The sequence below is a fragment of the Pongo pygmaeus genome, chromosome X, assembly GCF_028885625.2.
Source record: "Pongo pygmaeus isolate AG05252 chromosome X, NHGRI_mPonPyg2-v2.0_pri, whole genome shotgun sequence".
Lineage (NCBI taxonomy): Eukaryota > Metazoa > Chordata > Mammalia > Primates > Hominidae > Pongo > Pongo pygmaeus.
In genome coordinates, this window is record NC_072396.2 from 69,653,922 (window position 1) to 69,726,010 (window position 72,089).

The window sequence follows — 72,089 nt, forward strand, 5'->3', positions numbered from 1 at the left end:
CACAAATGCCAATTATTCTTAGATTTAGTCATTTCACATAATCCCAGACTTCTTAGAGGCTTTGTTCATATTTTCTTATATATTTTTTGTCTTTGTTGGATTGGGTTAATTCGAAGACCTTGTCTTGGAGCTCTGAATTTCTTTTTTCTACTTGTTTGATTCTATTGCTGAGACTTTCTTGAGCTTTTTGCATTTTTATAAGTGCAATAACTGATTTTATATAACTGATTTTATAATAATTGATGATATTTTGACACTAGTATGTGATTTTGGAAACCCCTAGGGAGACTGTCTGATGTAGTTTTCCAAGCTGAACACTATAAGGGACTCAATGGGATAAACATCCTCTTTTTTGAGGCCTGTCTTAAGGAGGCATCTGTGGTGTAGTGGACAGTGCTGGGCCTCAGAGTCAGACAGTCTTGGGCTGAAATTCAGCATATCACTTGGTGCTGTATATTCACAGAAAAATTATTAACCTTTGTGAACTTTAGTTTCTTCTTTTGTTAAATAAAGATTGTAAAGGATGCCTACCACCTAGGAATATCATGAGTATTAAGACAAAGTATGGAAGTAAAAAAGCACACAAGCAATAATCACTAAGTATTAGTTTTTCATCCACCTTCTTTTTCACTGCACTACTCCTTAGAAAGGAGGTCTTAAGGAAGGTAATTTGCTCCCACTAGAAACCACAAGGAAGAAGGGCTTTGTAGAAGATAGCCATGTGACTGCACAGTTGCCCTCAGTGGGGATCCATTTTATCCAGACAGGCAGCACGTGAACCCCTAACACTCATGTGTACACAATTTCTGAGGACTTAAAAGCCTAACTGCTGAGTACATAGAAACTTGCCAATCACGCTGTGAGCATAAAATGCAGTAGCATCATACCAGCCCAGAAATATGCAAGTGCTTTTAGTCCCTAATGAAAAGGTTATTAACAAGTCTGACAGTTTGATGACTTGTTTGCTGCTTTGAGCCATCTATTCACAGAGATATGGTTCCCCATGTCCTTCTGGGGTATAGAGTAGGGGCTCACTGCCCTTTGACTGACACAGGCACACACTGAAATCAATTCCAAAACAGACAAGTATTTCCTAAATGCTAACTCTTCCTATGCCTTTATTATCATCCATAAATCAGAGGATTCAGTTTCCCCCACTGTACCACCATTCATAATTTTATCAAACGAGATTGCAAGGCTCAGTTAGGATTTAAAAAATGCCTTTTGTCAAATAGAGGCATGATAAATACACAAGCCCTGGCCTCTTACCTCCTGGTAATTCCAGTCACTTCTCCCCCATTCTGAGGTAGTTCCCTCAATAAACCCTTCTACAGCCTGTTATAGTTATTTCCCAATATATCTTTTCCTATACACACCCCTAAGCCTTAGTGGTTTCCTCCATCCTTTCTCCTTTGGTTTGAGTGATACCTTCTAAGTCGGCCTCCTCTAAGTTCTGCCTAGATGCTTTCTCTCCCTCTTTTCTCTAGGCTACATAGGGTCTAAAGAGACTAAAAAGAAGAGAACTGAAAAGGACTCAAGTTCTGCCTCTTTCTTTTGCTCTGAATTGAGCAATTAAGTTGTGAGTGTATGTGTGTGTGTGTGTGTGTGTGTGTGTGTGTGTGAGAGAGAGAGAGAGAGAGATTGGTTATGGAATCAGCCCTGATAATGAACGTTTTTCAGAAAGTAAATTAGTAAACCAATAGCAGTCTACTCAGAGATCAGAGATCAGTAATCAGAATATTTTTTAAAACAGCTTTATTGAGGAATATTCTACATATTATAAAATTCATTCATAATTTCATGTATACAAGTCAATGATTTTTATTAACTTTATTGAGTGGAGCAGACATCACCATAACTAAATCTTAGAACATCTTTATCCTTTAAATAAGATCCATCATGCCTGTTAACATTTAATTGTTTTTCTCATGCCCATTCCAAGGCAACCATTAATCTACATTCTGTCTTGATTAGCATGCTTTTTATGGACATTTTATATAGATGGAATCATACAATATGTGGTCTCTTGTATCTGGTTTATTTTACTTGACATGATTTAAGGTTCATTTACAATGTATCATGTATCAGAAGTTCAATACTTTTTATTACTGAATAGTATTCTATTATATGTATATACCACAACTTTTTATCTATTCATCAGTTGATGGACATTTGGGTTGTTTCCACTTTTTGGATATTATAAATAATTTTTATATATTTTTATACAAGTATTGTGTGTACATATGTTTTTAATTAATTATATTGAGTATATATCTAGGAGTGATATTACTGGATCATACTCTAGCTTTAGCTTTTAGAGAAACTGCCAGACTGTTTTCAAAAGAGGCTATACCATTTTATAATTCTACCAGCAATATATGAGGCTTCTCATTTCTCCACACCCTTGCCAACATGTATTGTTGTCAAGATTATAGAATGTTAAAGACGGAAGGAAACTTGATTTTCCTATCTCTTAAATTAAATTATAGTCAAGTATAGCATTCAAAATTAAATAGTTTCTCTTTAGGTGGTCTCTTTAACCTGGTAAGATTATCAACACAAATACAGACCCTGAAACAGCAAGGCAGTACTCTTAACAGGTCTAGCTAGAATATGTTTGTATTTTAAGACATTACGATCAAAATGAAAACACACACACACACTCAAATTCCTAAAGATTTTGCAGACCTCAGAAGACGTGCACAGTTCCCTTAGGACCGTGGAACCCTGTTTGATAAGTATTAGTTTAGAACACAACAGTTTCTAGTAGATCCTTATCTCAGAGGAGAATATAAATGGCATAAACAATTTTAGAAAAAGAAAGAGAGCTTGAACTATAACCCAGATCTCCCGTGTGACAAGTCAGTGAATCTCATCACTAGTGATGCCATGTGCAATGATCAGAAACACATTTTTTGCTGTGCTCACTGAGAAAAGACACATGAGCAAAATGATTCACCAGGTTCTCTGAAAGTAGAGGAATAAACAAAGTTTTTGGATATATTTCTGTTTATTGGCCAATATGAAATGTTTGCAGAGCATCATAAACAAACATAGCCCTGCCAGTATCTACACATGCATATGGCTTAAGAGTTAACAAAATCTCTATAAATAACCCATTTATGAGAAAAAAAATAATTAAAATGTACCAATATTCAATGTAAAACACCGAAGACCTAGCTAGTAGGCTGGGGTTGGTAGAGAGGAGTGGGACAGGAGGGATTGTGATCTCAGTGTGACAAGGCTGTATGTTGTACAGGGGTATGTTGTAGTGCCGAATCCTTTCCTAGCCTGGATCTGAGAATCTTGGAGGAAAAAAATTATTTTCCCAGACTCCCTCCTGTCAAAATCCAAGTCAAGGTATATGGAGAGAAAAACAGTAATCCAAAAAAAAAAAAAAAAAAAATTCATTCTCAGGAAATACCTCCCCTTCCTTACAAACAAAAACTACATTTCTTTTTTTTTTTTTTTTTTTGGCTAGTTCATTTAGAGACAACTTAACTACCGTTTAGGCTCAATGTATGTTGAAAATGTTTTTATCAAGTGTACTTTGTTCTTCCACTGACCAATAACCCCTTTGTAGAAAGACACATAAAAGCACAGTGCTCAAAGAAACATGCCTCAGCATTGAAAAGTAAAACCGTAAAAAGAACTCTCCTGAAGCAAATACTCAACTATGATATTTGCCATGGCCAAACAGAAATTATAAAGATGAACATCCTTCACTTCACCTTTGCCCGAGATACCTTAAAATGCAAAGCCAATTGCCACCTCCAATTGCTGAACCTCAAAAAGTTGGAATTAAGGTGATTCTGGGTATGGCTTGGGCTGTCCACATAGCATTCATGCCATGAGCAAGCACACTGAAGAAGCCTTACTCTGTCACTTTATCATATTTTTGTTATTATTATTATTATTACTGTGTTACCATCATTATCTTTCCTCTAGAGCAGCAGTGTTAAATGTGGGCTTGAACCACTGCCAGCCACATGGCAACCTTTGAACACCTGCAGCCTGCTGAAGCCAAATCATCCTCTGTCTGGATATTATTTCTTCTACCAGAAGGTATAAACATGATCAGTGAAAGCCAGTGAGATAAGAATAACCTGTTGCAGAAAAACAAAAACAAAAACAAAAACAAAAAAACAGGAAACCTAAAGGTCAAGGCCTAAAACCTTGGTTACCACATATTTGCTAATACCTTTGTGGGGACAGGCTGCTTGCTTGGTACAGGCTTGTATTTCAATTGCTTCTAATCCTCAGTCTAGTACAATGGGACCTTTTTGCTTTTTCCCAAGTGCTTTTAGTAATCTGATCAATTGGTTGCCCCAGGGGCCCTTAATCAGTGTTTTGTAGATGGACGAACCCAAAAGATGTATTTAATAAAATTCTAAAAGCAAAAATCTTGCTGTAGACAGCACTCCTTTGCCAGAGCTAGAACCTGGTGATGAAGTGCATATTCTGCCTAATGTACTTAATAAACCACTTAATACTTGTGGGACAGGAACTAGCTGTACAAGTTTCAGACAGATTCTCAGATAATAAAGAATACAACCTCCAAGGAACTTGTTTTTCTCTGAGCATGAGATGTATATGTGGGAGCTAAAGGCAAAAAGACAATTGAGAAAGAATCAAAGGGGAACGGTGGTGAGAGAGCTGGGATTGAATTGATATTTCAATAGAAAGAGGCATACTCAGATGTCCCTTAATGGATTGAGGGCTGTCTTTGAGGGACTGCTGGGGGGTAGTCTGGGGATCCCAGGCCCCAAAAGGAAGATTACTTTGGCTCAGAAATGTTCTGTAAGGTTCCAAAATGGCAAACTTCAGCCCTTCTCCCTGCTGAGGGTGGTGAGAACCTCTAATACAGGGTGAGGCCCCTGGGATCTAGAGGGAAAGTGTTTGCCCTGCCTCATGCTGCAACGCAGCAGTCTGAGACATGAACTTGGGAATTATGGCACCAGGCCTCCCCCAAGATAGATATTAATATGTGTGTGTGTGTGTGTGTGTGTTTGTGTGTGTGTGTCTATGTATATGTGTGTGTATGTGTGTGTGTTGAGGAGGGAGGCAGTGTGGAGGAGCTAAAAGGGGAGAAGGGTTTGATTTTGTCCCTAAAGTGCTAGGTAGATGTGCCAACACAATTTTGAGAAGCTTACCTGACCAAAAATGCAGACATGAAAACCCTACCCCATTCACTGTCCTCTCTCCTCTTCTCTATAATCAATTTGAGCTAGGAACATGTCTGGTAGTCCCACGAATGTGGAATCTGGCTTCCCAGACTACAACAGGGAAGCAAGAAATGCTCCAGATCAGTCCTGGTGAAATGGAGAATCAATCCTCTGGTGGGATGGGATAGGATAGCCCCATCTGTAGAGTATTAGCTCTTGTGGACACCACATTTCAGGCCCCTGCTGCTGTTGTGGTATAGGAACAGAGTCCAGAGAGAACAACTGGGCAAGGCTGCCAGGAGCCCAAGAGACCTAGGGAGAGAGCAAACCAAGTTAGAAACACGTGGGGAAATCTCACTAGCACCCTTCTTTCTCTACCCCTCCAAATATCATAGGTTAAGCCAATGGTTGAGAATGTAATAGCAGAAATACATTACCTAGATAGGGATATGATAATTCTACCCTATTCTACATTGGTGAAGACATTTATCCTGAAGATGGGTTTAGTTCTAAGCTCCACATACTTTAGAAGAACCTAAAGTGGTATTCTCCAGAGAGGCGGTGTCATCTTCAAGCCACTGCAGGGCTATCTTAAAGCAGAAGAAACTGATGAAGTCTGTCTGGCACAAGGAACAGAGCCAGGATGGATAGGCGGGTACTATAGGGAAAGCTCTTTCTTACATTGAGCTCAAACCCACCAGTCACAATTGTGTATATTGTAATATACATTGGGAAGTAGTCAGCCCTCTGTCACCTCAAGTATGTGAGCAAGGACTACACAAACCCTTAGTCGGGATATTATAAAATGGACCCAAGCCTTGGAAGAAGAACTGGACTAGATAACCTTGAAGTCACCTAAGTTGATTGATTTGATATCAGTTATAACTTTCAAATTTGATATCAGTTATGACTTTCAAATATACATTTGTTCACGTTTTCTTAGGTTGGATGCAGGGAGCAGGGAAGTCATTGGGAGAACTGAAAATGTATTAACTGAAGAAATACAGAAGTGGGCACTGCAAGATATTTGGTTAGTTGAAAACTGGGAATCTACCTGCTCTCCTACCTCATGCTACATAAGCCTTTGAGAAAGTAACATTGGCTATCAAATGGTTGCAATGGTGGAGTTGGACCAACTCTAAAATGTAGCCCCCAAACCTGGGTTCTTGCCCAGTTCTAGCCCACTAATTTGCCCTGTGACTTTGAGAAACTAACTTTCCCTCTCTGTGTCTCAGTTCCTGCCTCTGTAAAATGTAAAATGAAGGGATATACACACAAGGTTTGTATAGTTATTAGGGAATGGAGGTTGATTTGAAATGTAGGGTTTCCAGATGACAAGGCTTGTATATTTTTTTCTACTGTGCTATGCTGCCTGCACACATAAAGGGGGATACCTGAATATGACCATTAGATAGTGGGGCCCTGAGAGAGCTTACGAAAGACCAGAATGGAGAGACTGGTATCATGACAACCTTGCCAGTTCCCTGACCATTGTAGACCCAGAAGTGTGATATCTGTCTGGCTTAAAAGTTTAGCATCACCACTGTTGCCCCTCCACCCACAAGTGTTCCTAGCTTGCTGCTGTTCCTCCACTCTTAGTGAACAGTAATATTCCAGAAGAGAATTCCTTGAGGCTAGCCCTTAATTTCTGTTTTGCTTTTTTTGTTTTTTTCTTATCCACCTTTCCAGCTCACCTCATTAGAGTTAAGGGCTGGGAACTTCAAAGGGCACATTGAGCTCCAGCCTGTCTCCAGTGCTTTCGACTGTGTTTCCCCCCAAGTTCTCAGCTCCAGTATAGGAGGCAGAGCTGGAAAACTTTTGCAGGTCCAGCTCTGTGCATTCGATGGGGCTGTGGACCCAGTGGGAGTGGCTCTCTGAGGCACAGGAGGCCATGGTAAAGGACTCCTGTGTGGGGAAGCCACTAGTCGAGCTGCAGTCGTCCTCGAGGATAGGGTTAAGTGGCTGGGTCTGAAAGATGCTCTCACTCACTTGGGACTCAGGACTGGTCTCCTTGCTGGGTGGCACGGGGAAGAGAGATTCCTCCTTTGCTGTTTTATCAGCCTCAAACTGCAGCAAACCTCCTGCAACTCGAAGCAGAAAGTCACTGGGTTACCCAAAAGCAGGGGCTCTTCTCAGCTGGGCACTGGGTACTGAGTACAAGATAGGTAAAGGTCCGGGAGCTGATTCTTTCCTTCCTTTCCCTGGGGTCTAGAGCACCTAGCACCAGGCTGAGGTGACACAGTTGAGAAACATACTTACATTCGGGTATCAGATTGAGGCTACCTGGTACTGGATGAGGAAAAATAATCAATTTCTCTAGAGAAAAAGAAACCTTTGTGGGAAACAGGATTTTGACACCATCTCCCTTGCCATAATCTTCATGGCCTGGTCTTATGTCTATGTACATTAAGATACATGGCAAACTAGACTCTGCAGATGGAATTAAGGTTATGGATCTCAAAATAAGGAGAGAATCCTGGATTACTCTATGGGTCCAATGTAATCCTGTGTCCCTAAAAGCAGAAGAGGAAGGCAGAGGAGACAGAGAGTATCAGAGAGATGTGGCATGAGAAGAACTCAACTCACCATTGCTAGTTTTGAAAATAGAAGGGGGCCATGAGCCAAAGAATGTAAGTGGCCCTAGAGGCTAGGAATGGCCTTCAGCTTACAGCCAGCAAAGAAATGGGACCTAAGTCCTTTAACTGCATAGACCTGAATTCTGTCACGTTTGTGCATGATCAAGCAAACAGATTCTCTCTCAGAGACTCCAGAAAGAAACACAGCCCTGTCAATATCTTAATTTTGGCATTGTGAGACTCTAAGCAGAGACCAAATTGAGCCTGCTGAACTTCTGAGCTATGGAAACTGTGCGATAATAAGCTACTAAATGTGTAGCAATTTGTTATGGCCATGATAGAAAAGTAATACCCCCTTTATGCATGGATCCGATTCAACATCAGGTCACAAACTGAGAACCTATGGGACTTGTGTTTGGCCTCTTTGCTTTGGTTGTGATTTTGCTTTTTATTCAAATTCATTGACTATGTTTAACACGATTTCATAAAAAAAAATCCAGATTTCTGAATTCTCTTGAAAATGTAGAAGATCTTGCAACATTAAATATTTCCATATGGTTACAAAGAGCTGGAGCCAAGTAGTGGGATTCCCCTTTAGATAAAGGATGTGCTCTGTAGTTTCCCACAGTTGCACTTTTCTCTCTTGCAATCTTACATTGGATCTAATTCACACATACATCTCACCCCAGTATGTGTGTAAGTCAGTGACTCCTGAAAAACAGTTTTCCAAAGTGAGAAAATGTCTAGCCTTCCTACCCCTTATAAAAACAGTGAGGAAATTGCCTGCCCTCATATTTCAAGCAGGTTACCACATTATTATCTTCAGGATAGAAGGAGAGTAGAAAAGGGTTACCCATCTCTCTTCTTCTGAGGCAGCTCTCGGATATTCTCTCATTTTCATCTTCTGGACCCTGGAGTCCAAATGCTTCATTGCTCATGTTTCATGTCCATGCACCCAGGGCCTAAGCAACAACTCTTATCTGGGACACTGCCCTCCAAAGTCAGAGACAGGAAGGTCTACCTTGAGTCACAGTGTCCCAGGAGCGAGCAAGAAGTAGACTTTGAGAAAAATCATAAAGGAACAACAGTGTTCACCGTGTATCCTGCAGCCCATGAAATGCTATATTCATCTCCAATTAAGCCAGGGCACAACCAAACATACCTCTTGGGCTTTTCAAGATCATCTGCTAGGCCCCAGAGCCAAACTGACCCAAGGTAAATTTACATTAGCAGGATCTTCCCACACAAATACTGCTGCTTTGCACACAGTATCCAGTGGGCTGAAAAGGAGTCCTGAGCACTCTTTTATCTAGTAAACTTTATCTTCCCCCTTATAAATCAACTTCATTCTCTGATCTGAGTTCCTGTTTCAGTGTCCCTGCCTAACTCTCAGTTCCCTTAATGGCAATGAAGCTGCACTGAACCTTCGTACTCTTGGCTGGAGTTCTAACTGTTTGCCTGGTTGTGACCAGCCACATTCCCACCTCCCCCATCTTTGTCCTCAGTGAGCTGGATTTTCTGTCCCACATTCTTGTCTAGTAGCTTAAGTTGTGCTTAGTAGAGATCACAATGTTACTGTGACTTTAAATATGATTTTCCATCTGGAATTTTGCATGGCCGTCTGATATGGACTGGGCTAGACCTCTTGGACATCAGTATTATCTGAGGGAAAAAGTTTAGGTTTGCCAACTACTCTGGACATAGGGCTTTCAGTTATCCCCATTTGTGAAGTTATTATACTGATAGCAGTGGCCTTAGACCTCAACCACTTTTATTACAGTCATATCTCAGATATAGCAGAGCCTCCCTCAATTCATGACATGCTCTAGAATTTATACCTACTAGTATAGATATAAAGAATTGGAAAAGAACCCAGAAATCAATAAATCCAATCCTATCTCTTATCTTAAAGATTAGGAAGAAAGAGGTCTGAAGAGGCTAGATGACTTGTCTAAGGTTACATGGTGATTTAGAGGTAGATGTAGAACCTAGGTCTCCCAATTCCTTTCCTGAGGGGTTTCCCACCATACCACGTTCCTTTTGAAACCCCTGAAACATAATGAACCAGGTCTTCTAAACTCTCAGGGTTGGCTTCAGTAATCTCTTAAGTCCCATGCTTTGTATTGCAGCCCCAGATACTTCCCCAGGCCAACAGAAGACTATTCACAGGTTTTTCAAGCATGGTAGAAAAGGCCCATTGTCTCTCAACCCCAGAACATTCCTCTCTTCTGCCAATAAGAGCCTGTTCCTGATTCATGTGAAACATGAAACAGCCACCCTTACCACGCTGGCAATGTCTGTTGAAGAACTGCTTGCAGTAGAGGAAGAAGAGCCCCAGGAAGGCCAGGGTAAACACCACTAGCAGGCTGCTCACCAGTGCAACAAGTGTGGCCTCCTGAGGGGGCACTGTGGGTGCATCTGCCTCCACTAAGCTCAACTGGAAGGCACCTGTGAGACAAAAAATTGGGGGAGGTCAGTTAGTGTGGGCAGTAAACAGTCACCCTGACCCTGGACCTGGACTTCCTCAGGCTGTCACCCTTCTCCCTAGGGCCTTCCCCAATTAGGGTGGCTATGCTGGTTTTACTTCTTTCTAGAGCAGGCAAATTATAAAGAACAAGGCAAAATAATTTGTATATACTGCTGGTATGTACAAATTAGTACAATTAATCGAAGATGCACATATCCTGTGATCTTTCTATGCCACATCTAATTATATAATCCAGATCAATGGAAACAAGCTAAAACATTCATCAGTAGAGCACAAGATAAACAAATCATGATATAATCCTAAAATCTTACATTATTATATAGCACTTAAAGGCCTTTATGGATCAATATAAATAATCTAGAGGGGAAAAAGAAAGTTGGAGAAACAGAACATATAGCTTGATATCATTTCTATAAAACATTATACAATACACAATAATAGCATATATTGGTTATGAATATGCACATATATCACAAAAGAACCCAAGTATTAAAACATTAGTGGAGAGTATGGCAGAGGCATAGCGCTCACCAATTATCCACATACTCCCATGTATTTCCCTTATACCCTTGCAGTAAGGCCATTAGAGTACTTCTGGCCAATGAACTGTGAGTTGAAATAACATGTGTCACTTCCAGACTGAGGTAGTTAAGAACCTGTATGTCTCCTCCATCTCTTCCCCTGTGTCATTGACCTGGAAGACATATGGTCTAGAATGCACAGTCAAATGATGTAGGAAGGCCTTTGCATAGTAAAAAAAATAAACTTTCATTGTATAAAGTCACTGAGATTTTGCAGTTTGTTTGTTACTGTAGCATAGCCTACCAACAGAATACATACAATTTCAGGATAGTGGTTGTATCTGAGGAGGTGGGGAGGTAATAGGACTCTGAGAGAATCTAGAAGAGAATTCCATTATATCTGTGGAATCTTCATTCTTTTAAAAAATCTGAAGCAAATATGCAAAATGCTATGATTTATTAACTTTGGATAGATGCTGGGTGATTGCATTTTAATTTTATATTTTTCTGCACTTAAAAATATTTCTACATGTTTGAAAACTTTCATGATTTAAAAAAACATGTCAATAATTTTAAAATAGTAAGTAAATAGATGGTAGACAAAAAAGATAGACAATCAGATAAATGGATTGGACCCTAGTTCTTCATTCAGCCTCTTACAAGTCCTCAGCCCTAGGGGCTCCTATATACTTTGTATAATAATAATATCTCATATGTTTACAAATATTATAATTTGTGAAGTGCTTCCTAATATCCATTTTATCATTAGACCTAGACACCCACCACACAAGGTATGAAGAAAAATGATTATCATGACTCACCCTTTTTTCACAAGTGGGAAATGAGGTTCAATGAGATTGAATGATTTGCATAGAGTTGCAAAGATAATATGTTGTAAAACCATAATTCTAATCTGATTCCCTTGCCACTCTACTCTACATTAAAAGGTATGAGGGGATATGGGGAGTCTTATCTTGCTGCCACCCAATGGGATGAGGAGAAAAGGGAAGAAGAGAACTGGGTACACACATTGAACCTCAGAGGTGGGGGTCTGCTTCGTGCACGGGATGCACTCTTGGTCCTGCAGGCCTCCAATGCGTGTCTTTCGGTAGAACCTGTGTTCAGAGCAATTAGGAATGGCAGGGTGATCAAACAAGCAATGCACTTGAACCAGTTCTTCCTGGGAAAGCAGCTCCTAAGAATCTTGCCAACCTGAAAGTAAGTGCCCACCCCTCATTCTGAGTTATCTGCCTCTGTGTCTTTTTCTGACCCAGAGACCCAGACACTCTACTTCTTCCCCCATTCATGACACCAAGTAGCCAAAAGGAGACCTAATTCCACAAGAGAGGGGTGCACGGCTTTGCTACCAAGTACATCGTAACTTCTTTTAAGTCTACAGTGAGATTTACCTTGAACTTTGGTCTTCGGCTGAGAGTGATGATGAAAAAGCTGTCAAGTACTCATCTGTGACTGACAATGTGCTAAGCACTTTATAGAGGTATCTTGGGAAGACACCGCTTCTCTCTTCTGGGAGCTTAAACTGAATATTATGTTTATAAGAAGAATATTTCAACTAAGTTCTGAGAGGTGAGGATGGGAGAAACCTCCAACAGCTAGAAAAGCCCAGACAAGCTTGGTCTCATAAAGCAGGCTCACCTGGGCAAACAGTCCCCACAGACAGCATTAGAGGTAGCTGTGCAGTTGACCTTCTGAACACGATTGATGACAGCACAGGTGATGCAACTCTGACATCTGTGGTGGCCCCAGCTGCTTTTGTACCTGCGAGGAGGGCAGGCTGTGCAGTAGGCATCTCCACCCTCTCCATAACCACAATCCTGTAGACAGATGGGAGTTGTTAATATTGCTTTATAGGAGCTTGGAGATGGGATCACCTGTACATGAGTGGACATGTATAGAGTAGTATTTTGCAACTTGCAACCCCATTACTAAGTCATAAAACCAATTCACTAGCTTCCAGCCAGCATTGAAAGATAAAATAGAATGAAGTAGAATAATAATATCAAATATAAGAGTACATAGAAAGAAGTAAAGCTAAGTATTTGTATCAGTCAGCATAGGCTATGCTGCAGTATGGCAAAAGTCAAACCCTAAATCTCAGTGTCTTAAAAGAATAAAAGTGTATTTCTCAATCATCATATTTGCCTACCAGGGGGTTCCTGAGGACTCTGCTGTACATCATCCTCAATGGGGTACCCGGGGTTACAGAAGCTTTATTTTTCTGCTTTTATGATTGAAACATTGTGAACTGTGTACAAACTCTTAAAGTTTTCCCAAAGAAATGACCCATATTGCTTTACTCACATGTCCTTGGCCATACACATCACATGATCATTAATAACTACAACGGGTACAAGAAAATGCAATTCTACAATGTGACAGAATGTGGGGAGCTGAAATATTTGACAAATAGTCATAAGCACTACCCACATCAGTACTGTTTTATAAAAGTTTTACAGATAAAATGCATGAAAGTATATACTGGGTTGTGATAAAAAGTTATTTCTTACTCTGGGTCATGGTAAAAAATGTTTGAATGCCAATGGTATAGATGAGAGGCAAACACTCTAGCTGGCTCTTGTCTCAGCTCTGGTACTAACTACTTTGGCCGTATTCCTTACCCCCGACCCCCAGTTTCTGGGCATCAGAAGTCCCAACACTGAGGAAATTGGAATAAATGCTCTCTAGAGATTCTTAGAGCTGACAGCCTAACTTCAACAGGAACAAGGCTCCTGCCTGATACCAGTCACAGCTCTTTCTCAAAGAAACAACTCTAGTTGTGAAAGGATATTAATTGTATGCTAGTTGTAGCAGAAGCCGGCTGGTTGTTCACTTAACCTATTCTTTATTTCTCCTGGGAACACCATTAGCCAACATTGCTTAACCCCACTGCAATGAAATGGGGGCATGTGCATCATTTCTAGCGAATGAAATATGGATACTAATATTGTTTGCCATTCCCAGGCCTGACTCAAAAACATGTCCTGTGTGATACTTAAATTTTCTTCATACATTCATTTTCTAGTGCATGCTGACACCCCTGGAAACCTTGGAATAAATATATTAAGAATGATAGTGGAAGCCAGATAAAACGAAGGAGTAGGCAGCTTCAAGCTCTTATGCCCCTACAGAAACATAGAAAAACAAGCAGGAACTGTCATAATCAATGTTGTCAGAACTCTGGAAAACATTCAAAGGCTTACATCAACCATGTAAATGTTAAATCAAGAAAAAGGTCACTTGAAAATAATGGGAAAGTTTTCCGCTATTTTTGCTTGTACTTGTTACATCCCTCACCCCAGAGCAGTGGCAGTCCTAAAGTAGTGGAAGTCTTAAAGTAGCCTCAGCCTGTATTCCTAGTGTGAGACTTCAGTACCTGATTCCAGAGTGAGCTAAGCAAAACTTATTGACAAATTACTGTGTATGTCTGTCCTAACCTCTTTGAGGGCTATTTGAAGGACTGATATAAGGTATTTATGTATGTTCCACTCGATTGAGAATGCGGATTGGAAAAGTGATGGGCACTGTTTCAAAATGCTGCAAGGCAAACTAACAAACCACAATGCCTAGGGCAATGATTATGGATTAAGACATAAAACAGACTGTCTGAATCTGGGAGCAAAAGCTGGGGGAGGTTCCTTTAGAAATAAGGACATTCAAAAGTATCCACATGGAGGAATTTAGAAAGGTGTGTGCATACAAGACACATGCTCAGAAAATACTAGCGGAGACCTAAAGCTTACATGTCAGGCTGATCCCTAAGCTAAATGCACATCTGGCTAACTGTTCAAGTAGTTCCCCAGCACAGAGCCAATCTAAAAATGTGAGAATAGTGTGTGACTATTTTTTCTTTTGGTTGTTGTTGTCATTTTTTAACTTTTAGCATTCAATGAAATTGCTGTCCAAACATTAGCTGAACATGTGCTAAATTAACATAGGTTTCAATGACGATACATGACAAAAAATAGTCTCTACAAAAATAGTTTGGAAAAACACCTAAAAAAATGGAGTGCTAGCCTAGGCAACACGGCAAAGCCCTGTCTCTACCAAAAATACAAAAATTAGTTGGGAATGGTGGCATGCACATGTGGTCCCAGCTACTCAGGTGGCTGAGATGGGATGATCACTAGAGCCCGGGAAGTGGAGGCTGAAGTCAGCAATAACCATGACACTACACTCCAGTCAGGGTGACAGAGCAATACCCAGTCCCAAATAAAGTAATAATAATAACAATAATAATAATAATAACAACAACAGATGGACTACTATAGCCTTCAACAACACAAATCTAGAAAACAAACAAAACCAAAACCAAAAATAAAACAGGAAGAGGGGGAATCTGACTTCCAGAGTTACTTCATTACAATACAAAACTGCCCAGTTTTTAACAACAAAAAAATAAATCACACAGTGTAAAAAGAAACAGGCAAGTGTGGCCCATTCGAAGGAACAAGAAAAAGAAAGAACTGAGACTATTCTTGAGGAAGCCCAGACATTGAACTTAGTAGACAAAGACTAAAAGAATTGTCTTAAATTTGCTCAAAGACAAACATGGGCAAAGAACTAAAACAAATCAGGAAACAAATGTATAAACAAAGTGAGAATATTGGTTAAGAAAAATTGTAAAACAGAACCAAACATGAATACTGGAGCTAAAAAGTAAGATAAATGAAATGAAAACTTCACTAGAGAATTTGAGTAGGTAAAAGAAAGAATGAGCAAACCTGAATGTAGGGCAATTTAAATTATCAAGTCTGAGGAGAAGAAAGTAAACAGAACATAAGGAATTTGTGGAACATCATGCAGGTGACCAATATATGCATTATGGGATTCCCAGAAAAAATAGGCAGATGGGGGACGAGAATGAATATTTGAAGAAATAATGGCTTAAAACTTCTCAAATTTGATGAAAGACATAAATTTACCCATCCAAGATGCTCAAGAAACTCCAAGCAGAGTAAACATAAAGAGACCCATGCTGAGATACACTATCAACAAAATGTTTATAGCTGAAAACAAAGAGAAAATACTGAAAATCAAGAGTGAAATTACTTGTCAAGTAAAGGTATTCTCGATAAGATTCAAAGCATATTTCTCATCACAAAGTGCAGAGACTTAAAGTCAGTGAGATGACATGTATAAGTGCCTAAACAAATAAACTGTCAACCAAGAACTCTATATACAGAAAAAAGTTCTTCAAAAATAAAGGAATAATTAAAACATCCCTAGATAAACAATAGCTGATTGATATCACTAGACCTGACTACAAGAAGAGAGTCCTTCAGGCTGAAATGAACAGACAACGGAGAGTAACCCAAAGCCATGCAAAGAGTAAATATCTCTGGTAAAGGTGATTGCATGAAAAAATATGATTCCACTTATATGAAATATCTAGAATAGGAAAATTTGTAGAGATAGAGAGTAGAGGCTATCAGGCACTTTGGGGAGGGGGAAATTGGGAGTTATTGCTTAATGCCTACAGAGACTGTATTTGGGGTAATAAAAAGTCTTAGAAATAAAGGGGTGATGGTTGCATAACATTGTTAATGTGATTAATGCTGCTGAATTACACACTTACAATGGCTAATACAGCAAATTTGAGATAATATATTTTACCACAATCTTAAAAATCATAATGCAGTCTACCAAAAACCATGAATTGTAAACCTAAATGGGTGAATTGCCTGGTATGTGAACTGTATTTTAATAAGGCTGCTTAAAAAATACAGAGCTCCCATAAGCCTGGCTTCCTGAATGGCTGAGAAGAATCTTCCTACTCCCCAACATGGATTGGAGTCACATTCAGGAATAAACCCTTAACTTGTTATGTCACCAAACTTTAGTATTTGTTACAGCAGTTAGTATTACCTGAACTAACATTTAAGTTATACTTTCCCAGGAGTTGGAAAAAGTGAGCATCAGGCAGGCTCGAAATACTCCTTCCATTCTGCCCCTGTGTTTGCCCACTCAGGCTTTACTCAATGCCTTGCAACCTCACTCACAATGATCCCATCTATGAATAGGATCGGACATGGGCAGTAGTCATTTTACTCATACTCTAAGTTTCTTGAAAAGTTAAAGGGTTTCTTGGAATCTCTGCTACCTTATGTGCACCATTGGAATGGTGATAGCTTCCATATCTGCTTAAAACAGTGAGCCGGGGGGTCAAACTCTTAGGAAATATAATGTAGTGATGAAAATCCCTGATCCAAGGTAATGAAGACCTATCTTTAACTCCCACTTCTACCACTGACCAGCGATGTGACCTTGGGCAAGTCACTGGGCCTGAATTTTCTTGTCAATCCAATTGGAAATAATGCTGCTCAACTTATAGGTTTGTTAAGATTACATGAGCTGACCAAATGAACAAAGGGAATATCTCAAAGCAATGGAGAATAGCTGGCTTTTTAAATAGGTTATGTTGGATAACCGAATGACAATGTGAAAAATGATAAAATTTGATACATTCCTCACACTATACACCAGAATGAATTCAAAATAGATCAGAAATTTATAGATAAAAATTAAAACCAAAAAGTACCAAAACAAAATATAAATAAATTCCTCTTTAATCTGGGAGTGGAGAAATTTTTCTCTAACTGCAACACAAAGTCCAGAAGCAATAAAGGAAAGATAGATCTAATTACATAAAAATTTTAAAAAGTTTCAGGGTAAAAGATTCATAAGCAAAATCAGAAGACAAATAACGAACTATTAAAAAATGTACACCATGTTACAGACTAAAGATTTATATTCCTAAAATACAGAACTAGTATAAATTAACGACAACCACCTTATGAGAAACTAAACGTATATTCACAGAAAAAGAAACACAAACAGCTCTTATTTAGATAAAGGATGTCTCTTAACCAGATACACACACACACACACAGATACGTATATAGCTCTGTGTGTGGGTTGTGTGTAGTGCTTGTCACCATGCCTAGAACATAGTAATCCTTCAATGAACAGATGAACATTAGGTATTGTTCTTCTGGAAAGCAAGTTTTTATTTTATCTATGGCACTGGAATCAGAAGACATGTGCCTGACTCCTCACTTACTCACTTGCTAGAGAAGGGAATGACAAAAGCAAGCTAGCATTTATTGAAAGTTAACCAATAAGTTGAGTGATTGATTGATTAATTGGTTAGCACTCCCTTTTATTTTATTGGTTAACTCAGAAAATATTGTTAAAGCAACTACAATGCATAAGGATACTATTCTGAATATTGTGACTAAATAATTGAATCAATCAGACAAAAATCCACACACTCATGAATTTATATACTTGTTTATTCATCATAAAACCTTATAAGGGTGCATTATAATCCATGTTTCACAAATAAGCAAAATTGAGGCACAAATTGTTGGCCTGAGAAGCCTCTTCCCCATGGGCCTGAGATTCCCTATACACAACTAGAGACAATAGGCTGCAGGGGGCACCTGAGATTCCACCATAAGTACCCAGCTCAAATGCTTCTTTGTCCTGTTAGTCTGAGATTATTTTCCCCCACATAGGAACAGGTGGCTGGGGTGTACTGGCAAGTGGTATCCTACCAATAATAAGTGGTCAAGTATGGCAAATGTTCTTTGACTCTACAACTCAGACACTTCTTTATGCCGACCTAAATGGACCAAGTGACCTGGCCCAGGAAATCGTCTATACCTGAGGCAGCACAAGATAAACCCCACAGACCAAAAATCACACTACAAAGGTCTTGGAAATTAAATAGTCTTTAGAACTGCAGCTCACAAACGTAGGCCAAAACCTGTATGCTAAACATAAACAGATGACTGCCTGCTAAAGTAAAAGTTTAAATAGGACTCTGAGTCTCCTGACATAATTGACAAAATGTCCAGAACACAACGAAAAACCACCCATGATAATAAGAATAAGGAAAATCACAACATGAATGAGAAAAGTCAATTAACTGACAGCAACTCTTAGATAAAGGAGATGTTGGAATGATTGAACAAGGATTCTAAAGCACCCGTAATAAAAATGTTTTAAAAACCTCAAAGAAACAGAGGTTTTTTTTAAATAAACAGATGGTAATTATTAAAAATAAAATGACAGAAATTTTAAAAATTCACTGGATGGGCTTAGTAGTAGAGAAGAGACAGATGATAGAATCAGTGAACTTGAGGATAGAACAATAGAATTTATGCAGTATGAACAGGGAGAAAACGACAAAATAAAATAAAATGAACAAAGCCTCAAGAACCTATGAGACTATAACAAAATATAGAAAAATGATATGGTCAGAATCTTATGAAAATAAAATTTTTGTTTTCTCTTTTTTTATTTTATTATTATTATACTTTAAGTTTTAGGGTACATGTGCACAACGTGCAGGTTAGTTACATATGTATACATGTGCCATGCTGGTGTGCTGCACCCATTAACTCGTCATTTAGCATTAGGTATATCTCCTAATGCTATCCCTCCCCCCTTCCCCCACCCCACAACAGTCCCCAGAGTGTGATGTTCCCCTTCCTGTGTCCATGTGTTCTCATTGTTCAATTCCCACCTATGAGTGAGAACATGCAGTGTTTGGTTTTTTGTCCTTGCGATAGTTTACTAAGAATGATGATTTCCAATTTCATCCATGTCCCTACAAAGGACATGAGCTCATCATTTTTTATGGCTGCATAGTATTCCATGGTGTATATCTGAAAACATTTTCAAACAAATTGGGAGAAAACTTCACAAATTTGGTAAAAGACCTATAAGTTAAAGAGGATGAACAGACCCCAAACAGAAAAAATCCAAAGAAATGCACACCAATACACATCATAATAAAACTTCTGAAAACTAAAAAAAATATATTGAAAATAGCCAAGAATAAATGGCATTACCTATAGAAAAACACCCATTCAAATGATATGACAGTGGGTTTCTGTCAGAAGCCATGGAGGCCAAGAAGGAAGTATTACATTTTTCAAGTACTGAAATAAAAAAACTGTCAACTGCAAATTTATATCCAGTGAAAGTATCCCCAGAAATGAAGGGACATAAAAACATTCTCAGGCAAAGGAAAACTAACAGAATGAGTTGCTAGTAGGCCTACCCTTAAATAATGCTAAAGGGAGTTCATAAAACAGAAATGGAATGATTTAAGAAAGAGTGGAAGTGATAAAAGAAGAAATCTTGGAGCATCAGGAAGGAAGGAACACTGGGAGAGAAAAATATATGGTTGTATAGAAGGTACTGTCCTTCTCTTCATACATTTTATAAATCATAGTTGATGACTAAAACAAATTTAACAAAAATTATATCTGATATTCGTGACAATGATATTTAAAAGTGGGGAAAGTAAAGGAATCTAAATGGAACAGATATTTCAATACTTCACTTGAAATGGCAAAATGTTGATACCAGCTGACACTGAAAAAGTAACATGTGTTAGTTTTTCATGTAATACTCAGAGCCACCTCTGAAAAAATGACACAAAGAGATACACTCAAAAACACTACAAATAAATCATGATGGAATCCTAAATAAAATGTTCATGGAACCCACAGGAAGGCAAGAAAAGACAAACAGAAGGACAAAAAAACAGAGAAAACAAACACAAAAAGAATAAAATGTTAGGCTTAAATCCTAAAATATCAATGATTATTTAAACATAAGTGTTCTAAGTAAGCCAATTAAACCAACTGGCATAGTGAAATAAAACCAAAGACTATCAAATTGTATGCAATAAAAATTAAATAAATGAATCATTTTTTAATAAATTAAGGAGAAAATTATCATTAAAAATTTATTGAGAATTCTCCTTCATAATTAGGAGGCAAAGGAAGTTCTTTCAAATGACTATGGTGCAAAAATTATTTTGCTATTAACCACTTTTATAGCCAGAAAACATTGATATTCTTGATTTTGCCATGGTAGCACAATGCTAATCCAAAATTTTGATGCTGATAGTGTTACAATAATAATTATTTGTTTTAGTTGAATTACTAACTTATACAACTTAAAAGGGTATTTACCTTAAAAGTATAATCAAGAATGGTTTATTCTGGGAATGCAAGATATTTAAGTTTTAGGAATTTATTAACATATGTCATCAAATTAATACATCAAAGGGAAAATATATATACAAATCAATAGATGATACTAAAATGAAACAAAATTTAAAAGCATTTCAGGTTTTTAAATACAAATATACTTACATTTTAATATATTTTATACAAATGATTTTTAAAATACTCTGTTATCTACTATATGTCTGTCTACTTAGGTTCCTTAGGTGAGTAGACAAAGAACAATAAATAATGAATAGAAAGAATAGAAAGAGAAACAATCAGAAACAGATCACAAAATTGGAAAGGCAAATGGGCAAATAAACACAGTAAAGTTGGTACATTTCCCCTGTCAAATAGAAAAAATGTAAAACCAAAATTCTCATAAAGTCCTCATAAATTAGTAATTAATATTAAAAGGAAGGCATAAAATTAATAGATCATGAAAATGTCTATTATTCATTAGCGTTTAGGCTTCTGGGACATGGGAATTTGTTGTGGGAAGTCAGGGACCCTGAACGGAGGGCCACAACAGGAATTCTATGCACTGTTGAAAATAAATATAATGGTAATGGAAATTAGTATAAACAAAACTCAGAAGTGTTATCTGCTGATATATTTCAAGAGTCTTAAAATCATATGCATTATTTAGCTTGGCAATTATGCATCAAGAAAAATGTCCTGAGGAAATGGTGTTAATTTTCTGCAATGATTTATTTACAGTGATGTTTATAATTCATGATTAAAATTTAAAAGTAAATAAAAGTAACTTTAAAAAAGGCTGTCAGATGCTTCTAGCTGCTTATTCAAACAATTGCTCCTCTTCTTCCTTACTATAAAAACACTGATTTCATTCTAGGTGGCATGATGACCAGCCTCCAGAACAGATTCTTGATTGGTCTTAATCACACAATCCCATTCTCATTGGCCAGATACTTATTTCCAAGTCTCTATTCCAGCTAGAGATAGCTACATCACCCTGTTCTGGACCATAAGATATAAGGAAAAATCTGTTGGACAGCTTCTGGAAAAAGACTTCTTCCCTATAAAAAGCAAGCTATTTTGACCTTGCCCCTGATTCCTGACTTTGACTATTGCATGAAGATATGATGCTTTGAGTTTTGCAATCATGAGGCCACAATAATGAGAACAAAACAGCAAGATGTCCAAAATGAAGGATGAAAAGAGGCTGAGTCCTTGACAACATTGCTGATCTGCCCAACAAGCACAAAGGCTGCCTGTCTCCAGACTTCATTACATAAATAAATATACTTATAGTTCATGTCACGGTTAAATTTTATGTTACTTTCAACTTACTACATCCTAATTGATTCTGAGGTGAAATAATTTGCCCAGAGCAAAGATGGGACTCATGCCCATGTGTATCTGGCTCTAAAGCTTATATATATTACACATATATAAGCTTTAATATCTATTTTAATGTCCAGCGTGACCTAACCTCTGGCAATCTTTCCTTGGTACTGTGATCCTTTATTAACCATGTGGGTACCCCACTGTGGGACATAATGCCATGTGTAAAAACTTAGAATTAGTGCTTGTATCTCTTGATATCCCTGCGCCTCATTCTCTTCATTTTTTAAAATACAAAGGTAGGAATAAAGTGGGCTAGATAATTACTATGTTGTTTTCCAGCCACAGATTCCTGTAACTTTCCAACCCAAAACCCTCCAAAGAGCTCCTAATGTACTTAGAGAAAAATGAAAATTTCTCATAGACCTCAAGCTGCTATCTGGTCTGGTCCATACTTCTCTCTCTGACCTCTTTGTGTACTACCCTCCCTCTCATTCACCATACACCTATTGCACTAACCTTCCTCCTTTTCCTTCAAAATGCCTAGTTCATTTTGGGAACTTGGGATTCTGCACTAGTATCCCCTCCCCAGAGGCTGTCTCCATAGGGAGACCTTTCCTTGTTTCATAATCTGAAGTAGCCACCCAGTCACCCTAATTCGATTCTTCTCATGTCTTCATATCCAGATTCTTCATTTATCTGTGTATGTGTCTCAATTATTATTTTTTCACTAATAATAGAAGGTAAGGTCCATGAGGGCAAATATTTTTGTTCGTTTTGCCATATCCATGGTGTCTACAACCATGCCTGCCACATTGCAAGTGTTCAATAAGCAACTGCTGAATAAACAAAAATTGCATAAAATAGGGTGTGAATATGCAGAAACCATCTGCTAGCTGCTTGCTTCTGGCTTCTGTAGCCCCAGCTGCAGCCAAAATTTAATACCACCCCCAAGTTCAGGGACCAACAAGGGACCTGACGAAAGAACAATTAAGCAGATCCAGGCTTGAAACAAGTAAGTTACATAAAGTCTCTGCCTTGCTGGTCATTTTGTTCTGATCCTTATCTTTAACTGGGATTTTAGACCCTCCGTGGTTCCCTATCCCTATATTCTCCATTGCACAGCTTCCTCAGTAGTGCAGACCCTCTAGAACAGAGGCCTTCTTGGCTCTTCTCTCTTTCTCATTCCTAAGACCTGATATCTGGCTCTTGAACACCATGTGGTTGGGCCTTGCTTTAGCTGACAGATTACCCTAATGCTGAACAGTCCTCATGGGTCTCTGCATTACACATCTATTCTTGAAATACTCTGTTATCTCATGGAAACTTCCCTTGACCTTGATCCTGCTAGGCTGACTTCATGCTGGAATCATGACTGCTATTGCATACTCTGTGGATCCCAGGTTTTAACCGCTGAACTGGATCAGTCATAAGTAGGGCTGACTCCCCTAATCTTGGCCTCTTTCAGTTGCCAGGCTGGTTCCTAAGATGCAACAAAAATAAGTGTACTGAATAGGAGAACTTACCTTGGATAGCTCCTGTCCAGGACCACACCGTTGGCAGGTGACACACCGTCCCCATTGGTCCCAGTACTCATTTTCTTGGCAATCCATGGTGGGAAGGCTGTGGGTAGAGAACACAAGAACTAGCAAGCTAGTGGGAAGGGACTATAAGTAGTGGCTTCCATGCCACTTGGCTTCTGGGTCCCCTTAATCTCTTCTCTAGATCTGAGATAGTGGGGATGAGGAAGCCAACACAAAAGAGTTAATGCTTATGTAGCTCTGACCATGTGCCATGAGTTCTTTTAAATGCTTTGCATGTAGTAACTCATTCCATTCTCAAGACAATCATATTAAGAATTATTTTTAGCAACATTTTACAGTTGAAGAAACTGAGGCAAAGAGACCAAGCAATTTGCTCAAATTCACAGTCAGTGGCTATACCAGGAGCTGAATTTGTAAAGAGAGTAATAAGACAAGGAGTTGGCTTCTGCCCAGGGGGTAAAGAATAATCACAATCCCTCATGTGTAAACAGATCATAACAATTTAGAAAGTACTTTCACATCTATTATTATTTGATCTACACAACATCCATGTGAGGTAAGCAGTATAGGGATTGTCATCTTTATTTTATAATTGAAAAAGCTGAAACGTAGTTTCTCTTTGCCAACAATGGCCTCAGTACCTCTGAGGACCAATAGCTGCCATAGCTTCTGTCTTAGGCAGAATGGGAGGGGAGAATGACCCAGCATGTAGACATATTTTGGTGCACAAAGGTGCACAGATAGGGAAACATTACTCAGATAATAGTTCCTGGAATACAGATGCATATAGCAGTAGAGCTAGCATTGGACTGAGAATTAGGAGATATGGATTCTAATCCTGGCTATAGGCTAGCAAATAATCCTGTTGCTCAGGACAAAGAGGTTTCCTAGTACACGGAACTTTCAGTGCTAAAACTGGAACAGTTCTGGGCAAAGTGGGATGGCTGTTCACCATGCCTGGCTCTTACCCTTTCAGTCTACAATCTGGGATGGATCACTTTATCTTTTCTGGTCTCAGTTACTTAATCTAAGCAAAAGGGATAGAATGTTCTTCACCTACTGTATATAGCTCTTGGGAGGGTTAAAGGAGCTAAGGTCCATCAAACCATTCTAAAGAGCTATACAAAATAAGACAGAGTTAAGTATGCAGAAATGTTGTCTTCTACAAAGTGGAATTTTAATGAAGGGGCTCAAGTAATTCATAAATGGGGCTTATCCTACTCAAAGAGAAAGGTAGCATGAGGTTCTTTACTTACTCATGACTTCATACTAGGGTGAATTTCAAGTGGTTTCTAAAAGTGCCAAAGTCCTAAATATGTACTCTTAGTCAGAAGAGAGGAGAGTGTACATGTGTACCTTGAGAGGCCACCACTCCTCCACTCAAAGGTCCCCAAAAGCTATAGGTGAAGTCATTCTAGATGGCATTCCATAAGTGCACCTTTTTCCCATCATCAGCTGGGCCATTCTTTCCCATTACTTCATTCAAAGGAAAGTGGGCTACAAGACCCATGTTTGCATAAGATAAACATACTGTCTTCTGTGCTGATTTGATCGCTGGCCCATGGTGTTGGCCTCAGTAGGCATGCTTCCCTCCCCTTGCTATGCACTCTTCTCATTGAGAACAAAAAACATCAGTATTCTCATAGCCTTCATGACCAGGAAGTTAAGCGCCACAGTAACAGGGCCAGGAAACTGCTCTGGACAACTTTCTCATATCCCTTTTTGCCCACAAAACAGAAAAACATTGGCAGGAACCAAGAAGTAGCCCTCTTCTTGAGCTAAGTTCCCAACATAGGCATTTAAAATCTCCATGACAACTGCTGCTGCCATTTGAGGGTCTAAGACATCCGATTTCATTTGGTTTCTAGAGCTCCACCCACCTAATAAACATCATGTGTCCTAAACCCCAACATGTCTCTCTAACCATGGCTTTGAAACCTCTGTCTAGGCAAGGCAGGCTTGGTGCCAAATTGAACAGAGGGCCTTTCTCTCCCCTCTTTTTTCCCTCCCTCCCTTCCCTCTTTCCTTCCTTTCATCCTTTCTTTCTCTCTCTCTCTCCTTCCTTCCTTCCTTGGTGCAGTTTTGCTCTTGTCGCAGTACAATAGTACAGTCTTGGCTCACTGCAACCTCTGCCTCCTGGGTTCAAGTGATTTTCCTGCCTCAGCCTCCCGAGTAGCTGGGATTACAGGCGCGTGCCACCATGCCCAGCAAATTTTTGTATTTTTAGTAGGGGCAGGGTTTCATCATATTGGTCAGGCTGGTCTCGAACTCCTGACCTCAGGTGATCTGCCTGCCTCAGCCTCCCAAAGTGCTGGGATTAAAGGTGTGAGCCACCGTGCCCAGCCTTCCCTCTTTTTTTCTCATACTATTTATTCAAAGCATACAAATTAAATTATCTTTCATTCAACGCTTAACAAATTGACTTTATTAAAGAGAACAAAATCATAGATTCTGGACTCTTTTGAAGAGGTCAGGGCATATGTGTAAAACTACCTAATAAGGGTTAAATGTCATTACCTAGAGACAAAGTCAGACCTTATATGAATCTTTCCCTGTAATCAACAGTTTCCTGTAGCATATGTAACTGCCTTTTAAAAGAAAAAGTAAGAAAGAATAATTATGTTTTCAGAAAATTAGAGTTACTCTGAGGTATTCCATACTGCAGCTAGACACTCTTCCAAAGTATCACAAACGATGTGGCTGAATCCTCTCAACTTCTGGCTAAGTTGGCAATATATACAGACCTATAAAGTTCCCAAGAGAAGAGACCACTGCATGCCCAGTGCCTAGCCCTGCACCTGGCACAGAGTGTGTACCTCAACAGTGCTTACTATTTGTTAGCTTATCAACATGCTACATTCCCTGGACTATGGTTAACTATGCATATGAATCTAGCAACATAGATCATTTCTTTTTAAGATAATGACTTTCCAAACAATAGTAGTAACCTCACATCAAAAAAAGAGCAAAGCTCTTAGTTAGGGACATGTAGACTTGAGTTTTAATTTTAATTCTGCATCCTCAAACAAATGGTTTTACATTTGTCAGCATCAGTTTTTTCATCTGCAAAATGGAGGTTTAAATAATATGCTGCACAGTAATTTAGAAAATTAAATGCAATAATACATATTAAGGGACCAAGTATAGGGCTTGATACATATAAGACGTTTGGTAATTAGCAGGTTCCCTTTCTTCTTTCCTCTTCAGAAGAGTGAGGTTTATAGTAAAAGGAGTGCACATTTGTCATTTTTGGGATGTGTGGGGAAGAAAAGGTAAAGGCACCCAAGCTTCTTCATTGACTATTTCAGCTGGAGCATGAAGGCCATGTTTAAGATGGATGCCACTATAGCAGTTTCCTCCTCATTAATCGCAACCACCAGTGACCTGATGCTTAAGGAAAAGATTCTCCACGATACCCTCAGTGCCTAAGCCACATTGGCTAAAAGAAACATTGTTCTAAGTGTTTGCTGGATTTTTTTCATCAAGGCATTTCTGTATAGGATTAACTTGGTCGACAAACATTTGGAAACTTTTCCAAGACAATTGCCTTTGAAATGGAAGTGAAAAAGAAATAAAATCAGATTTGCAAATAAGTGAGGATGCTATTATGGACTTCATGAAATAGCACATGATTTTCCACAGAACAGTCCCTCTCACCTCCACAACCTAAGGTTATGGCTGCTCAAGAAAATTTTTTTCACCCCAACTCTGACATGGGGTTGTGTTCTCTTTACATTACTGACGGTTGGGGAAAGGAAGGGAAGTGGCAGATGCCTCTTGTCTCAATCTCTTGTCTCAATCCCATGGAGTATAACACATGATGGGGTTCTGATTCTGCTAAAGCACATCACCCACTCAGTTGTACTGTTTGTCAGCTACACCCTGAAATACTTCCTCCAACTTCCCAACTTGCCCAGAGAATATCTGATCTGTGTAACTCAGAAGTTACACAGATGAGGTAATGTGGAAGTGCTCTAAAAATTCATGTGGGTAACATGCTGGGATTTTTTGTCTGTCTGTTTCTGATTGCAGTACAACATATACATAGTAAGGAGCACAAAGATTAAGTAAATTAATAAATTTTTACTATGTACATGCCCATGTAAACATCACCCAGATAAATACACAGAACCTTTCTATTACCACAGCAGGCTCCCTCACTCCCCTTCCCAGTCAATATTGACTCCTCCCCAGGTAATTACAGCACTGGCTTCTATCACTACAATTAGTTATACCTGTCCTTGAAATTCACATAAATTTGAATCATACAAGATGCGCTCTTCTGTTTCTGGTTTCTCTTGCTAAATATAATGTCTGTGATAGTTATCCATTATGTTTTGTGTAGCAACATTTGTTAATTACTATTGTTGTGTAGTATCCTATTGTATGGATATACCACAATTTATATATTTTTCTTGGCAAACATTGGGCTGCTTTTAATTTGAGGCCATTATAAATTGAGTTGCTATACTACGGTCAATGGATTTTTTAAAGAGTGTCAAGAAAATTCAATGAGAAAAAAAATCTTTTCAAAAAAGGGTGCTGGGGAAACTGGATATCACATGCAAAAGAATCAAACCGGACCCGTACCTCACATCATATACAAAATTAACTCACAATAGACTAAATCCCCAAATGTAAGAGTTAAAGCTATAAAACTCTTATAAAAGTTTTCTTATAAGAAAACATAATAATTCTGTAATTAAGGTTTTTCTTATAAGAAAATATAGGTGTAAATTTTTGTGACACTGGATTAGACAGTAGTTTTTTAGATATAACAACAAAAGCACAAGCAACAAGAGAGAAAAACAGAACAATGACATGTCAACAAAATTTAAAAATTAAAAATGTTTGTGCTTCAAAGGACACCATCAAGAAAGTGAAAAGACAATCCACATAATGGGAGACAAAAATTTTCATATCACATATCTGATAAGAGACTTGTATCTAAATATACGGAAAACTCTTGCAACTCAAAAATAAAAAAAGATAGATAATTTTAAAATGAGTAGAGAATTTGAATAGATATCACTCTAAGACTTACAAATGGCCCATAAATACATGAAAAGATGGTCAGTGTTATCAGCAACAAAGGGAATGCAAATGAAAACCACAATAAAACAGCACTTTATATCCACTAACAAAAAAAAAAAAAAAAAAAAAAAAAAGCCGGGCAGGCACGGTGGCTCACGCCTGTAATCCCAGCACTTTGGGAGGCCAAGGCAGGTGGATCACCTGAGGTCAAGAGTTCAAGACCAGCATGGTCAATATGCTGAAACCCTGACTCTACTAAAAATACAAAAATTAGCCGGGCATGGTGGCAGGCACCTGTAATCCCAGCTACTTGGGAGGCTGAGGCAGGAGAATCGCTTGAACCCGGGAGGCAGAGGTTGCAGTGAGCCGAGATCGTGCCATTGCACTCCAGCCTGGGGGAGAAGGATGTGGAGAAACTGGAACCCTTGTGTATTGCTGGCGAGAATACAAAATGATGCAGCCCCTTTGGAAATTAATTTTGCAGTTCCTCAAAATGTTAAACATCATGTTACAACATGACCCAGCAATTTCACTCCTAAGTGTAAATACCCAAAAGAATTGAAAACATGTTCATACAAAAACCTGTAAACAAATGTTCCTAGCAGCATTATTTATAATAGCCAAAAAGTGGGGAAAATCCACATATTCATCAACTGATAAATGGTAAACAAAATGTGGTTTATCCATACAATGAAAATTATTCAGTCAGAGAAAAGAATGATGTGCTTAACATGTGCAATAACATGAATGAACATTGAAAACATTATGCTAAATAAAAGAAGCTAGACACAGAAGGGCAAATGTTGTATGATTCTATTTACATGAAAAGTCCAGAATAGGCAATCAATCATAAACTAGCTTTAGTGGTTATCAGGGCCTGGGGAGAAAGGGAAATGGGAAGTGACTGCTGAATAGGTATGTTTCTTTCTAGGGTCATGAAAATGCCCTGGAATTAGATAGTGGTGATGGTCATGTGACTTTGTGAATATGCTAAAATCAGTGAATTACACACTTTAAAATGGTGAATCTTATAGTATGTGAATTATATCTTATTTTAAAAGATGGTTCTTTAGCTTTATTTAATACTTTGAATTTATTATTCCAATAGAATATTGCTTAAGTTAGCCCCCCCAAAAATGTCAAAGCTGCTATGAATATTTTTACACAGGCCTCCAAATATAATTTGATTCATCCAACTTCTCACCCAAACTTATCCAAGTATGTGTTGTATATACCTTGATTGTGTTTACAAGGGCCAACAGGTGGCAATATGACTAGAGTTATTCCCTTATTTTGCCTGTCTGTCATGTGGCTGCTCTTCCCACCCATCCCCCTGTCCTGATTCCTCAAAAAATAATGTAGACGATTAAGAACGCAAGCAGACAGGGAAGAGGAGAAACAATACAGCTGACATGAATAGTAATCCCCAAATTAGCTCATCATGCCCTGAATAATTGATGTTGGCCAAGTTTCTGCTGGATGTGAGGTACCTAGGCTGCTGGGGGTGCAGCTGCTTCTTGCTGCAGCTTGTGGCTGCTGCTCTTCTCAACTTGCACACATGCCTGTGGGGTGAAACATGCTCTCTCTATGTGGTATGGGTAGGCAGGAAAGAAGGACAAGTCTAAATTAAGAACTCAGTACTTCAGGATATTTGCTTTGCCTGGACAGTGCAGGAGGTGTGGGATTAAAAAGGGTGAAGAAGACAGCAGATGGTCTCCATGCCTTGCCCATTCCTCTCCTGTGAGCCCATCCATCCACCCACATGCACAAGACAGAATCAAAGAAGTTGCTCAACGTAGCCTTGAGAACACTGCTTTCTTGAAAATCAAGCTTCTAAACTGTACAGTGTTATCATTTCCAGATGCCTGGCCTGTAATTCAAATGTTGCTTTACCTTTTGGTGTTGGCACTCAGCCTTTCCCTTTTCTGACCTGATCCAAGGCCACTTCTATCCAAGGTTTATCTTGTCTGTAACCTCCTTCCAAACTATCAAACATCATATCTTCCTTCTGCCCCACTATTTGTAAAGTTTGCATTTCCTGTTTTAGCTCAGCATAGTGAATGGTCCTAGTCCCAGCTCTGCTATCAGGAGAACATCCCTTCCCAATGCTGGAATCAAGTTCCCCATTCATACCACGAGGGAGTTGGTTTGGCTAATCTTTTAGACCAGTGGTTCTCAGTCTTGGTTGCACCTTGGGAGTGCCAAAAAAAATAGTGACAACTGGGTCCCTCCCCTAAGATTCTGTTGTAGTTAGTCAAAAATGTAGCATGAGCACGCGACATTTTACAGTTCACCAAGTGATTCTCATGTGCAGTCAATGTTGAAAATCACAGTCTTAAGGGCTCTTTTCTTTTAGCTCTGACCTTGTCTGTTTCACCTGAAAATAAAGTGCAGTCAGAAAAAAAGGTTTTTCTGTATCTCTCCCCCATATTCAGACAGAATTTGTTGAGGGAGAAACCTAAGGTTTATCCATTTTTTTTCTAGGGAGAATAGAAAATAAAGATAAAGGGGATAAAACATGTTAGATCATGTCATTTCCAGCCTCAAAAGCCATTGATGGCTCCGTCTTTCACTCATAATAGCACGTAAGTCCTACATAGTTTTGGATATAACTTCAAAAATGAATGGGTATGTAAAAACATAAAATATACAAAGTGATGGATGACATATAATAAAGAGCTTATATTTAAAAAATTAAGTTCTTATAATGGCCAATGGAGACCTTAGATGATATGCCTACCTCAATTTCCCCCATTATTTCTTAACCTTATGTTCCACTACTCTTTTCCTTATTGTCTTCACTCCACCCATGCTGGCCTCCTTGTTGATCTTCAAACTAACCAGAAATGCCTTCATCTTAAGGCCTTCACATCTGCTGTTCCCTCAAGCAGGAATGTTCTCCCCCAGATACCTGCATGGCTACTTCCCTTATCTTCTTCAGTTCTTTGTTCATATACAGTCTTCTTAGTCAGGCTTCTCTGACCACTCTCTCAAATTTTCACCTTCTTTTCAGAATTCTTATCCCCATTTCGAGTTTTATTCTTTTCCATAGTACATATGACCTTCTGACATATCATAAATCTTATGTACTTTATTGCTTGTTTCTTCCCCAGTTAGAATGTAAATGCTATGAGATTGTGGTACATATTGTGTTTGCTACTTCATCATCAGTGCTTACAATACTGCCTGGCACACAGTAGGCACTAAACAAATATTTGTTGAATGATAAAATGGTGAAAATCTACAGAATACTGGGAATACTTTCCTGTCTGAGGAAAAGGTTTCATAGTTTATAAAGGATTTTACATCAATTAGCTCAACAGATCACCATCATATCCCTAGGAGGAAGCTAGGGATTGTTATCAAAAATTAATAAATTTGGACAGGTGCAGTGGCTCCCGCCTGGAATCCCAGCCCTTTCAGAGGCCTAGATGGGTAGATCACATGAGGTCAGGAGTTCAAGACCAGCCTGGCCAACATGGTGAAACCTCGACTCTACTAAAAATACAAAATTGAGCCAGGTGTGGTTGAATGCACCTGTAATTCCAGCTACTTGGGAGGCTGAAGTACAAGAATTGCTTGAACCCAGGAGGCTGAGTTTGCCATAAACCAAGATTGTGCCACTGCACTCCAGCCTGGGCAACAGAGCGAGACTCCATCTCATATAAATAAATGAATAAATGCATTAAAGAAGAAGATCACATGATGATGAAGGAATAGACAGATCTGAGATCTTGCTCAAGATCTCAGTAAAGAAGTAGAGCTGGGGGATCATGATGGCAGACGGGAGGCAGGACTAGATTGCAATTCCAACTTGGATGGACAGGGCAGTGTGAGGAGGTTTGCATCATGCATTTTAGCTCCAGGATGAATGCAAGAACAAACCAGGGATCTCAAGAGGACCTACAGACACTCTTAGGAAGTGGACTGCTCCTGCAGGACCCAGGACACACTCCAAATACTTTGAGCACTCCAACAGCAGAAGTGGGAAAGGGAGATCCTCCATTCCTTAACACACACCCACACTGGGGAAACTGAAGGTCTAATTTGCAGGAGAAGTTTCTGACTTTACCTGGAGCTGAGTCAATTTAGAGAGCTGAGCAAAATACAGGGGTAGAGGAAGCAGCAGGAAAAGCCCCGGGAGTTTGCTGGGTCCCCAAGCAGGCCTGGAACTACAGGGAACCTTCAGAAGGGTGGCCAGAGGCACAGGGGAAAATGCCACGGGGAAAAGGAAGTCTCCAGCTGAACTTTGTAACAATTTGAACCAGGAGAGAAGCAACCTGGCCAGAACTTGGGGTAGGGCATGAATCTAGTGTGGAGACTCTACAGGAGTGGGAAGAACCAAAGCCCTTTTCTTTCACAGCTGGGAGGTGGGTAACCTGGGGCAGGTTCTTTAGCCCTACTCACCCATTGCCTGGAAACAGACTTGGGACTGTTATGGGAGCACAGTGGGAGTGAGACTGGCACTTTGGATTGCATGGGAGCTGGGTGAGGCCTGTGACTGCCGGCTTTGACCCACTTCCCTGACCACCTGCATGATTCAGCAGAAGCAGCCATAATCCCCCTAGGTACACAGCTCCATGGATCTGGGAACCTCACCCCCACTCCCACAGCAGCCGCAGCAAGACCTGTCCAAGGAGAGTCGGATAGACTTGCTGGGTGGCTAGACTCAGAAGAGATATAACAATCACTGCTGCTTGGCTCACAGGAAGCCACATTCATAGGTAAAGGGAGAGAGTACTACATCAAGGGAACACCCCATAGGACAAAAGAATCGGAATAACAGCCTTCAGCCCTAGACCTTCCCACTGACAGAGCCTACGCAAATGAGAAGGAACCAAAAAAACAACTCTGGTAATATGAAAAAACAAGGCTCTTTAACATCCCCCAAAAAATCACACTAGCTCACCAGCAATGGATGCAAACCAAGACAAAATCTCTGATTTACCTGAAAAAGAATTCAGGAGGTTAGTTATTCAGTGAATCAGGGAGGCAACAGAGAAAAGTGAAGCCCAATGCAAGGAAATCTAAAAAATAATACAAGAAGTGAAGGGAGAAATATTCAAGGAAATAGCGTAAAGAAAAAACAATACAAACTTCAGGAAACAATGGACAAACTTTTAGAAATGCAAAATGCTCTGGAAAGTCTCAGCAATAGAATTGAACAAATAGAAGAAAGAAATTCACGGCTCAAAGACAAGGTCTTCGAATTAACCCAATCCAACAAAGACAAAGAAAAAACAGAATAAGAAAATATGAACAAAGACTCCAAGAAGTCTGGGATTATGTTAAACAACGAAACCTAAGAATAATCAGTGTTCCTGAGGAAGAAGAGAAATCTAAAAGTTTGGAAAACATATCTGTGGCAATAACAGAAAAACTTCCCCAGCCTTGGTAGAGATCTAGACATCCAAATACAAGAAGCACAAAGAACACCTGGGAAATTCATCTCAAAAAGATCATTGCCTAGGCACATTGTCATCAGGTTATCTAAAGTTAAGACAAAAGAAAGAATCTTAAGAGCTGTGAGACTGGAAAGGAAAGGAAGAGGAGGGAAGGGGAGGGGAGGGGAGGATAGGGGACAGGAGGAGAGGAGAAGGGAGGGGAGGGGAGGGAAAGGGTAAAAGCACCAGGTAACCCACAAAGGAAAACCTATCAGATTAACAGCAAATTTCTCAGCAGAAACCCTACAAGCTGGTAGGAATTTGGGCCCTATATTCAGCCTCCTAAAAATATACAACTATCAGCCAGGAATTTTGTATCCACTGAAAATAAGCATCATATATGAAGGAAGGATACAGTCTTCTTCAGACAAAAAAATGCTGAGAGAATTCACCACAACCAAACCACCACTACAAGAACTGCTAAAAGGAGCTCTAAATCTTGAAACAAATTCTGGAAACACATAAAAATAGAACTTCTTTAAAGCATAAATCACACAGGACCTATAAAACAAAAATAAAATTTAAAAATAACAAAAAAGCAAGATACACAGGCAACAAGTAGCACAATGAATGCAATGGTACCTCACATCTGAATACTAACATTGAATGTAAATGGTCTAAACGCTCCACTTAAGAAATACAGAACTGCAGAAAGGATAAAAACTCACTAACAAATTATCTGCTGCCTTCAGGAGAATCACCTAACACATAAGGACTCACATAACCTTAAAGAAAAGGGATGGAAAAAGGCATTTCATGCAAAAGGACACCAAAAGTGAGCAGAGGTAGCTATTCTTATATCAGACAAAACAAACCTTAAAGCAACAGCACTTAAAAGAGACAAAGAGGGACATTGTATCATCACACAAGTCCATGTCCAACAGGAAAATATCACAATCCTAAACATATATGCAAATAATACCAGAGCTCCCAAATTTATAAAACATTTACTAACAGACCTAAGAAGTGAGACAGACAGCAACACAATAATAGTGATGAACTTCAATATTCTACTGACAGCAGAGATAAACAGCAACACAATAATAGTGGTGGAGTTCAATACTCTACTGACAGCACTAGACAGGTCATCAAGAGACAAAGTCAACAAAGAAACAATAGATTTAATCTATACCTTGGAATAAATGGAATTAACAGATATATACAGAACATTTCATCCAACAACTGCAGAATACACATTCTATTCAACAGTGCATGGAACTTTCTCCAAGATAGGCCATATGATAGGGCTCAAAACGAGCCTCCATAAATTTAAGAAAACTGAAATTATATCAAGCACTCTGTCAGACCAAAGTGGAATAAAACTGGAAATCAACTCGAAAAGGAACCTTCAAAACCATGCAAATACATGGAAATTATATAACCTGCTCCTGAATGATCACCGGGTCAAATACAAAATCAAGATGGAAATTAAAAAAGTTCTTAGAACTGAATCACAATAACAACACAACCTATCAAAAGGATACAGCAAAGGTGGTGCTAAGAGGAAAGTTCATAGCCCTAAACACCTACATGGAAATGACTGAAAGAGCACAAACTGACATTCTAAGGTTATGCCTCAAGGAACTAGAGAAACAAGAACAAACCAAACCCAAACCCAGCAGAAGAAAGGAAATAACCAAGATCAGAGCAGAACTAAATGAAATTGAAACAACAAAAATCACACGAAAGATAAATAAAACAAAAAGTTGGTTCTTTGAAAAGACAAATAAAATTGATAGACCATTAGCAAGATTAACCAAGAAAAGAAGAGAGAAAATCCAAATAACCTCATTAAGAAACAAAACGGGAGACATTAGGACTGACACCACTGAAATACAAAAGATCATTTCAGGCTACTATGAATAGCATTACACACATAAAGTAGAAAACCTAGAAGAGATGGATAAATTCCTGGAAAAATACACCCCCTCAGCTTAAATCAGGAAGAATTATATATCCTGAACAGACCAATAACAGGCAGAGATATTGAAATGGTAATTAAAACATTACCAACAACAACAAAAAAAATCCAGGATCAGATGGATTCACAACTGATTTCTAGAAGACATTCAAAGAACAATTGGTACCAATCCTTTTGGCACTATTCCACGAGATAGAGAAAGAGGGAAGCCACCCTAATTCATTCTATGAAGCCAGCATCACCCTAATACCTAAACGAGGAAAGGACACAACCAAAACAGAAAACTACAGACTAATATATCTGATGAACATAGATACTAAAATCCTATTACAATACTAGCTAACTGAATTCAACAACATATCAAAAAGATAATCCACCATGATCAAGTGGGTTTCATACCAGGGATGCAGGGATGGTTTAACATACACAAGGCAATAAATGTGATATACCCCATAAACAGAATTTAAAACAAAAATCACATGATCATCTCATTAGATGAAGAAAAAGCATTCAACAAAGTCTAGCATCCCTTTATGATTAAAACTCTCAACAAAACCAGCATACAACAGACATACCTCAATGTAATAAAAGCCATCTATGACAAACCCATAGCCAACATAATACTGAATGGGGAAAAGTTAAAAGCATTCCCTCTGAGGACTGGAATAAGACAAGCATGCCCACTCTCACCACTCCTCTTCAACATAGTACTGGAAGTCCTCTCCAGAGCAACCAAACAAGAGAAAGAAATAAAGGGCATCCAAACTGGTAAAGAGGAAGTCAGACTGTCATTATTTGCTGACCATATGATCATTTACCTTGGAAACCGTAAAGACTCCCTCAGAAAGCTGCTAGAACTGATAAAATAATTCAACGAAGTTTCCAGATACAAGACTAAAGTACAGAATTCAGTAGCTCTCCTATACACCAACAGCGACAAAGTGGAGAATCAAATCAAGAACTCAACCCCTTTTACAACAGCTGCAAAAATAAATTAAATACTTAGGAATATATCTAACCATGGAGGCAAAAAACCTCTACAAGGAAAACTACACAACACTGCTGAAAGGAATCATAGACGATACAAACAAATGGAAACATCCCATGCTCATGGATGGGTAGAATCAATAGTGTGAAAATGACCATACTGCCAAAAGCAATCTAGAAATTCAACGCAATTCACATCAAAATACCACCATCATTCTTCACAGAATTACAAAAAAAAAAATCTAAAATTCATGTGGAACCAAAAAAGAGCCCACATAACCAAAACAAGACTATGCAAAAAGAACAAATCTGGAGGCATCACACTACCTGATTTCAAACTATACTATAAGGCCATACTCACCAAAACAGCATGGTACTGGTATATAAATAGGCACATAGACCAATGGAACGAAATCAAAAACCCAGAAGTAACCTCAAATACTTGCAGCCAACTGATCTTTGACAAAGCAAACAAAAACATAAAGTGGGAAAAGGACACCCTTTTCAACAAATGGTGCTGGGATAATTAGCAAGCCACATGTAGGAGAATGAAATTGGAATGTCATCTCTCACATTATACAAAAATCAACTCAAGATAGATTAAGGACTTAAACCTAAGACCCGAATCTATAAAAGTTCTAGAAGTTAACATTGAAAAAACCCTTCAAGACATTGGCTTAGGCAATGATTTCATGACCAAGAACCCAAAAGCAAATGCAATAAAAACCAAGATAAATAGCCAGGACCTAATTAAACTAAAGAGCTTTTGCATGGCAAAAGAATCAGTCAGCAGAGTAAACAGACAACCCACAGGGTGGGAGAAAATCTGCACAATATATACATCTGACAAAGGACTAATATCCAGCATCCACAATGAACTCAAAAAAATCAAGTAGAAAAATCAAACAATCCCATCAAAAAGCGGGCTAAGGACATAAATAGACAATTTTCAAAAAAGATATACAAATGGCCAACAAACATATGAAAAAATGCTCAACATCACTAATGATTGGGGAAATGCAAATCAAAACCACAATGTAATACCACCTCACTCTTGCAAAAATGGCCATAATCCAAAAATAAAAAAAAAAACAGTAGATGCTGGTGTGGATGTCATGAACAGGCAACACTTCTACACTGCTGGTGGAAATGTAAACTAGTACAGCCACTATGGAAAACAGTGTGGATATTCCTTAAAGAACTAAAAAGAATTGTATATATATATATACACACACACACACACACACACGTGTATATATATACACACACGTATGTGTATTCATATATATACATATATACACACACACGTGTATGTATATATGTACATATATACACACATACACACATACATATATACACATATACACACACGTGTGCATGTATATATACATATATACACACATATGTGTATGTATATATATACATATATATATGGATGAGATTCGAGACTATTATTCTTAGTGAAGTAAGTCATGAATGGAAACCCAAACACTGTATGTTCCCACTGATATGTGGGAGCTAAGCTATGAGGATGCAAAGGCATAAGAATGATACAATGGACTTTGGTGACTTGGAGGGAAGGGAGTGAAGGGGGGCGAGGGATAAAATACTACAAGTAGTGTGCAGTGTATACTGCTCAGGTGATGGATGTACCAAAATCTCACAAAACACCACTAAATAACATATCCATGTAACCAAATACCACCTGTACCCCAATAACCTATGGGATTTTTTTTAAATTAATAGATTAAAAAATACTGAGGCTCAGAGGAAAAGAATACACCTATCTTTATTTGGCTAGTAAAAAGCAAAACAGAACTCAAAGGTCATTTAGAAGCTATGAGTCTGGCACACTTTTCAAGGCAGTATTGAACTCTAAAATAGAGAATGCAGGTCCTCCCAGCCTTCACTGAAATTTTTTCTTCAGTGATATTTTAGGATGGGCAAAAAAGCATTTTATTAATGTTAACCTGAGTGCATTTTAAATAGTGGTTTGATAGGGTTACTGCCCAAGCTTTAGGAGATAAGGGCCAGGTCAAAGGTGGTTACAATAGGAACAGAGAGGAATGATGGTGGGAGATACAAACCTTACAAAGTGAGGACAAACAGAATGACCAGAGTCAGAGAAGATTCTGAGAGTTTCTGCCTGGGAAACCAGAAGAATCCAAGTGCCATGAGAAGCGTGAAAGGAGCACAGTTTGGTAAAAGAAAAGAAAATGCACTGTTTTTCAATTATTTTCAGTATAGAGAAGTTGAAGGGGACAGAGGAATATTTCAATGGTAATGCCCAACAAGCATATACAATATGTAAAATATAAGTTGAAGTTGGAGATGTGTCAAATGCATAAAAACACCAGAATAACAGTTCTTGCTTATGGCTGCGCATCAGAATCATATAGAGCACTGAAAAAAAAATCCTATGCTCTAGATTAATTAAATAAAAACCTCTGGGGTTTGATAACCACTGGCCTAAGTAAATCATGGCAGAAGTTAAATCATGGGTAAAGAAGAATGGCTGGGTGCAGTGGCTCCTGCCGGTAATCCCAGCACTTTGGGAGGTTGAGGCAGGTGGATCACTTGAGGTCCGGAGTTCAAGACCAGCCTGGCCAACATGGCGAAACACTGTATCTACTAAAAATACAAAAATTAGCCAGGCATGGTGGTGCACACCTGTAGTCCCAGCTATTTGGGAGGCTGAGGCAGGAGAATCGCTTGAACCCGGGAGGCAGAAGTTGCAGTGAGCTGAAATTGTGCCACTGTACTCCAGCCTGGGTGACAGAGTCAAACTCAGTCTCAAACGAAGAAGAAGAAGAAAGAAGAAGAAGAAGAAGAGGAAGAAGAGGAAAAAGAGGAAAAAGAGGAAGAAGAGGAAGCAGAAGAAGAAGAAGAAGAAGAAGAAGAAGAAGAAGGAGGAGGAGGAGGAGGAGGAGGAGGAGGAGGAGAAGGAGAAGGAGAAGAAGAAGAAGAAGAAGAAGAAGAAGAAGAAGAAGAAGAAGAAGGGGAAGGGGAAGGGGAAGGGGAAGGGGAAGGAGTAGGGAAGAAGGAAGAAAGAAGGAAGGAAGAAGAAAGAGGAAGAAGAACCAAACATTGAGGGTCACTCATACTTGAAGCTGGAAGAGGAGGAATACATGACAGAAACGAAGAAGGGGAAGCCAGACAAGAAAAAAAAAAAAAAAAAAAAAAAGAACCTTGATAGGGTAGTATAGGACAAAGCTTTAAGAAGTAAGGGATGAGTAATGTGTCAACTATTGATACTGGGACGTGGAGGAGGCCAGGACTGAGGATGTGTCATTTTTATTTTATTTCATGGGCATGTGATAAAAGTAAATTATCTTTTTGTGTTTAAGTATACTAAAATCTGTGCCTGGAATAGACATAATGTAGAGACCACAGGTGGGTACTACAGTTTTTAATGGGCTACTTTCAACATTTCCAAAGTGGCTGAAGAATTTTAACTGTTAGTGATAGCAACATCTGGCCGAGCAATGTCAGGAATGGTATATCAACAGAGGAGAATGAACCTGCGCAAAATTAAAGAAGTCTCATCTATTCTCCTTTGTCTTTTATTCTAGCGCACAGAGCAAGAGGTAATGCCCCAGCTGGGGTAGAAAAAGAAAAAAAAAATCCTTACTAAAAGCTGTTGTCATTGTACAGACAAAATTAATAACCAACTGAACTGGGCTACTTCCACTTGGCCAAAAGTAAATGCTAACCATATGAGTCAATTCTTTTGCCTTCAAAACATATGCGTACGTGCACACACACAACAAACAAAGCACAAACCTCAAAAGACAAATACAACTTAGAAGACTGTAAATTAAAAATATAAATATTTGGTTACTGTTTGGCAACTGCTGAAAAATAATTGTTAAACGAATGGGGAAAAGAGACTGTGTAGCCAAGAATACAAAGATACCATTATAAAAGAAATAGGATGAAATTAAGAACAGCAAACTCTAGGCTGATTTTGAGGGAAAACGTTCTTCTACTGACTGCTAAAATACTCTTCCCAAGTGCGAGCAAAAGCACAGAAACTACCCTGGATTATGTTCAAGGGTAAAATGAGATAATGTATGTGACAGTGCTGTGGAAACTCCAGATTGTGCTACGCATGTGAGGAGTTGCTATGATTGTTGTTACTATCCCACCCAGAGCTGGGGAACAAAGGGTATTGGAGACAAGCCCCAAGCCAGACCAGCACTCAGCTAACACCCGAAACCTCTTGCTTTGCTCTTCTGTTATCGTAGCCAAAGTGAGTCACTGGTCATGTACCAATCGCCACAAGATTCCATAAAATTATGGTATCATAAAAAAATTAGTTACTCAACCAGCAGAACTGGAAGGGGAGATAAGCTGACTTCCCAAGAAGGCTTTTGGCTGAGTTGTCCCAGTTGGGAATTGAATTCATGGTATGATTTATTTGCAGGGCTGGGACTGGATAAAACTCAGTCAAGTACTCCAATTTCTGATTTCTATTAAGTTTGTTGCTCTTGCCCCACACTCCCTCCACCCTGTCCCATTTACCAAGCAATCTGGAATAGCTGTATCTGAAGATGTCAACAAGAACAGTCTTTTTTTTTCCCATGGCAATCAAGTACTCCATCCCATCCTCATAGGCCTGGGAATAAAATATCCTAAAGGAGCAGAGATACAAACCAGTGGGCATTTACAAGCACAACCCCGGTCCACATCCTTAACAAAGGACTGGAAGAATAGAATGAGAACTACAGAATGAGGCATGTCTGTACAAAATGAAATGCTGCTGCCAAAATATTTCTTCAGTTTTTCTTTAGATGCCCAAGAAAAGGGAGAAAGGTATAGTACTTTGTGAGGTTGTGGAGGGAAGGAGTGAGACTGATAACAAGAAGCCTATGACCTCATATGTAAATGCACATTCTTTGAGACCATTTTTAGACTCTGACAATCTTAGAGTCAAAGGGAGGTTTAAAATTAATCTTAGTCCCAGTGGCCTTTTGCCCAGTAAAGAAATACCATCCAGCTCTACTTGAAGTCCTTTAGTAACAGGCACCTCAGTACTCATAAGACAGCACATTCCATCATTTGTTTTTTTTTCCTCCTCTTTGGCAACCAGTTAAAACTTCAAACTATCAGATAATTGAAAACATATAGTCATGGGATCCTAAAAGTATTATTCAGGACAACTTAACCCCATTCCCTGATGATCTAAGATGAGGAAACTAATGCTCAGAAAAGGGATAGAATTTTCCCAAAGTCACACAGTGGTCAATGGTAGAGCTAAAAGTAGAATTCAAGTCTGCATATTCAGGGCCCAGTGGCTTCTCTACTTCCCATATACAAAGATAGAAATTGGCCCAGCTTTAGGACCAATTACTCAGTGACTATACTACCAAGGCTCCAGCTTCTTTTTCCTAACTCTCACAGCCCAATAATGGCTCATTTTATCCTCAACAGAAACAATTCCAAAGGGTGGGCTGGGTCATGGAGAGGTAGATCATAGAAGGGAAGAAGTGATGCCCACTCTTTTTGGCTTATCCACAATGGTGACTAACAATCTCCTGGAAGTAGGACATCTCAGTGTCTGATTCCACCATATATTACATGGAAACTCCTTTATTTTTGAGAATAGCACGATGTCTTTTGGTGGTATTTGGAAGATATAATAACTGTCGTCATCCCAAGAAAGGGAGAATTAATTTCTGATCACTCAGCAACCACTTGATGAGTACTTTCTATGCTAGGCATTCTATTAGAACTTAGTGGCAAGAGAGAAAAACAGAGGTGAATAAACGATATTCTCCAAATTTAGGAGATTGCAGTCTGGTGGGGAACATAGAAAATATATACAGTAAACTCTAATCCAAGACAAAGTATAGCCATCCTCATATCTATGTGCACAAAATAATAGTAGTTGTATTTTACATACTGATGGTGAAACTTACCCATGTCTTTCCTGTTAAGCTCCCAAGAAGAGAATACATGGGTGGAGTTAGTTTCTAGAAAGAAAGCAGTGAAAAGCAGCTTCTGCTTCAATATGAAGCTTCAGCACTGAGGAATGGCTCCAAAAGATGACTCACTCTCTGCAGGAAGCATTCAAGTGGAGCAGGTCAAGAAGACATCTAAAGAAAGGAATTATCTCAAAGAGGGAATAACTGGTATAAGGTAATGGGAGGATCCCTCTTTCTTTTGACTCATTCTTTAGTGCCAGAGTTGGTGTAATTGCCCAGCTATCTATCACCTTAAACCCTAACAGCTGTGGAAAATGAAAAGCCATACTGAACTTGGAGTAAGAAAAATGTGTCTTGCAGTTCTGGCACAGATGCTTACTAACTAAATGATCTCTAGCAAGTTTCATTTTCTCTAGGCCTGTTTGGCCACCTGTATAATATATATAAATAAATCTGCAATTCACTCAGTTGGGGATAAGGAATCAGTGGGATGATGGATTTGAAAGTATTTAGCACATAGTGGAAAAAATGATTTATATTCTTTAATTTTTTTTTTTGAGATAGGGTCTCACTTTGTTGCCCAGGCTGGAGTGTAGTGGCATGATCATAGCTCACTGCAGCCTCAAACTCCCGGGCTCAGGAGATTCTCCTGCCTCAGCCTCGCGAGTAGCAGGGTCTACAAGTGCCCAGCACCCAGTGCCCAGCTATTTAAAAAAATTTATATAGACAGGGTCTCGCCATGTTGCCCAGGCTGGTCTTGAACTCCTGGGCTCAAGCCTTCCTCTCGCCTACGCCTCCTAAAGTGCTGGGATTACAGAAATGAGCCACCCTTCCTGACCAGAAAAAATAATTTAAAAAATAATAAATTACAAGGAATTTTGTCACATTTACCCATCCTGTTCCTTTTGCAGTATTCCTCATCACTATGAAGACATACTCATACCCCAATTTATATACTTCAAAACCACAGAGTCATATTTGACTTGATACTATGCCAGATAAGAAATGATACAATTATCTGAGCTGTTTGACCTGGGAGTAGAAGATGCAGGGGGATCTGATCTCTGGTCTTCAGATCTCTGAAAAACTGTCATGGAAGAAAAAGAACAGACTGCTCTAGGTGGCCTCAGGGAGAATGACTAGGATATCCAGCTACAAGCTTTAGGAAAACTAAGTTCAGCTTAGCAAAAGGAAGAACTTTTAACAGTCCAAGGCTTTCCCTGAAGACAGTGGGCTCTCTCAGAAAGCAGTAAGGAAACTCCCTCTAGAAGTGTTCAAGCAGAGACTGGCAAGGATGTTTTAATGTGGAATCCATTAGGGTAAAGGAAAATTACAATTCATGAAATTCTACTTGTCAGGCACTGTGCTAGACCCTTGGCAGGAAATATATCTTTTAATCCTCCCAATAACACCATGATGTGAGTACTATTATCCCTCTTTTTCAGGTTAGAAAGCTGAGGCTCAAAGAATTTGACTACTTCTCATTGGGCTTACTACTGGCATGGTGGGTGGGAGGAACAATTATTTGTTGCATCTGTTTGGCATTAAATGCAGTAGTTCCTCAGACTGTGTGTAAAACACACACACACGCACACACACCCCACATACTTCTAAATGTTTTGTGGAAATACTGATCCTAGTTGGGAATGTCAGGTACATAATATGCTTAGGATCACAAACAGCAGATAAATAGCAGAACCAGGACTTGAAAATAGCTGTGTCTAGCTCAGAAGGTACATACCCTTTCTATTGCATTATCCACAGAAGTGAGATGGGAATGCACAGCCTTGTAAGGTCTAAGACAACCCGAAAAGATCCTGATTTTCTCATTCTTCCTTTTTCAATTCCATATAATGTATCAACTACAAAGTTCTGCAGATTCAACTTTTGTGATGGCTTGTTAAATTCATCACCTCCTTTCTATTCCCACAGCCACGACCTCAGTTCCAGGGCCTTGTTCCCTCTCTGCCCCTAGTTTATCCCCCCCTTGTGTTTTCCTATTCCAATCCAGCTGACTAACCTTTTACAAGATTACTCTTCCTAAAGCAAAGAATCTGACTTTTTTTTAAGCTCAAAAACTTTCAATGGTTTTCCATTGTCTGCCAAATCAAATCAAAACTCCAGCATCCACTGTCTTTTGCAGTTTACCACCAATCTGCCTTGGCAAGTTTAACTCCCATTTTTCCACTAATTGTACTCTAAAATCAAGCTCAGCTGGTGTTCTTTTCATATGCCCTGAGCTTCCCTGTCTTAAAGCAGTTGTTCCTGTTATTTTCTCTGCTTAAACTGTCTTCTCTATCTCCACCTGTTGAAATCTTATCTGTGTGCCACAGTCTATCTTAAATAATAATAGTTAATATTTATTGAGTGTTTATTTTGGGCCAGCCACTGTGATAAGTGTGTGCAAGTATTTTATATGGATTATCTCATCTAATCCTCACAACAGCCCGATGAGGTGGGTGCTATTATTATCCACTTTAGCCTGAAGTTAACAGAAACTCAGAAAGGGAGAAGTAATTTTATTTGTCCATGGTAACACAAGTTAAATGGTGAGCATGGGATCTGAACTCAAATAGTCTAGCTCTGGAGCCCTGAAAGGCGTTACAATTTCAAAAAAAGAATAAAAAAAACCTTTTTCTGATTTCGTATGGTTCAACTTGATACAATCCTTACTTGGCAGCCTCTAAGCATTTTTATTTAACTTTTAAAACCTCTCTTGTGTTATATTAATATTTACCTGTGTTTTTATATCCAGGATGAGACTGTCAGGCCCCAGTGGGCACAGCCTAGGTCTCAGACAGACATCTCACTGTCTCACACACGGTGGCACAGACTAGGTGCTCAGTGAGTCTGCTGAGTTGAAGGTATGTTGGAGTGAAGAAAAGAACAGAGGAGTTATCTAGGGAAGATGTTCCAAACTTTGCTGCCCCAGCCACCCAGCATGACATTGGCCAACGCTGCCAACACCTGTCTAAGTCAGACCCTGAAGTCTCTGTTTTCCTAGCCTGGTCTCTGGCGGGTCCCTTGTTGTCCCCCAGTTCTTGCAGCTTGCTGGGTCTTGGCCAGTGTTTGGGGTGAGGCAGGATGAAAATAACACTGCCCGGGGCTCAGCTTCCAGGAATGAGAGATCAAGTGAAACCAAGCTCGGCGGGTGAGGGGGTGGATTGAAAGCCCCCAAACAGAGCCAGCATGCTCTTTACACAAGCCCTGACTTGCCCTCAAGCCACGCGGGTTAGCAGTTCTGCTTTCCTCAGGATGCTCCAAAAGTCTGATCCACTGTCCCTGCCTTCACTAACACCCAGCCTCCTTCTCTTCTTTATCTCCCATCAACATTGAGCCACTAGATGCTCAATGTTGTTGGACACGTTCAGGCATGTTCCCAGAGGCAATGCAGGTCCAGTAAGAGCCTACGGGATCTGGCTCGCCAAGATCCTAGAGATGTCAGCCCAGATCCCTGGTACCTCAGAAAGCGCTCTTCGGACACAAATGCATGGACTGACAGCCAGCCACTGGGCGCCTTCCCAATTGTTCTGATTTTGCGGTACCCTAGCAGGATCATCCTGACCCGATTCTGTACTTCTGCACCTAGATGCCGCAGGTCCCAGCCGCCTTGCCACACCAGGGGGTGTTCCCACACTCACCCGGTAACGGACGAGTAGATGGCTCTTGCTCCCAAATGGGACTCCCGTACAAACCCACCTCAGCGCAGAGCACACATCTCACCCAGCCCCCGCCCGTCACGCCTCGCCCTTCACCCCGCGCCCCTCAGCCCCCGCCCCTCAGCCCCGCCCCTCAGCCCCCGCCCCTCAGCCCCCGCCCCTCAGCCCCCCTCCTGCGTACACACTCACAGTATATGAAATTCCTTGTAATCAAAGTTCCGCTTGACTCATTTCACATACACGTGTAGCAACAACAGCCCAAACCCTTCTTTCACGGTAAGCTTACCTCTTCCGCCCCCGTGAAGTTCCTAGAGCAGCTATTGGACTGTTTGAGTGCCTAGGCGTGGCTACGAAAAGAAACTGCCTTTGAGAGGCACAATGTGAGGCTGAAGAACAGTGACCCAGCCACTGGTATGGCAGAAGCTGCAAATCTCCTGGGACTGAAGCGGGGGCCAGAGAGTAGAGGGCCAGGGAGTTGGGTCCAGAGAAAGCATCAAGTTGTCTCTTTCACAGCTGAATGCAGTTCAGCTCATCAAAGTTTATTCATGACTTAGCAGGCTTGGAGTTTGACAGGGAAAATTATTGTTGGAAAAGTCAAAATTTTCAGACACATGGAGAAGCCACTTTCCAGCTCTGGGTCTGCCTCAAAAAAATACTCCTCCATTCAGAAGGGTAGGTAGGATTGTGACAGGAGGAAGAGAGCAGACATGAAGCAGGGAAAAGACCACTAAAAATAAAGGAAAACTGGATTCAGCACTCAGCTTTGATCATCCATCTTCTCTGGGCCCCTGAGTGTCTGTACAAGGAGGGGGTTGAACTACGTAGTCTCTAAGGGCACTTCAAACAATGACACTTTGGGAGTTTATTAATCTATGATCTCAGAGGCAGCGGTGGATAAATCCCGAAACGTTACTAGTCCCTGACCTTGAAGAGCTTGCAGAGCTGGGAAGATAAAATAGACTGGACAGAGTCAGAGAATTAAGGGCCAAACTATGAGGTGCAGACTGGAAGGGTTTGGGGGCCAGTAGGAAGAAGGAGTAAAAAAGAGTCTGACAAGGAAAGCAAATGCTTTTCAATAGATTAGGAGGTTTTAAAAGAGGTCAAAGAGGAAATAGCATAATGGGTAGAGGAAAAGAAAAGCTTGAGCCAAGGTATGGGGGAGAGGACCAAGAAATGTGCCGTTATCAGTCTCTGAGGGGCCCCTCCTGTATTGGGCAGAGGCTATATGCCAGCTCAGGGTGGGGTCTCAGTAAAGCAGCTGAAAAGCCTTTGGTGGGAAAGGGCTGAATAGGCCCTAAGCTGAAGTAGAAAAAGTCCTAAATGAACTTCATATCTGTCCCCTAGCTAGAGTTAAGACCAGAATAGGCTACTGTGGGCTCAGGCCTAGTAGGAGGGAAAACTGCCAGAATTGGAATCCTAGGTCTGCCACTTACTAGCTTTGTGACCTAAGGCAAGTTACTTAACCACTCTGTGGCTCAGGATTCTCTTCTGTAAAATGGGGAAAATAACAATCCCTTACTCATAGGGTTGTTTTAGGTATTATATGAGTTAATATACAAAATAGTGTTCATATGCGTAAGGAGCTTAGAATGATTTCTGGGACATAGTGGTATAGAAGTGTTTATTAAATATAAATAAATACATGAATGCACTTTAGGGCCCTCTGAAATCATCTGTGAGATTCAAATGAAAATAGCTACCCTGGGTACCTCCTAATTCCGTTCTGTCCTTTCCTAGAAAACAGGACCTCTTCTTTTTCTCCGTCCTTTCCTACCCAGAGAGGCTGAATTACAGACAGTTCTGAAACTTTAGTGTAAAGAACCCTAGCCTGGAATTTAGATGTCTTAACAAAACTAAGTGTAACATCATGTAAATCTCTTCCTCTCTCTTAGGTTTCCTTTCTGCATCTGTACCCTGAAGAGACTGTTGGACTGGGTGACCTTGAAACTCTAGAGCCCTGCTTCTCTCACATTAATGTGCACACAAATCACCTAAGGATCTTGTTAAAACACAGATTCTGAGTTAGCAGCTCTGGTGTGGGACTAAGACTCTGATTTTCTAACTTCTTCCAGGTGATATTGATGGTGCTGGGCCACAGACCATAGTTTTAGTAGCAAAGGTCTAGAAGGTCGACAAGAATAACATTTACTGAGCATCTATAAATCATGCATATGTATCCCTTTATACCTTACAACCATTCTATGAGGTTAAAGTTACTATCCTCATTTTGTAGATGAAGAGGCTCCTTGTACTCTGTGATTCTGCCTGGAAGTACAGGAGGAAACTTGAGATAGAGGTACCAGGGATATGTCAGAGTCCACAAGCTATTGTGGAAAGTGATTATAAGCAGCAAATATGAAACCACTGTCCTCCATCATAACTTGCCCAATAATACTATAAGAGTTAGCTGGCCCTCACTAAGCACTTGCCAGGCACTGTTCAAATTTTTTCCATGAATTAATTCATTTTATCTTCACAATCGATGAAGCCACAATCATCAGAATTATCCTCCCCTCTCCTTTTGCTCACACCTCACATTAAACCCATCAGCGCATCCTATCAGCTCTGCCTCCTGCCTCAGAGATAAACTCTGAATTTCACCAATTTCTTAGCACCTTCACTGCAACCACTCTGGTGCAAGCCACAATTACTTTTCACCTGAATTATTGCCATATCCTCCAATAGCTCTCCTTGCTCTTGTCCTTACCCCACTCCAGTCAATTCTCAGCAGAGCAGCCAGAATGATCCTTTCAAAAGTACATCAGTCTAAGTCTGTCCAAGCAATTCTACTGGTTGGCTTCTTATTCAGCAGAAAACCCAAAATCCTTAACTATGGTCTATAATAGTCTACAATCTATCCCATGCCATCCCACCCTCACTAATCTGCCCCTCTATCTCTGATCTCATCTCTTACCACTTGCCTTGACCACCATACCCAACCCCAACTGCCGGCCTTGATATTTCTTCCAACACTCAAAGCATGCTCAAGACTCTGGTCTTTGCACTTGCTGCTCCTTCAGCCTAGCCAATTCTTCCCCTAGATATCAGCATGGCTCCTTTTATCACTTCCTCCATATCCCTGCTTAAATGTCACTTTATCAAAGAGGACTTTCTTGAATATCCTAGCTAGAACAAGCTAATGGGATTGCCTAGGCCTTTTGAAATCCACTGGGTAGGTGAGCTTTTTCTCAGCATAGCCCCAGGACCTCAGGTGCAGTGTGGTGGTGAGTAGGGTTAAGGCTCTCAACTCTGCTCTCTATGGGGGAGCCACTCTAGCTCCATGTGCTTGTGCAGCAGAACTAAGTTTGGATCAGCTAATTTCTTGGGGGCTTTCCACAGCCCCTCCTTTTGTGATAAACAGGAGTCACTTCATGAACCCAAACTGAGAACTATCAGTACAGAATTTCTCTGCCTACACTCTACTGCTGGGACCAGCCTAACCTGATAGCAGGATAGGCAGGACCAGCCTCCACTCTGCTTATCTCTGGGGCCAGACAGATTCTGGGGCTCAGTGAGATTCAGGGCTCTCTGATGCCACCCCTCAGCTCTCTCTCAGAGGTTACTTAGGGTCACTCAGGGGAATACTGGCCTTGGCTGTGTCTCAGAGAATCCTGGGTAGCCTCTAATTCTAGTGTCCAACAATGGCAGGACCACTTTTCATGAAGGAGCTTCATGGTTATCCAGGCAGAATGGGGCCCTTATAGCTCCTCTCAAGACTGGGACCAGGGGGCAGAAAAAGACTAAGGGGATGCTGAGGCCTGTGGGGCAACCCCTGTAAACTCAAACATTGCTAAGGATGTCTGTGAACAGAGTATCAGCTTCTTGCTCTCTTTAGACTGTGAGATGTGTGTAGATAAACTTGGCCATAAATGTCTGCTGCAGTGGTGTATACAGGCTTAGGTCTTCTGAATTAGAAATCTGGGGTATAAGAGTTACTTCTAGCCATGGGAATTTCCAAACTTCAGTTAGATTCTAGCACAGTCCAATAGTGTTATCTCTCATTTTAAATAATCTTCTATTCCACTTGCCCAAGATGGCTTTTAAAATTCACTCTTCTTAAGTCAAGTGCTCAACACAGCTCCCAAACTCCTAGCAGATGACTTCACCTCCAGTTTCACCGAGAATTTAAAAGGGCACGAAACTTGAAGTCTGAACAACTTCTGACCTCTCCACATTCAAGTTCATCCTTTCTTACCTCAGAGTTTCCTCCTGTCCCTCCTGTCTCCATCTGTGTTTACTCCTGTCTATTCCATTTTGCTTTATATGTATCTTCATGGTCTTTCTTCCTCTGGCTCTTTCTCCTAAATTGTCTTTCCATTCTGAACTAAGACTAATTCTTTTCATATCCTCACCTCCACCTCTTCATTTCCAAACTCACTACATTTTGCTCTTCTCAAGGTCACCCATGATTTCCATGCTATCAAACCCATGGATTCTTCTGTTTTCTTATTCGAATTATCTAAAACATCCAACATTGTCTGGATTCTTTTCTTTCTGACTCTCTTCCCTTGACTTTCATGGAACTAATGTCTTCTAGTTTCACTTATTTCTTTACAGCATTTTCTGGATTCTCATTCTCCACTTGCCCCTCAAGTGTAGGGATTTTACAGAGTTCATCCCACCCTCCATTGGCCCTCTGGCCTGATTCTAACTTCTCTCACTGGAGTGTGAACCTATGTGGCAGGGATCTTATATACCATTTCACGAATTTCCACATGCAAAACTGTACCTAGAGTATTTTAAGTGCTCAATACATTTTTACATATTTTATATATCAATACATCTGTTGAATAAATAAATGGGTGGGCCCAAGGAGAAAAATTTTCACATTTGAATGCATCCTTCTATAAAGAGCTCCCAGGCTTCAGGTGTGCCACAATAAAAATAAGATGGCTAAAAAGGAATTGAAGCCCACACCTAAAATAATAATAATAGCCAACACTTGATCAATGCTTGATGAACTCTATATGTCAGGCCCTATGCCAAATGTTCTGTATGCAATAGCTCGTTTAATCATCACAATAATCCTATGAGGCAAAAACCATTACATCACCCCTATTTTATAGATGACAAAATTGAGGCACAGAAATGATAGGTAACTTATCTATGCCATCTATCAGTGCCACAACCAATAAGTGGCAATTGACCCAGGATTCCCAAAAATAGCTGATGCCTAAATTATTCACTGTCACACTCAAATGTACAATCCTTGCTTTCCCTTCCAATCAGAGGCTCCTCCCATTCTCTCTGAAGAGCTATTCTAAACCTCTACCTTTAGAAGTAAAGGTTAAGTTCCTACTTTAGCACTGAATTCTTAGCCCAGAAACATTGACTCTTCTTCTTCATAAATAAAACAGATTCTATTAGGCATTTAGTGCCTATAACTTCTTCCCTAATGCCTAAAAGGTTCTCTCTGTCTTCACTCATCTTGGCCTTTCTTCTTGAAGAAGAGGAGGGAATGCCTCCCCTGATATCTATGAATCTTTCTCCATCAATTACCCCCACTCTCTATGGCGTCATTATTTACCTGGCTTCTGTGCCTACCCTTTTTACTCACAAACATATTTGAATTCCTCCCACTACAAAATAAAATTAACCCTTCTACCACATTTCCTTTTTCTCAAATAACAACCTCATCTCATTTTTTTATTAGCCAAATTTCTGGATAGAGTTGTCTCTAATAACTGTTTCCATGACTTTAATTTCCATTAGCTCCCCAACCTACTATAATCTGGCTTCTAGCCCCATTTGTTCTCCCTAAAGCTACAGGGGACCTCTTAACTGCCAAATTTTAGGTAACATTTTCTCTCATCTTCTTGTTTTTTTTTTTTATTATACTTGAAGTTTTAGGGTACATGTGCACAACATGCAGGTTTGTTACATATGTATACATGTGCCATATTGGTGTGCTGCACCCATTAACTCGTTATTACATTAGGTATATCTCCTAATGCTATCCCTCCCTCCTTCCCCCATGCCACAACAGGCCCCGGGGTGTGATGTTCCCCTTCATGTGCCCAAGTGTTCTCATTGTTCAATTCCCACCTATGAGTAAGAACATGTGGTGTTTGGTTTTTTCTCCTTGTGATAGTTTGCTAAGAATGATGATTTCCAGCTTCATCCATGTCCCTACAAAGGACATGAACTCATCCTTTTTTTATGGCTGCATAGTATTCCATGGTGTATATGTGCCACATTTTCTTAATCCAGTCTATCATTGTTGGACATTTGGGTTGGCTACAAGTCCTTGCTATTGTGAATAGTGCTGCAATAAACATATGTGTGCATGTGTCTTTATAGCAGCATGATTTATGCACCTTTGGGTATATACCCAGTAATGGGATGGCTATATCAAATGGTATTTCTGGTACTAGATCCCTGAGGAATTGCCACACTGACTTCCACAATGGTTGAACTAGTTTACAGTCCCACCAACAGTGTAAAAGTGTTCCTATTTCTCCACATCCTCTCCAGCACCTGTTGTTTCCTGACTTTTTAATGATTGCCATTCTAAGTGGTGTGAGATGGTATCTCATTGTGGTTTTGATTTGCATTTCTCTGATGGCCAGTGATGATGAGCATTTTTTCATGCCTCTGTTGGCTGCATAAATGTCTTCTTTTCAGAAATGTCTATTCATATCCTTTGCCCACTTATTGATGGGGTTGTCTGTTTTCTTCTTGTAAATTTGTTTGAGTTCATTGCAGATTCTGGATATTAGGCCTTTGTCAGACGAGTAGATTGCAAAAATTTTCTCCCATTCTGTAGGTTGCCTGTTCACTCTGATGGAAGTTTCTTTTGCTGTGCAGAAGCTCTTGAGTTTAATTAGATCCCATTTGTCAATTTTGGCTTTTGTTGCCATTGCTTTTGGTGTTTCAGACATGAAGTCCTTGCCCATGCCTATGTCCTGAATGGTATTGCCTAGGTTTTCTTCCAGGCTTTTTATGGTTTTAGGTTTAACATGTAAGTCTTTAATCCATCTTGAATTAATTTTTGTATAAGGTGTAAGGAAGGGATCCATTATCAGCTTTCTACATATGGCTAGCCAGTTTTCCCAGCACCATTTATTAAATAGGGAATCCTTTCCCCATTTCTTGTTTTTGTCAGGTTTGTCAAAGATCAGATAGTTATACATGTGTGGTATTATTTCTGAGGGCTCTGTCATATTCCATTGGTCTATATCTCTGTTTTGGTACCAGTACCATACTGTTTTGGTTACTGTAGCCTTGTAGTATAGTTTGAAGTCAGGCAGCACGATGCCTGCAGCTTTGTTCTTTTGGCTTAGGATTGACTTGGCAATGCAGGCTCTTTTTTGGTTCCATATGAACTTTAAAGTAGTTTTCTCCAATTCTGTGAAGAAAGTCATTGGTAGCTTGATGGGGATGGCATTGAATCTATAAATTACCTTGGGCAGTATGGCCATTTTCATGATATTGATTCTTCCTATCCATGAGCATGGAATGTTCTTCCATTTGTTTGTATCCTCTTTTATTTCGTTGAGCAGTGGTTTGTAGTTCTCCTTGAAGAAGTCCTTCACATCCCTTGTAAGTTGGATTCCTAGGTATTTTATTCTCTTTGAAGCAATTGTGAATGGGAGTTCACTCATGATTTGGCTCTCTGTGTGTCTGTTTTTGGTGTATAAGAATGCTTGTGATTTTTGCACATAGATTTTGTGTCCTGAGATTTTGCTGAACTTGCTTATCAGCTTAAGGAGATTTTGGGCTGAGACAATGGGGTTTTCTAGATATACAATCATGTCGTCTGAAAACAGGGACAATTTGACTTCCTCTTTTCCTAATTGAATACTCTTGATTTCCTTCTCCTGCTTGATTGCCCTGGCCAGAACTTCCAACACTATGTTGAATAGGAGTGGTGAGAGAGGGCATCCCTGTCTTGTGCCGATTTTCAAAGGGAATGCTTCCAGTTTTTGTCCATTCAGTATGATGTTGGCTGTGGGTCTGTCATAAATAGCTCTTCTTATTTTAAGATACGTCCCATCAATACCTAATTTATTGAGAGTTTTTAGCATGAAGGGCTGTTGAATTTTGTCAAAGGCCGTTTCTGCATGCATTGACATAATCATGTGGCTTTTGTTGTCATTTCTGTTTATATGCTGCATTATGTTTATTGATTTGCATATATTGAACCAGCCTTGCATCCCAGGGATGAAGCCCACTTGATCATGGTGGATAAGCTTTTTGATGTGCTGCTGGATACGGATTGCCAGTATTTTATTGAGGAATTTTGCATCAATGTTCATCAAGGAAATTGGTCTAAAATTCTCTTTTTTTTGTTTTGTCTCTGTCAGGCTTTGCTATCAGGATGATGCTGGCCTCATAAAATGAGTTATGAAGGATTCCCTCTTTTTCTATTCATTGGAATAGTTTCAGAAGGAATGGTACCAGCTCCTCCTTGTATCTCTGGTAGAATTCGGCTGTGAATCCATCTGGTCCTGGACTTTTTTTTGTTGGAAAGCTATTCATTATTGCCTCAATTTCAGCTCCTGTTATTGTTCTATTCAGAGATTCAACTTTTTCCTGGTTTAGTCTTTGGAGGTTGTATGTGTCGAGGAATTTATCCATTTCTTCTAGATTTTCTACTTTATTTGCATAGAGGTGTTTATAGTATTCTCTGATGGTAGTTTGTATTTCTGTGGGATCAGTGGTGATATCCTCTTTATCATTTTTTATTGCATCTATTTGATTCTTCTCTCTTTTCTTCTTATTTAGTCTTGCTAGTGGTCTATCAATTTTGTTGATCCTTTCAAAAAACCAGCTCCTGGATTCACTGATTTTTTGAAGGGTTTTTTGTGTCTCTATCTCCTTCAGTTCTGCTCTGATTTTAGTTATTTCTTGCCTTCTGCTAGCTTTTGAATGTGTTTCCTCTTGCTTCTCTAGTTCTTTTAATTGTGATGTTAGGGTGTCAATTTTAGATCTTTTCTGCTTTCTCTTGTGGGCATTTAGTGTTACAAATTTCTCTCTACACACTGCTTTAAATGTGTCCCAGAGATTCTGGTATGTTGTATCTTTGTTCTCACTGGTTTCAAAGAACATCTTTATTTCTGCCTTCGTTTCGTTCTGTATCCAGTAGTCATTCAGGAGCAGGTTGTTCAGTTTCCATATAGTTGAGTGGCTTTGAGTGCGCTTCTTAACCCTGAGTTCTAGTTTGATTCCACTGTGGTCTGAGAGACAGTTTGTTACAATTTCTGTTCTTTTACATATGCTGAGGAGTGCTTTACTTCCAACTATGTGGTCAATTTTGGAATAAGTGCTGTGTGGTGCTGAGAAGAATGTATATTCTGTTGATTTGGGGTGGAGAGTTCTGTAGATGTCTATTAGGTCCACTTGGTGCAGAGCTGAGTTCAATTCCTAGATATCCTTGTTAACTTTCTGTCTTGTTGATCTGTCTAATGTTTACATTCGGGTGTTAAAGTCTCCCATTATTACTGTGTGGGAATCTAAGTCTCTTTGTAAGACTCTAAGGACTTGCTTTGTGAATCTGGATGCTCCTATATTGGGTGCATATATATTTAAGATAGTTAGCTCTTCTTGTTGAATTTATCTCTTTACCATTGTGTAATGGCCTTCTTTGTCTCTTCTGATCTTTGTTGGTGTAAAGTCTGTTTTATCCGAGACTATGATTGCAAACCCTGCGTTTTTTTGTTTTCCATTTGCTTGGTAGATCTTCCTCCATCCTTTTATTTTGAGCCTATGTGTGTCTCTGCACGTGAGATGGGTTTCCTGAATGCAGCACACTGATGGGTCTTGACTCTTTATCCAATTTGCCAGTCTGTGTCTTTTAATTGGAGAATTTAGTCCATTTACATTTAAGGTTAATATTGTTATGTGTGAATTTGATCTTGTCATTATGATGTTAGCTGGTTATTTTGCTACTTAGTTGATGCAGTTTCTTCCTAGCCTTGACAGTCTTTACAATTTGACATGTTTTTGCAGTGGCTGGTACTGGTTGTCCCTGTCCATGTTTAGTGCTTCCTTCAGGAGCTCTTTTAGGGCAGGCCTGGTGGTGACAAAATCTCTCAGCATTTGCTTGCATGTAAAGGATTTTATTTCTCCTTCACTTGTGAAGCTTAGTTTGGCTGGATATGAAATTCTGGGTTGAAAATTCTTTTCTTTAAGAATGTTGAATATTGGTGCCCAGTCTCTTCTGGCTTGTAGAGTTTCTGCCGAGAGATCCGCTGTTAGTCTGATGGGCTTCCTCTTGTGGGTAACTGGACCTTCCTCTCTGACTGCCCTTAACCTTTTTTCCTTCATTTCAACTTTGGTGAATCTGACAATTATTTGTCTTGGAGTTGCTCTTCTCGAAGATTATCTTGGTGGCATTCTCTGTATTTCCTGAATCTGAATGTTGGCCTGCCTTGGTAGATTGGGGAAGTTCTCCTGGATAATATCCTGCAGAGTGTTTTCCAACTTAGTTCCATTCTCCCCGTCACTTTCAGGTACACCAATCAGACATAGATTTGTTCTTTTCACATAGTCCCATATTTCTTGGAGGCTTTGTTCATTTCCTTTTTCTCTAAACTTCTCTTCTTGCTTCATTTCATTCATTTGATCTTCCATCACTGATACCCTTTCTTCCTGTTTATCGAATCGGCTACTGAGGCTTGTGCATTCATCACATAGTTCTCGTGTTGTGGTTGTCAGCTCCAGAAAAGTCTTTAAGGACTTTTCTGTATAGGTTATTCTAGTTAGCCATTTTTCTTATCTTTTTTCAAGGTTTTTAACTTGTTTGTGATGGTTTGAACTTACTCCTTTAGCTCGGAGACGTTTCATCATCTGAAGCCTTCGTCTCTCAACTTTTCAAAGTCATTCTCCATCCAGCTTTGTTCTATTGCTGTTGAGGAGCTGTGTTCCTTTGGAGGAGGAGAGTTGCTCTGATTTTTAGAATTTTCAGCTTTTCTGCTCTGTTTTTTCCCCATCTTTGTGGTTTTGTCTACCTTTGGTCTTTGATGATGGTGACATACAGATGGGGTTTTGATGTGGATGTCCTTTCTGTTTGTTAGTTTTCCTTCTAACAGTCAGGTACCTCAGCTGCAGGTCTGTGGAGTTTGCCAGAGGTCCACTCCAGACCCTGTTTTCCTGGGAATCAGCAGCAGATGCTGCATAACAGCAGATATTGGTGAACAGCAAATGTTGCTGCCTGATCATTCCTCTGGAAGTTTTGTCTCAGAGTGGTACCTGGCCGTGTGAGGTGTCAGTCTGCCCCTACTGGAGGGTCCTCCCAGTTAGGCTACTTGGGGGTCAGGGACCCACTTGAGGAGGCATTCTGTCAATTCTCAGATCTCAAGCTGCATTCTGGGAGAACCACTAGTGTCTTCAAATCTCAGTTGGAGATGCAGAAATCATCCGTCTTCTGTGTCGCTCATGCCGGGAGCTGTAGACTGGAGCTGTTCCTATTCGGCCATCTTGGAACCGCCCAACTTGCTTTTTTCACTCGTCTTCTTACTTGATTTATCCATAGCTTTTTCCAGTAGTGGTCACTCTTTTCTTTGGAAAACACTCTTCCTAATGTTGAAAAAAAAATCATGTCCCCTAGCTTCCTTCCATTTTTCTTTTTCTTTTTATTTATTTATTTATTTATTTATTTTTTAAATTAATATTTTTTTATAAGTTATTGGGGTACAGGTGGTATTTGGTTACATGAGTAATTTCGTTATCATTACTTCCTGTTATTGTCTGCTCTCATCTTACTCAAATCACTTCAAATGTAATTCTGACTCAGACAAGTAGCCAAACCTCTATGCCTACTCTATACCTTAGCAGGCCTATGCTCAGAAGCTCAGCACACAATGACCAGGAGGATCTGCAATACTGACTATTCTACACATGTATTTGTTAATAATATTACTTTAAAGTAATGTGGTATATAACCCTTTAAAGTCCTGTACACATGTACCTCATTCAATCTTTATAATCACAGGAAAGTGGAATTACTATTATTATAGCAATTTACTAATTGGAAAGGGCAGAATTGCTGTTTGTTGGTTGTGCACTATATACAGGCACTATGCTAGGTAATTTATGTAAGTTATTTCACTAACCCTTCCAGAGCAGCTCCATAATTAGCTCCATTTTTAAAAGTGAAACAAGTAAACATATAAAACATTAAGTGGGAGTGACAACAGCAGCATTGTTAGATAGAACTTTTCAGCACTCATCCTCTTGTAGAAACATCAATTTGAAAAACAATCCATAGCCTGAGCAAAAAAGCGAGACCCCAATCTCTACAAAAAAAAACAGTAATTAGCCTATTGTCATGGTATGAGCCTGTAGTATCAGCTACTTGAAAGGCTGAGGTGGGAGGATTGCTTGAGCCCAGGAGTTTGAAGCTGCAGTGAGCTATAGATGATGCCACTGCATTCCAAATCAGAGCAAACTCTCTTAAAAACCAAAACAAACAAGCAACAACAACAATGACAATAACAAAAAACAAAACTATCCATGAACAAAAATATGTTCACAAGAGTAAAGGAATCCAGGTAAGAGATTATAGCACCTGGACATAGCACAGAAATAAGAAAAGACACATCAAAGAGGGAAGGAAAGAAAGTTTTACGTTATCCATATTACCCCTCCCCCATGTCTCGGCAAAAACCATGACATCACTCCTATTTTATAGATGAGAAAATTGGGGCACATAAATGATAGGTAAATTTTCCATACTAATATATCTGCCCTAGTTACTAGGCTCACCACAGCTATAGGCCAGTCCCTATATATTGAGGTTCCAGGCCCCTCCCAGACTGTGGAGAAGCCCCAGCACCAGGCTAGTCCCCACAGCATTAGACTCCATGCTGGCATCCACAGACCCAGCCTCCAGGCCTGATAGAGTGTCAGAACATAACTGAGGGACTCCAGATACAGTTTGGCTTACATGGCATTAGGCATGAGGCCAGCATGCACACACCAAGGCTCTATGCTAGTACTCATGGACCCACACTCCAGTGGACTCTGAGACCAGACCTGCTTCAGTAGGCCCCAGCACTAGGCCAGCCTATGGCCTTAGGCTGCAGAACTACCCCCCACAACCCCAGGATCCAGGCTTAGCCCACAGACTCATCCTTCAGGCCCAGACACATACTAGGCTTGCTCCCACAGATCCAGCATCCAGGTCAACCCCTATAGACCTAGCTTCCAGGCTACCACCTGCAGACTTAGAATCTAGTATGCCACCTGCAGACCCAGGATCGAGGCCTGCTACAATGAACCCAGGCTCCAGGCCCTTTGTTGTGGTTAAATGATAACAGGAAAACAATACTTTAACAAAATGAGACATTTGACAAAGAGATAGAAAGCATAAAAGGGAACCAAATAGAAATTCTGGAGCACAATGACTGAACTAAAAATTTCTAGAGAAAGCTGGAAATAATAGGCTCAATAACACAGAAAAATAAAGCAGTGACCACAAGACAGATTATTTGAAATTGCCCTCTCAAAAGCTACAGTAACAAAAATAAAAGAAAAAGGTGATGAAATCATGTGGGACTTATGGGATACCATCAAGGAAACCAGTATGCAGTTAGCCCTCCATATGTGTAAGTTCAGCATCCAGATTATCAACTAACCAGAGATCAAAAATATTTTTTAAAACCCAATAACAATAACAATAAAATAATACAAATTTTAAAATACAGTATAACAAGTATTTACATAGAATTTACATAATATTACATATTATGCTTACATCTAGAGATGATTTAAAGTACATGAATAGATATGTGAATGTTATATGCAAATAGTACACCATTTTATGTAAGATGTATATTCTAAGTCTCATGATAACTACATAAAAAGCCAATATTAGATACAGAGATGATAAAGAGAAAACAATCAAATCATACTGGTAAAAGTCATCAAATCACAAAGAAAGACAGCAAGAGAGGAAGAGGTGAACAAAGGAATTACAAAAGAGACAGAAAACACAATGGCAGTAGTAAGTTCTTGGTATCAAAAATTACGTAAAATGAAAATAGACTCAATTTTCCAATAAAAAGGAATAAAGTGACTAAATAGAAAAACAAGATCCAACTTATGTTTTCTACAAGAGTCACACTTCAGCTTGAAGGATGCAGATAGGCTGAAAGTGAAGGTATGGAAAAAGATATTTCATACAATGGGTAATCAAAAAGAGGAGGGATATGTTTACTAATATCAAACAAAATAGAGATTTTAAGTAAAAACTGTGACAAAAGACAAAAAAGCATTATATAATGATAAAAGGGTCAATTCATCAAGAAGGCATAGCAATTAATTGTAAATACATATGCAACCAGCATGACAGCAACTAAATATATAAAGCAGATATTAACAGAGCTGAAGGAAGACTATTTTGCATTTCTGCAAAAATGCAAATGCAAAAATAGTAGCAAATGCAAAATATAGTAGAGAACTTCAAAACCACATATTCAACAACGGATAGATCATCTGGACAGAAAATCAATAAGAAAACAGTGGATTTGAACAACTGGCTCAACACACATGTACAGAACATTCCACCCAACAGCAGCAGAATACACATTCTATTCAGCACACACAGAGCACTCACCAGAATAGACCATATGTCCGGCCACAAACAATTCTTAATAAAACATTTAAGAAGATGAAATCACATCAAGTATTTTTTTTTCTGAACACAGTGGAATAAGACTAAACATCAACAAGATGAAAATGAGAAAATTCACTAGTAAGTTGAAATTAAACCACTAACTTCTGAACAATCAGTGGGTCCAAAAAAGGAAAATAAAAGTCTTAAGAAAAATGAAAATGGAAACAAAACATAACAAAACATTTATGCAGCAGAAAAGTAATTTTAAGAGGGTCATTTATAGCAATGTAAGCCAACAATAGGGAATAAGAAAGATCTCAAATAATCAACCTAATGAGACTTCAAGGAACTAGAGAAAGAGGAAAAAATGAAGCTCAACTTCAGCAGAATAAAGAAAATAACACAGAACACAGCAGAAATAAATAAAATAGATACAAGGAAAAGCAATAGAAAATATTAATGTAACTAAGAGTTGCTTTTTTGAAAAAGATAAACTAAATTGACAAACTTTAGCTAGATTGAGATAAGAGAGAATAAACAAGTAAAATTACAAATTTAAAACACGGCATTAAAACTAACACCATGGAAACAAAAATGGACATAAAAGATTACTATGAACAACTATATGCCAAGAAACTGGATAAACTTGAAAAAAATGGTTAAATTCCTACAAACATACAGCCTATCAAGACTAAACCATTGAGAAATACAAAATCTGAACAAATCAAAAATGGATAAAAATATTGAATTAGTAATCCAAAACCTCCCAAGAATGAAAAGCTCAGAACTTGATAGCTTCACTGGTTAACTCCATCAAACATTTAAAGAAGAATTAAGGTCAATCCTTCTCAAATTCTTACAAAAAATAAAATAGGAGGGGAGAATAGCAAACTCATTTTACAAGGTCAGCATCAACCTCATTCCAAAGCCAGACAAACACTCATATATATAAACCAAATATTATTATAGCCAAAGAGAGAGATAACCATAATGCAATAAAAGCTGAGACTTCAACACTCCACTTCCAGCACTGGATAGTTCTTCCAGACAGAATATCAAAAAAAAAACATGGGACTTAATCTGCACTATTGACCAAATGGACCTAAGAGATATTTACAGATCATTTTATCAAACACCTGCAGAATACACTTTTTTTCCCTCAGCACATGGATCATTCTCAAATATAGACCATCTGTTAGGTCACAAAACAAGTCTTAAAATATACAAAAACATTGAAAAAATATTAAGCATATTCTCTGACCATAATGGAAAAAAAGTAGGATTTGTAACAAGATAGATTTTGGAAATTATATGAATAAATGGGAATTAACAAGTTCCTGAATGACCCATGTGCCAATGAAGAAGTTAAGAAGAAATTTGAATAATTTCTTAAAAAAATGATAACAGAAATATGACATACCTATGGAATACATCAACCGAGTAATAAAATGGAAGTTTTTGATTATAAATGCCTACACTAAAATGGAAAGAAAACTTCAAATAAATAAACTTAAAGATACATCTTTAAAAAATTAAAATAGCAAAAGCACATAAAGCCAAAAATTAGTAGAAGAACATAAGTATTAAAAATCAGAGAATTAATAAATGAAATTGGACTCAAGAAGACCATAAAAAAGATCAATGAAATAAGAAGTTGTTTTTCTAAAAAAAAAATTAAACAAAAATTGACAAACTTTAGCCAGACTAAATAAAAAGAAAGAGAGAGAGCATTTCCAGCTAAATAAAATTAGAGATGAAAAAGGAGACATGGGGGAGGAGCCAAGATGGCCAAATAAGAACAGCTCCGGTCTACAGCTCCCAGCATGAGTGATGCAGAAGATGGGTGGTTTCTGCATTTCCATCTGAGGTACCGGGTTCATCTCACTAGGGAGTGCCAGAGAGTGGGTGCAGGTCAGTGGGTGCAGTGCACCGTGCACGAGCCAAAGCAGGGTGAGGCATTGCTTCACTCAGGAAGCACAAGGGGTCAGGGAGTTCCCTTTCCTAGTCAAACAAAGGGGTGACAGCCAGCACCTGGAAAATTGGGTCACTCCCACCCGAATACTGCGCTTTCCCGACAGGCTTAAAAAACGGTGCACCAGGAGATTATATCCCGCACATGACTTGGAGGATCCTACACCCACGGAGTCTTGCTGATTGCTAGCACAGCAGTCTGAGATCAAACTGTAAGGCGGCAGCGAGGCTGGGGGAGGGGTGCCTGCCATTACCCAGGCTTGCTTAGGTAAACAAAGCAGCCCACCCGGAAGCTCGAACTGGGTGAAGCCCACCACAGTTCAAGGAGGCCTGCCTGCCTCTGTAGGCTCCACCTCTGGGGGCAGGGCACAGACAAACAAAAAGACAGCAGTAACTTCTGCAGACTTAAACATCCCTGTCTGACAGCTGTGAGAGAGCAGTGGTTCTCCCAGCATGCAGCTGGAGATCTGAGAATGGGCAGACTGCCTCCTCAAGTGGGTCCCTGACCCCTGACCCCCGAGCAGCCTAACTGGGAGACACCCCTCAGTAGGGGCAGACTGACACCTCACATGGCCGGGTACTCCTCTGAGACAAAACTTCCAGAGGAACAATCAGACAGCAGCATTCGCGGTTCACGAAAAACTGCTGTTCTGCAGACACCGCTGCTGATACCCAGGAAAACAGGGTCTGGACTAGACCTCTAGCAAACTCCAACAGACCTGCAGCTGAGGGTTCTGTCTGTTAGAAGGAAAATTCACAAACAGAAAGGACATCCACACCAAAAACCCATCTGTACATCACCATCTTCAAAGACCAAAAGTAGAAAAAACAACAAAGATGAGGAAAAAACAGAGCAGAAAAACTGGAAACTCTAAAAAGCAGAGCGGCTCTCCTCCTCCAAAGGAACGCACTTCCTTACCAGCAAGGGAACAAAGCTGGACGGAGAATGACTTTGATGAGTTGAGAGAAGAAGGCTTCAGATGATCAAACTACTCTGAGCTCCAGGAGGAAATTCAAACCAAAGGCAAAGAAGCTGAAATCTTTGAAAAAAATTTAGACTAATGTATAACTAGACTAACCAATACAGAGAAGTGCTTAAAGAAGTTGATGGAGCTGAAAGCCAAGGCTCAAGAACTACGTGAAGAATGCAGAAGCCTCAGGAGCCAATGCGATCAACTGGAAGAAAGGGTATCAGTGATGGAAGATCAAATGAATGAAATGAAGTGAGAAGGGAAGTTTAGAGAAAAAAGAATAAAAAGAAATGAACAAAGCCTCCAAGAAATATGGGACTATGTGAAAAGACCAAATCTAGGTCTCATTGGTGTACCTGAAAGTGACGGGGAGAATGGAACTAAGTTGGAAAACACTCTGCAGGATATTATCCAGGAGAACTTCCCCAATCTACCAAGGCAGGCCAACATTCAGTTTCAGGAAATACAGAGAATGCCACAAAGATACTCCTCGAGAAGAGCAACTCCAAAACAAATAATTGTCAGATTCACCAAAGTTGAAATGAAGGAAAAAATGTTAAGGGCAGCCAGAGAGACAGGTTGGGTTACCCACAAAGGGAAGCCCATCAGACTAACAGCTGATTTCTTGGCAGAAACCCTACAAGCCAGAAGAGAGTGGGGGCCAATATTCAACATTCTTAAAGAAAAGAATTTTCAACCCAGAATTTCATATCCAGCCAAACTAAGCTTCATAAGTGAAGGAGAAATAAAATACTTTACAGACAAGCAAATGCTGAGAGATTTTGTCACCACCAGGCCTGCCCTAAAAGAGATCCTAAAGGAAGCACTAAACATGGAAAGGAACAACCAGTACCAGCCGCTGCAAAATCATTCCAAAATCTAAAGACCATTGAGACTAGGAAGAAATGGCATCAACTAAGGAGCAAAATAACCACCTAACATCATAATGACAGGATCACATTCACACATAACAATATTAACTTTAAATGTAAATGGACTAAATTCTCCAATTAAAAGACACAGACTGGCAAATTGGATAAAGAGTCAAGACCCACCAGTGTGCTGCATTCAGGAAACCCATCTCACATGCAGAGACACACATAGGCTCAAAATAAAGGGATGGAGGAAGATTTACCAAGCAAATGGAAAACAAAAAAAGGCAGGGGTTGCAATTCTAGTCTCTGATAAAACAGACTTTAAACCAACAAAGATCAAAAGGGACAAAGAAGGCCATTACATAATGGTAAAGGGATCAATTCAACAAGAAGAGCTAACTATCCTAAATATATATACACCCAATACAGGAGCACCCAGATTCATAAAGCAAGTCTTTAGAGACCTACAAAGAGACTTAGACTTCCACACAATAATAATGGGAGACTTTAACACACCAATGTCAACATTAGACAGGTCAATGAGACAGAAAGTTAACAAGGATATCCAGGAATTGAACTCAGCTCTGCACCAAGCAGACCTAATAGACATCTACAGAACTCTCCACCCTAAATCAACAGAATATACATTCTTTTCAGCACCACACCAAACCTACTCCAAAATTGACCACATCGTTGGAAGTAAAGCACTCGTCAGCAAATATAAAAGAACAGAAATAATAACCAACTGTGTCTCAGACCACAGTGCAATCAAACTAGAACTCAGGATTAAGAAACTCACTCAGAACCACTCAAGTACATGGAAACTGAACAACTTGCTCCTGAATGACTACTGGGTACATAAAAAAATGAAGGCAGAAATAAATATGCTCTTTGAAACCAATGAGAACAAAGACACAACATACCAGAATATCTCTGACACATTTAAAGCAGTGTGTAGAGGGAAATTTATAATACTAAATGCCCACAAGAGAAAGCAGGAAAGATCCAAAATTGACACCCTAACATCATAATTAAAAGAACTAGAAAAGCAAGAGGAAACACATTCAAAAGCTAGCAGAAGGCAAGAAATAACTAAGATCAGAGCAGAACTGAAGGAAATAGAGACACAAAAAACCCTTCAAAAAATTAACGAATCCAGGAGCTGGTTTTTTGAAAGGATCAACAAAATTGATAGACTGCTAGCAAGACAAATAAAGAAGAAGAGAGAGAAGAATCAAATAGATGCAATAAAAAATGATAAAGATGATACCACCACTGATCCCACAGAAATACAAGCTACCATCAGAGAATACTACAAACACCTCTATGCAAATAAACTAGAAAATCTAGAAGAAATGGATAAATTCCTCGACAAATACACTCTCCCAAGACTAAACCAGGAAGAAGTTGAATCTCTCAATACACCAATAAAAGGAGCTGAAACTGTGGCAATAATCAATAGCTTACAAACCAAAAAGAGTCCAGGACCAGATGGATCCACAGCTGAATTCTACCAGAGGTACAAGGAGGAACTGGTACCATTCCTTCTGAAACTATTCCAATCAATAGAAAAAGAGGGAATCCTCCCTAACTCATTTTATGAGGCCAGCATCATGCTGATACCAAAGCCTGGCAGAGACACAACAACAAAAAAAGAGAATTTTAGGCCAATATCCTTGATGAACATTGATGCAAAAATCCTCAATAAAATATTGGCAAACCAAATCCAGCAGCACATCAAAAAGTTTATCCACCATGATCAAGTGGGCTTCATCCCTGGGATGCAAGGCTGGTTGAACATACGAAAATCAATAAATGTAATCCAGCATATAAACAGAACCAAAGACAAAAACCACATGATTATCTCAATAGATGCAGAAAAGGCCTTTAACAAAATTCAACAACCCTTCATGCTAAAAACTCTCAATAAATTAGGTATTGATGGGATGTATCTCAAAATAATAAGAGCTATCTATGACAAACCCACAGCCAATATCATACTGAATGGGCAAAAACTGAAAGCATTCCCTTTGAAAACTGGCATGAGACAGGGATGCCCTCTCTCACCACTCCTATTCAACATAGTGTTGGAAGTTCTGGCCAGGGCAATTAGGCAGGAGAAGGAAATCAAGGGTACTCAATTAGGAAGAGGGAGTCAAATTGTCCCTGTTTGCAGATGACATGATTGTATATCTAGAAAACCCCATCGTCTCAGCCCAAAATCTCCTTAAGCTGATTAGCAACTTGAGCAAAGTCTCAGGATACAAAATCAATGTACAAAAATCGACTGTTGCGGGGTGGGGGGAGGGGGGAGGGAAAGCATTAGGAGATATACCTAATGCTAAATGACGAGTTAATGGGTGCAGCACACCAGCATGGCGCATGTATACATATGTAACTAACGTGCACATTGTGCACATGTACCCTAAAACTTAAAGTATAATAATAATGAAAAAAAGAAACAAAGAAACAAAAAAAACCACACCATTCTTATACACCAATAATAGACAAACAGAGAGCCAAATCATGAGTGACCTCCCATTCACAATTGCTTCAAAGAGGATAAAATACCTAGGAATCCAACTTACAAGGGACGTGAAGGACCTCTTCAAGGAGAACTACAAACCGCTGCTCAATGAAATAAAAGAGGATACAAACAAATGGAAGAACATTCCATGCTTATGGGTAGGAGGAATCAATATCCCGAAAATGGCCATACTGCCCAAGGTAATTTATAGATTCAATGCCATCCCCATCAAGATACCAATGACTTTCTTCACACAATTGGAAAAAAACTACTTTAAATTTCATATGGAACCAAAAAAGAGCCTGCATCACCAAGTCAATCCTAAGCCAAAAGAACAAAGCTGGAGGCATCACGCTATCTGACTTCAAAGTATACTACAAGGCTACAGTAACCAAAACAGCATGGTACTGGTACCAAAACAGAGACATAGATCAATGGAACAGAACAGAGCCCTCAGAAACAATGCCACATATCTACAACTATCTGATCTCTGACAAACCTGAGAAAAACAGGAAACGGGGAAAGGATTCCCTATTTAATAAATGGTGTTGGGAAAAATGGCTAGCCATATGTAGAAAGCTGAAACTGGATCCCTTCCTTACACCTTATACAAAAATCAATTCAAAATGGATTAAAGACTTAAACATTAGACCTAAAACCATAAAAAGCCTAGAAGAATACCTAGGCATTACCATTCAGGACATAGGCATGGGCAAGGACTTCATGTCTAAAACACCAAAAGCAATGGCAACAAAAGCCAAAATTGACAAATGGGATCTAATTAAACTAAAGAGCTTCTGCACAGCAAAAGAAACTACCATCAGAGTGAACAGGCAACCTACAAAATGGGAGAAAATTTTCACAACCTACCCATCTGACAAAGGGCTAATATCCAGAATCTACAATGAACTCAAACAAATTTACAAGAAGAAAACAAACAACCCCATCAAAAAGTGGGCAAAGGACATGAACAGACACTTCTCAAAAGAAGACATTTATGCAGCCAAAAGACACATGAAAAAATGCTCATCATCACTGGCCATCAGAGAAATGCAAATCAAAACCACAATGAGATACCATCTCACACCAGTTAGAATGGCAATAAGTCAGGAAACAACAGGTGCTGGAGAGGATGTGGAGAAATGGGAACACTTTTACACTGTTGGTGGGACTGTAAACTAGTTCAACCATTGTGGAAGTCAGTGTGGCGATTCCTCAGGGGTCTAGAACTAGAAATACCGTTTGACCCAGCCATCTCATTACTGGGTATATACCCAAAGGATTATAAATCATGCTGCTCTAAAGACACATGCACACATATGTTTATTGTGGCACTATTCACAATAGCAAAGACTTGGAACCAATCCAAATGTCTATCAATGATAGACTGGATTAAGAAAATGTGGCACATATACACCATGGAATACTATGCAGCCATAAAAAATGATGAGTTCATGTCCTTTGTAGGGACATGGATGAAGTTGGAAACCATCATTCCCAGCAAACTATCACAAGGACAAAAAATCAAACACCACATGTTCTCACTCATAGGTGGGAATTGAACAATGAGAACACATGGACACAGGAAGGGGAACATCACACTCTGGGGACTGTTGTGGGGTGGGGGGAGGGGGGAGGAATAGCATTGGGAGATATATCTAATGCTAGATGACGAGTTAGTGGGTGCAGCGCACAAGCATGGCACATGTATTCATATGTAGCTAACCTGCACTCCTTGTGCACATGTACCCTAAAACTTAAAGTATAATAATAATAAAAATAATGAAAGAAAAAGGAGACATTACAACTGACACCACAGAAATTCAAAGGATTATTAGTGGCTTTTATGAACAACTATATGCCAATAAATTAGAAAATCTGGACAAATTTTTAGACACATGCCACCTATCAAGATTGAACCATGAAGATATCCAAAACCAGGATAAACCTATAATAAGTAACAAGATTGAAGATGTAATAAAAAGTCTTCTTGCAATACCAAACCTAGTGAACTTATTCTGAAAACTAGAAGAGGTAAGAATGCTTCCACTTTTATTCTATGAGGCCAGTATTAGCCTGATACCAAAAACAGACAAAGACATATCAAAAAAAGAAAACCACAGGCCACTATCACTGATGCATATTGATGCAAAAACCCTCAACCAAATATTAGCAAACTGAATTCAATAGCACATTATAAAGTTCATTCAGCATGACCAAGTGAGATTTATCCCTGGAATGCAATAATAGCTCAACATATGCAAATCAATGTAATATATTATATCAACAGAATGAAAGACAAAAAACATTATCATTCCAGTTGATGGTGAAAAAACATTTGATAAAATTCAAATGACTTCTGGATAAAAACCTTCAAAAAACTGGAGATAGAAGTAATATACCTAAACATAATAAAACACAAATGGGAAAGACCAACAGCTAGTATCATGCCGAATGGGAAAAAAAAATGAAAGCCTTTTCTCTGAGATCTAGAACACAAAAAGGATGTCCACTGTAGCCACTGTTATTTAACTTAGTACTAGAAGTCCTAGCTAGAGCAATCAAACAAGAGTAAGATATGAATGGCACCCAAATTGAAAAGTAATAAGTCAAATTATCCTTTTTTGGAGATGATGTGATATTATATTTCAAAAATCGTACAGACTCCTAAAGAAAACTAGTAGAACTGATAAATAAATTCAGCAAACTTTCAGGTTACAAAATCAATGTATAGAAATAAGTAGCATGTTTATATGCCAACAGTGAACGTTGTAGAAAAACAATTAAAAAGTCATCTCATTTAAAATAGTTATGAATAAAAAATACCTAGGAAACAACTTAACCAAAGTAGTAAAATATATTAGCAGTGAAAATTATAAAACACTGATAAAATAAATTGAAGAGGACCAAAAAATGGAAAGATATCCATGTTCATTAATTAGAAGAATCAATATTGTTAAAATGTCCATACTACCCAAGGCAATCTACAGATTTAACCCAACCACTATCAAAATATCAAGAACATTCTTCACAGAAATAGAGAAAACAATCCTAAAATTTATATGGAACCATAAAAGATGCACTATATCCAAATCTATCACAAGCATAAAGAACAAAACTGGAGAAATCAAATTACCTAAGTTATACTACAGAGCAATAGTAACCAAAAAAGCATGGTACTGGAATAAAAATAGACACCTAGACCAATGAAACAGAATAGAAAACCCAGAAATAAATCTATACACCTACAATTAACTCATTTTCAAGAAAGATTTTAAGAACATACATTAGAATAAGGACAATCTCTTCAACAAATGGTGCTGGGAAAACTGGATATCCATATGCAGAAGAATGAAACTAGATCCCTATCTCTAGACATATACAAATCGAAATGAATGAAAGACTTAAAGCTAACACCCCAAACTATGAACCTACTACAAAAAACTTTTGGGAAACTCTCCAGGACATGGGAAACTCTCCAGGACAAAAACCTTTTGAGCAATATCCCACAGGCACAGGCAACAAAAGAAAAAATAGAAAAATGAGATCATATCAACTTAAGAAGCTTCTGCACAGCAAAGGAAACAATCAACACAGTGAAGAGACAATACACAGAATGAGAGAAAAATATTTGCAAACTACCCATTTAACAAGGGATCAACAACCAGAATATGTAAGGAGCTCACACAGCTGTATAAGAAAAAAATCTAATAATATTATTTTTAAATGGGCAAAAGATCTGAATAGACATTACTCAAAAAAGACATACAAATGGCAAAGAGGTATATGAAAAGGTGCTCAACATTACTGATAATCAGGGAAATGCAAATCAAAAGTACAATGAGATATCATTTCACTAAATGCCAGATGTGGTGGCTCACACCTATAATCCCAGCATTTTGGGAGGCTGAGGTGGGTCGATCATCTGAGGTCAGGAGTTAGAGATCAGCCTGGACAATATGGTGAAACTCTGTCTCTACTAAAAATACAAAAAATTAGCTGGACATGGTTGTGGGTGCCTATAATCCCAGCTACTCAGGAGGCCAAGGCAGGAGAATTGCTTGAACCCGGGAGGCAGAGGTTGCAGTGAGCTGAGAACACACCATTGCACTCAGACTGGGTGACAAGAGCAAAACTCCGTCTCAAAAAAAAAAAAAAAATGCTTTTATCCAAAAGACAAGCAATAACATATGCTGTCAAGAACGTGAAGTAAAGGAAACCCTCATACACTGTTGGTGGGCATGTACATTAGTAAAATTGGTATGGAGAACAGTTTGGAGGTCCCATAAAAAATTAAAATAGAGCTACCATATGATCCAGCAATCCAATGCCTAGATAAACACCCTAAAGAAAGGAAATCAGCATATTGAAGACTTATCTGCAGTCCCATGTTTATTGCAGCGTTATTCAGAAAGATAAATTCATAAAGACAATAAGGTACATATACAAAATGGAGTACTATTCAGCCACAACAAATAATGAGATACTGTCATTTGCAACAATATGGATGGAACTGTAAGGCATTATGTTAAGTGAAACAAGGCAGGCACAGAAAGACAAAC

At 39.3% G+C, this 72,089-nt stretch overlaps 1 protein-coding gene across 20 annotated transcripts; it reads right to left on the bottom strand.

The window, feature by feature from the left end:
• Positions 1-1,738: 1,738 nt before the first annotated feature.
• On the bottom strand, positions 1,739-46,922 carry EDA2R (ectodysplasin A2 receptor). Of its 20 annotated transcripts, none has more exons than XR_010125518.1 (8): positions 46,813-46,922; positions 23,634-23,730; positions 12,407-12,585; positions 11,780-11,865; positions 10,025-10,189; positions 7,155-7,246; positions 5,154-5,477; positions 1,739-4,106 (listed from the first exon to the last, which is right to left on the bottom strand). XR_010125518.1 is itself a non-coding variant. In XM_063660795.1 (8 exons), the coding sequence occupies exons 3-8, from the start codon at positions 23,718-23,720 to the stop codon at positions 5,307-5,309; spliced, it is 780 nt and encodes a 259-aa protein (XP_063516865.1). In that variant the 5' UTR covers positions 23,721-23,730; positions 45,702-45,814; positions 46,813-46,904; the 3' UTR covers positions 1,739-5,306. The 20 variants fall into 20 exon arrangements, 17 of the variants coding, with proteins under 17 accessions (XP_063516865.1, XP_063516862.1, XP_063516864.1 ...); XR_010125516.1 differs by having other exon boundaries at positions 7,155-7,252; positions 46,813-46,919; XR_010125517.1 differs by lacking the exon at positions 46,813-46,922 and adding an exon at positions 46,606-46,701.
• Positions 46,923-72,089: the final 25,167 nt, after the last annotated feature.

Coding starts and splice junctions, on each gene's coding strand:
- EDA2R (XM_054472812.2), bottom strand. CDS start 23,720: ATGGATTGCCAAGAAAATGAGTACTGGGACCAATGGGGACGGTGTGTC. Junction 11,866..12,406: donor TGTGGGGACTGTTTGCCCAG/GTGAGCCTGCTT, acceptor CTCTGAACACAG/GTTCTACCGAAAGACACGCA. Junction 10,190..11,779: donor CCCCACCTCTGAGGTTCAAT/GTGTGTACCCAG, acceptor TTTGTCTCACAG/GTGCCTTCCAGTTGAGCTTA.